The sequence below is a fragment of the Phodopus roborovskii genome, unplaced genomic scaffold, assembly GCF_943737965.1.
Source record: "Phodopus roborovskii unplaced genomic scaffold, PHOROB, whole genome shotgun sequence".
Classification (NCBI taxonomy): Eukaryota; Metazoa; Chordata; class Mammalia; order Rodentia; family Cricetidae; genus Phodopus; species Phodopus roborovskii.
Window position 1 is genome coordinate 15,861,631 of NW_026126511.1, and position 72,089 is coordinate 15,933,719.

Sequence of the window (72,089 nt, forward strand, 5' to 3'; positions counted from 1 at the left end):
TTCCTTTAAGTTCAACCAGATTTACTATTTTTTTTCTAAAGCTGAGTAAGATTCCTGTGTGTGTGTGTGTGTGTGTGTGTGTGTGTGTGTGTGTTGCATACACTAAAGCTTCCCCCCACTTAGGCCATTTCTGTATCTTGGCCATTGTAAACAATAGTGCAATGACCGTGTGGGGAGGCAGCAGACATCTTTTGGGGTACTTAGCTCCTTAGGTATGTGTTGAGATTGAAATTGCTGGTGCAAAGACACAAGTATATGATCTTATTTACATATGGAATAAAAATAATGAACTGGCATCAGTAGACAGAATAGATATGGGGGTGGAGCATGGAAGAGAAGTCTGCTGGGCCCATCAGAATCACTGCCTCCTGTAATTCCCACTGTGTTCAGCTCCCTCTTCTGCACACCTGTTACAACCTCAGCATCTAGCACCAAGCCTAGACTGTGAATCAATTATGTGTTCAGTGAATGGACTCAGGACCTCATTTAAAGAGAAATAATCAAGCTATGTGTGCATGCCTGTAACCCTAGGTACTGGGGAGGCTCAAGCAGGACAATGATGAATTCAGCACAGACTTCATATAGGACAATAGAAATGGAGCAAATATACTGAGGCAGCCTGAGAAACCTGCCGCGCCCACCAGAAGCTGTTTGTCCTCTCAGCCGCATCACAGCACTATGGACCGTTCTCTACATCTCTCTTAAATGTTGAATCATTTCAGTGGTTTTCTCTGAGTCTCTAAGATGCCCACCATCTACAAATGACTACCTTCCCCAGTTTCTAAGCGGAACTTGAACTGCACACACCAGCATTAGATGGAAGACACTAGGAAATCACATATTGCCTAAAAGGATGGAGAAGCTGAATAGAAATTAATGGTAATTTTTTCCCCTCGTACTTTGGGTAACAACTAGAACAGTAACAAGAGTTAGAATATGATTTCTAGATAATGGGGAAGAAAATTATTAAAATTAAACAACCCATGGGAATATAAACTGGAGCAAAGGGGAGCAGAAGCAAAGGAAGCTGGGGCAGATTTAAATCCAAACATTGTCAGTAATGACCTCATGAAGGAATGGCTTACAGGTTCACATTAAGGACAATGGTTTTCGTGGTTGTCATTCACAAAATAAAAACCGAGCCATGTTGTTTGCACATAAAAATGTTAATGGTTCATCTGGCATGGCAGCTCATGCCTGAAACCCAGCACTTAGGAGGAGGCTAAGACATGGTCATCCCAGGAGACCATGAGACCTTGCCTCGAAAATAAATAAATAAATAAATAAATAAATAAATAAATAAATATCCACTCTACAGAAGCTAACATTTAAAAAATATTAGACACCAGAAAGTTCCACTGATTTTATACACACACACACACACACACACACACACATATAACCTGTCAGAGATAATATATATAATGTGTGTGTGTGTGTATTCACCAAAGTCACATGACTTCAAAACACATAAAGCAAGTGTTGACACAACTATACATATAAACATAAATATCATCGTTGGAGGCCATATCACAAACTCCAACTTGAAAAGTACTGTGAGCTTGATGGTTGAAAGTCAAGACTTACCAGATACTTAAGGGGAAAAAAACCCTCAAATATCCAACAATTTCTCCCCAATAGTATGTTACTCTCAAGAGTAAGTTGGGTATGAGTATACTTTCTTCTTACAGATTTTTATAATACTGCGATTCTGTACAATTTAATAAAATTTAAAATAGTAGATGAAACCCATCTAATCTCTGAGCATTTGTGTGTCTATGTGTGGTGCATGTATGTGTTCATGCAGGTGTATGCATGTGTGTAGAGGGCAGAGGTCCCTATCTTTTCTAATCATTCTGATTTTTTTGAGTCAGGGTCTCTCATTGAACCTGGAGCTGATAAGCTAGGCTGGGTAGCAGGAAGTTTCAGAGACTCATTTGACGTGTCCCTTAGGACAGAGATCAGAGACATGCTGCTTTGTGCATGCTGGGAATCCAAACTCAAGCTTTCACAACAGCCATCACCCAAGTCCCTCCCTTCACAATAGCTCACCATAGTGATTTAAATAAGAAACGTTCCCCATAGCCTTATGTATTTGGACACCCCTCTCCCAGTTGGTGAGTTGTCTAGGGAGGTCATGAAACCTTCAGGGTTTAGAGCCTTAGCCCATTTCCAGTTCACTTCTCTGCATCCTGTTTGCAGCACAAGATGGGATCCCTGAGCTTCAGGCTCTGGCCAACTGCAGACATGCCTCCCTATCATTACTGTAAGGCAAGCAAACTCTTACGTTGCTTTTGGTCATGGTATTTTTATCATGTCAACAGAAAGCTGACTAATACATCATAACCGTGATAAGATATTTTACTCCAACTTCTAAAGATTCAACAGGAAAAAAAACTATGTAAATTAGCAAGTAGTAAGAGTAACTACATCAACCTTTGACATATGCAGGAAATGACGGTTAATAGTCACAATCTCTTCTTAAGAGGATAGCATTAGCAAACTAAAGAAGACATTTATCTCACTCACTCAAGGCTCAGGGAACACTGCAGAGGGGCAGAAGAATGTTGGGGCCAGAAGACAGGGAGAACTGCTAAATGCCATCCTCAGAACATGGCACAGCCATTACGATCAAGAGCCCACAGCAGCTGCACTTACTGGCACGGGTACTCCTAAGAGTCACCCATGGATGGGGAAGGGGCTCGTGGGGCCAACCCTCCCATTCATCACTGATGTAACTAACGGATTCCAAGAGAAATAAAGGCATGACAGCCAGGTGTATACCCACTAAGAAGAGCAGGCTTTACTGGATAGTTCCACACACAGGTCACATAGACAGCCCTAAAGAACAATGACATTTGTAAGAAAGGAGTAGGGGGTTCTGGGAAGGGTGGGAGGAAAATAGAGGGTAAAGAGTGAACATTATATACAATGAGAACTTATCAAAGAAAAAAATGTATTAAAATGCCTTTCCTTTTAAAATTAACAAAACACAAGAAAGATGCCTCCTATTGTCATTTAGGCAGAAAGAAAATAAACAGAAATCAACCCAACAGAAAGACACTTGGCTTATGTAAAGTCTATAAAGAAATACATTGATAGTATATACTTAAGATTATTGAATGAAATATCCAAAGGAGGTCCTGGAGAAACTTTGAAGATACCAGTTACAAAATAACATAAAGGTCAAATTCCTATAAATTAATCTGGCAAAGCAAGAAAAAGTCATCCATGAGGATTTTGTACAACTTTAAAAAGAGATTTAACAAGCCTTGAATAAAACTTAAACCATGTTCATGTTGTCTAAGACTTAAAATTTTTAAGGCCTGAATTTATCCCAAATTGAATGCATTCCCAGTAAAAACTCTAGCCAGATGCCAGCACGAACTTGACAAAACTGAATAATGTAGGTGAATGTATGCATTTATAATAAAAGTTACTAGCCATGACAGAGGAGACAAAACAAGGAAGCAGATTGCTCTGCTACCTAAAAGCATAGAAAGCTACAGTGGTTCTAACTATGGTTCTAGGGAGAGCACAGGCAGGCCTAGACAAGCACAAAGGGACAACTGGTGTGCAGCAAGGAGAAAAACGGGACTTGTGTGTTAGTAAGACCAGATATCCACACGGAAGATATAAAATACAACTGTATCTCTACTTCATGCAGCACATCAAAACCATGACTGATGCCAGGCGATGGTGGTGCACGCCTTTAATCCCAGCACTCAGGAGGCAGAGGCAGGCAATCTCTGAGTTCAAGGCCAGCCTGGTCTACAAAGCTAGTTCCAGGACAGCTAGGGCTGTTACACAGAGAAACTCTGTCTCAAAAAACCAACCAATTAACCAACCAACCAAACAAACAAAAAAACATGGCTGACTATAAACCTGTGCATGAAAGCAAAATAACAAGACTTGTAAAACACACACATTTTTATTGATCACATGACAAGGGCATATTACTTTAGGAGACACAAGGGATTAACTTTTGAAAACATGGCGGGCGGGGGCTGCATAGATAGCTCAATGTTTAAACCATGCTGCTCTTCCAGAGTACACGGTCCGGGCTCCCAGTACCCATGTCTGGCTGCACACCGCTTACAACTGCTCTGATGTCTGTCTGTCTGTCTCCCTCCCTCCCAAACTATCTTCTCTCTCACACATACACACACAAAAACTTGAACAAGCATTTTAAAACAACAAAAACCAATATGACAAACTATATAAAATTAAAATGAATAATTCTACTCACCCAAATTCCCTATAAGAAAATTAACAGAAAAAAAAAGGACTGAGAAAAATAAACAACATTACAAACCCAATTTTAAAAAACTTAGAAAAAAATGGGTCTCAATAGGAATCTATAAATTGTTCTATATGTGTTCAATAAATGAATGAAAATAAAAGGATATTTAATCTCACTAGCAACCCAGCAACCACAGAGGCACTAACATACCTGCAATTTAAACATTCAAGGCTAGCAAACATGCCAACGCCTTGGGACAAGTGGAATTCTTCCCTGCTACTAGAAAAACACAGGATTGCACCCCTTTTGTAGACTAGATGAACACATTATCGGGTGAAGGCCATAGGAATGTTTTACAGTTTCTTGCAGGACCTTCAAAATCCTTATCTCCTTCTACTTACATTCTTGTGTGACTTCTTCCTCTTGATTGGACGTAGCGACAAGCTTTTCATAAACTGACCTCAAAAGTGATAGCATGCCCCTTTGAAGACCAGACCCTCTGCCTTCAGCTTGCTGGTTCCGCAATTAGGCTCCTACCGTCATCCATCCTCCACAAATGCCAGTCATGCTCAGTCAAGACAGACTGCTTCTCAAGATCAGGGAAACAGCTTTCTTCTTCCTCCAAGTAAAACCAAAGTCTGCAGAGTGACCTACTGGGCCCCACCTGACCCTGCATGCCATCTTCCTGACTTCATCCCCACAACTTAATCCCTGTTCTCCAAATGCCCCAAAGACACTTCACCTGATGCAAGGACCAGTCTGTTGACCACTGCCCACTTATCTACTGTGTACAACTGTGTTTTAAGCCGTTTCCTGTGGTTCTAATGCACTTATGTGTATCCTGCCACGAAATATGTACAGTTTCCAGATTAAAAGTCATGAGGGCTGTCTCAGTTCCTGTCCAGGGCAGCTCAGTAACTAACGACCCCTGTCCTGCTGCCCCTTTGGGTTTGATCTATAGGATTTCTGTGTTCCCGCTCCCTTACCACAGCTCCTTTCCCCTCCACGTGTCTCAGGACAGAGCACACTATGGTTTCCTAACATGTTTAAGGTTTTACTCTCTCTTTAAGAACAAGAGTATAAAATCCAAGATGACAAGGCCTCCCTTTCTAATCCCCAGAGGGAGCTGGAACTTAAAACTATAAACAGCAAAATTGGGAGTTAATTAAATCCATTAACTTCTTCAGGATGAAGTATATTAATAAATACCATGTATGTGGCACATGCATATACACATATGCTAACTACACACGTTCACAGGAAAGGACACGTAGTGAAGAAAAGACTTCCGAGGCAGAAGGACCCGAACAAAAGGCAGCTCCATGGTCTGTGCCAATGCTCTCAAAGGCTGACCAGTTTTGACCTTCATCTTTCTTATCACCTCCTGGGACTCAGGAAGTAACAGTGGGTGACTTTTAGGCATAGAATTCAACCGGTGTAAACAAAACAATTAAACATGCCTGTTATCACTGAAGATGTTTTTGGTAGTTATTATTTCCTTTTTTATCGCCATGTACCCAGTCTGCATTTTCAGTGACTCTTACTTTTAAAAGAACTTTTAACTCTATGTAGAACTGCACAAAAGGACATTAAAAGTTGATGAATAACTACATGCCTTCTTTAAACCTTGCCTGAAACTTCCCATGCCCTCGGATGACGTCATACAGAATGCCTTCAGATGACGTCACAGAGAACAGTACTTTGCCGTTTTACTGATACTGAGAGAGCCTTCAAACCCAACACCCAGTGGATGCTCAGAGGCCCACTGCTCATTCATAAGCATGTCCTGACAGCAAGCTACTTGAGTTCTAGTGGCCTTGCTGAGACCCAAATCTTGTCACAAAACTAAAACCTTGTACTTCTTATCAAAAGCATTTTAGAAAAAAGAAAATGAAATCTCTATGGTGTGGGCTTTCTGAGTGTCTCTGATGCCTTCATCAGGGAACATGGCCTCAGTAACTGCTTGAACAACTGCAACGGAACATGAACCGGGAGGTCCCACTTTTGATGCTGCAAAGTCATGCGTGACCTGATATTGCTGAAATAGAGTCTTTATTTCTCAACATTCCAAAACAGCAGTGTACACGGTAACAAATAGTAAGTCACAGACCATAAGAAAGCATTCATTAGTGCAAATGGCTTTTGTAAAAGGTCTATCAAAAAGATTTATTTGCTTTAAAATGCATTCATTTCCAGAAGCACTGTTAATAAAACATTACAGTTTCATCCTTTGTAATAAAGGATTGAAAATCAATTGTGGTTGAGTAGCAAACATTGCAGGTCTTAAGTGCAATGTGCTTGTGATATCATCATAAATATGAAACTCATGTAAAGACAATAAATTAACAATGAAAAAGACAAGACTGTTTAACTCCACCGTCTGGCTGTCTCCTCGCAATGCTTTAGATTAAATTGTGCTCATTCAACGTAAAATTAAGTCTCAAATTGTATGGTGCATTTTTGCTGTTATATTCCCTAGAGCTAAAAAAATAGTACCTTACCACAAAAATATTTTTATGGCACAAAATTTAAGTTGTTCCATAGTGGTTCACATAGGCATAAAAAGAAATAGGCACAAAAAAATAAAATTCCTGTAAACTATAAAAAATTAAAATTCAAACCATGTTATAGAACCTAGTTGTAAATATGCAATGTATTAAAATGCAGAACATGTAATGGAAAGATGTTTAGAACATGTAAGTAAAATGAACAAGGTACTTTAAAAACCTCATATGGCAAAGCATTATTGATTCATCTTAATTCTCTCAAATAATATTCAGGTACAGAGCAGGTATACAAAAACTTCCTAGATCTAAGTGGAGCGATGCTGCAGCCATGGGTTTGAGAATGCTGCAGCATCTCAGGCAGAGAGGAAGTGCAATCTTTAGTCTCTGGTGATTGGTCCACTGGAAAACAATGCAGTACACGTGTTAAAATGGGAAAGGGAAAGAATATCCCAGCATCCACTGTTACCCAGCCAGCTGGGTAACACAACCCTCATTTTCACGTTCTCATTCTTCAAGGGTCCATAAAACTGTATCAGTAGCAACCATCTCTCCAGTTCCCATCCCTCAGTGTGCTGAGTGAAGACAGGGGTTTTGGAGGTTGCAGGAAACTACGGAGAGACGAAGAAAGCAGACAGGCTATTAGTCCTTACATCACTCACTTTCACCCCCTCCTCCCTCAGCGCTCCTCCATCCCATAATGACAAGCTGTTGGCACTGTGCCAGATGTGTGCCTCAGGGTATACCCATCTGCTGGAGCCTGAGGCCAGAGCACAGAACCACGTGTGTCCCGTGCACACAAGTAAATTTTCACTGTATCAAAAACTATTTTAAGATAGAAAATAAAAGGTAAAGTCCTTAATGGAAAAATAGAACATAATGCAACTTGATTACATAAACGTATGTACGAATTCTCAGCATTTTAAATAAAATTATTCTATCGTAGAAGCAAAGAACTTGAAAACTATTAAAAAATTAATTCTGAAAAACCCAATGTTTTCTCAGGTTTAAAGAAAACACTCTCATACTCTGACAGTAGCAATCTTCCTCCTTTAAGTTTTTTTTTTTTTTTTCAAGAAAAAAAATAGAGGGTTCCTGTAAGGAGTAGGTTTTTCCACCCACTGGTGGTCTTGTCCCGCCACTGCGCCAGCCCCAAATAATGCATAGAGACTGTGTATTTGATATAATTCTGTTGGCCAGTTACTTGTTTCTTGTCGGCTAGCTCTGTCTTAAGTATTAACCCATTTCTATTAATTTAAGTACTTCCATGTGGTCTCATCTTACCGGAGAGACGGCTGGTGTCCTGCTCTCTCCAGACTCCATGTTGACCCCTACTTATGACTTCCTATTTCCTCCTTGTCTCCTAGTCCCGCCTATCTTGCTTTCCTATTGGCCAACAGTGCTTTATTCATTAACCAGTATGAGAAACATATTTACAGAATGACATCTCCCATCAGGTTCCCAATAATGAACACATGTTAGTCATATTATTCTGTCCAGCCATAAACATGGCATGTCTGTGCATTTACTAGGGAAAATTAGTCATGATTTACTTTTGCTACCCTTGTCTAAGCTGTACCCTTCTAAAGGAACTTGACATTTTTAAGCTGAGAAAAAAGCTTGCCTGAGCCATCTGGAACTTGCCAACACAAAATGGTCAATTTCTTGATGAGTAAAATTAAGATGTTTCAAACCTTGGACAGAGATGCCACTGTAAGCACAGACCTGACGGAACTAGGAAGCTAGCCACACAAGAACTTGGAGCAAAGGGACCAAAAGGTCTATAGATAGGACAAGGGGTAAGGATGAGATAAGATAAAGGGGGATCTGACCACACAGAGACACCTAACTGAGAAAGGGGGACCCAAGGGTGAGCCATTCAGGTCAGTGACCTATGGTCAAACTCAGCCCAAGGAAAGTGAGACCAACCTAAACGCATTTCAATGTCCAAGTACAGGTAAAGGATTCTGGACTAAATAGACTGCTACTGAAGTTATTCTTACCTTCTGACAGGTTGTGCAATTTTGCTCCGAGGCAGGTTGCTCCCATTTATTGCCAGTGAAGGTCTCGGAAGGGCACTGCGGCCCATGATCCCAGAAGCTGCAGCTTTGTTGGGAGTAGGGATTCCTGTGCCGCCATATACCTGCAGGCCATTGGATAAAGGCATGCTGCTGCTGCTGCTGCTGCTGCTGCCGCCGCCTTGAACGGTTGGACTCACATAGGCTGTGGCTTTCACAGGCTGCCGGACAGGCACCGGGAAATGCCCCACACTGTGAACTCGGTGTTGAATCTGTCCTGGTGATGGGACTGCAGAGAAAATGATACCTGTGTGAAGAACCCTCAACTGCCTCCAGGGAGATGTGCTTTACACTCAGAGGAGCCTACACTGTCTGAAGAGGTAAATGATGGACAGGTTCTAAGTGCATATGTATTAGGGAAAACCCCCAGACGATGGTCTCCCATTCTGCCTGCCAGCAACACTATGCCTAAATACAGCAGACCCATGAAGAACACAGAGGGCAAATAACGCGTGACTTCCCTAAACTACATCAGTATTCCCCCTTCACCCAAAGCCTTTCTAACATTGTCAGATTACACTTAAAATGATTGGGCCTACATGGTGTCTTTACTTTTGTTTGTATTTCCCTGGCACATGGGGTTGTATATGTATGATCTGTAAGTGTGCACACAGATTACAACTTCAGCTGTTTATAACAAGTTTTAAAATATTAACATTATAAATGATTAAAGTAGAATATCACCCATCTTTATTTTATGCATTAATTACATATTCTTTTCAACTATCTCAATTTTTCTAAGTTGCAAGATTTACCTGAAAGTTTTGTTAAATTCTTTTTTCAAATCTCATGAAAAACAAGGTGTATGAAGACCTTCTCAGATCAAATCTGTGCTGCTCAAAGATCAACTGAATATTCAGAAGACAATTCTTTCTTTTTTTTTTTTTTCTTTTTGATTTCATTTTACATTCCAACCACAGTTCTCCCTTACCCCTCCTCCCAAGGCAATTCTAGGCACAATGATTTTCACCTTTGAAGAAATTTTAAGAAACTCTGAATTGCTCCAAGACAAATTTGTGTTTGCTTGGAAAGTATTAGAATTTCTTTTAAGACTTTTTATTTTACTTTATTTTGGTATGTGTCTACGTGCATGTGTGCATGTCAGGTCTGTGTGTGTGTGCGCATGTGGGGCATCTCTGTATGTGGGGGGTCTGTGGGTAAGGGGGCATCTGTGGGGGGTTCCTGTGAGGGGGTCTCTCAATGTCTCTGTCTCTGCCTGCGTGTGTCCGTGAGTGTGCACGCTTGCTCGCCTGTGTGTGTGCGCGTGGGTGGGTGTGTGTGTGTGATGTTGTAAGTCACCCGATGTGGACGCTAGGGGGCAAACTGGAGTCTTCCAGAAGAGCAGGAAGTGCTCTCAACAATTGAGGCATCTCTCCAGCACCCTTTAGCATTTCTTGATGGTTGTTCTAGGGCAGCCTCATGAAAACAAAGCTTGGGGACACTTTGATAGCTGTAACTATAGAGGAAGTGATGTCAGTAGACATAAACATATTCCTTAAGTAGCAATCATTATGACACTACCTCAGGGTTTAATTTGAAAATTACATTCATTAATCTACTTAAAGCCTTAGTACTGAAAGCCTTTAGTAACTACTCAATTAAAAAAAGCACTATTTTGACCTTTATAACAGTGGCAGAAATCTATAAAATGAAGAAAGCAATCTGAGTAACAAGCCTTAAAACTTTACCAACACTGATCATTTTACAGTCAACAGCATTAAACAGGCAAAAATATTTTAAGTTTGTACTCTTTCTCTTTCTCTAAGGATGAAGAGGTACAGTTTGGCCTCAAAAGTTGAATTAATTGTTTGAAGATAGGGAAAAATATCGGTTAAAACACAGTTCAATGTGTGAACCTGACTCAACTTCCTCTAAAGCCTTATATATAACAAACATGTTGATAATCTTCTACAGGGACCATGTTTATGCACTCCCCATCTCAAGATGGGCAGCCTCACTAACTCCTCATAGACTGCCACACATCACCTCCCAGGGAAAACACCTCCAAAGACAGCACATTCCCTCTGTCATACTCTGGCCAATCTGACATGGGCACCACGGTCTACACAATCCTATATACCCAATATTCTGTGTGTGAGAGCCCCACAGCTATGGTATGGGATGTCAGAACTATGCTTCCCTGATGACGGAAGCCTGGTTTGTTTCCCTTCGTGTGTTTTATGAACATTCTCCATTATGTTTTGATGTCGTGAACTGCTAGGTTGGGGTATATACAGGGTCCCTCCACTGTTAGAATGTGAATTCAGCAAAGTCCCTGGATATAAAATCAAAACACAAAGATCGACCTATTCTAAATGCCATCATCTATGACAGTTACTCTTCACTGCAGAACAGACTAGAATCACCATGGAAACACACCTCGGGTGTATTAATGAAGGTTTTTCTGGGAAGGTTTAATCAAGGAGGAAAGACCTATCCTAACTGAGGGTAGCTGAGAGTTCAGGACTGCAGGGAGAGAGGGCAGCTGGTTGAGCACCGGCAGCCACCTCTCTGTGCAGACGTGATGTGACAAGTCACTTGCTCCATGCCTTCTTGCCATCATGGGCTACATTCACAAATGGTGAGCCGAAATAAGCTCTCCCGTCCTTAATTGCTCCTGTTTTATTATAGAAACAAGGACATTAATATACCAGAAAACTAGGATACTATTTACAAAAAAACAAGTGATGAATTTTAGAGATATTCATCTTCAATGAAAAGCTATAACACACTGCTGACACATTACCAAAGACTTAAATCAATGAAAGCCTTATCTACATGAACATACAACACTAAATATGGTGCGGATCCCCCCAAAAGTGATCTGCAGAGTCAATGAAACTCCAGTTTCATTTGAAATGAAACTATGGAGCTGCTCTCAGGAGAGACCCACAGATGATACCATTCCCCTAAAGCCATCATGTGCAAGGGTCCCATATTAAAAGAAGTTAGAAGAAATCAGTGAAATGGGCATAATTCTAGTTTTATAAATTTAGATTAAGAAAAAAATAGAAAGACTATAATGCCTGAGTTTTATGATTAAAAACCCAAGGAGAAATCTCAGATGACACCATGTTTCCATTCCAATTTTCTCCAACACCCTCCACAGAATCCTAAGCCTTATGCCTGAAATGTGACTGCCTTAAATCACTGTCCCATTGCCCCCCATTTAATTGGGGGCTGGCTTACAGTTTTAGAGGTTTAGTTCATTGGCAGGAGCATGGCACACAGGCATTGAAACAGGAGCTGAGAACTACAGACTGATCCACAAGCAGAGAGAGCGAGACTGGGTCTGGAACGGGCTTTTCAATGTCACGCACACACTTAGACACAACCGTGACACGCTTGCTCCAATAAGGCCTCACCTCCTAACCCTTCTAACCCTATCAAACAGTTCTACTCCCACATGGCTAAGAATTCAGATGCATGAGCCTATGGGCCTGTTCTCACTCAAGCAGTACAGTGACTGCCTTGAGTGCAAAGGAATGCCTCCTGTTTGTAATTCTGTCCTTTTCGGTTAGTGATTTCTATTTCCTTCAATTCTTTACATACAACTAAATAGAACCCTGCTATAAAATCCTCCATCCATCCATTATTTAAGCATGGACCCGGAAATACTTATATGACGCTATCAATTATAATCTATTATTATAATTGTCACTATTATTACTTATTCTGTGGTTCAGATGGCCTCAGCTCTGGCTATAGGCCATTTCTTAGAATTAGCTCTTGCATCCTTCCAACATATTCTCATCACTATGAGTTTTTAAAAACTAGACATCTAAGCCATGTACAATTCATCCCATTTTGGGTTTTATTAATTTTTGTGACACTCAAAAGATGCTATATCCCACTCTGAGTTATAGTCAACAGAATTCCCTATCAGACCCATACTTGCTATTGTCAAAACATTTTCTCTCACCCTACACTTCCATTGTTTATCTTCATAACTCAAACACAGAATTTGTATTTTTTTCTCAGCTGAATTTCTTCATGATATAATTAGTTTGTTGCCTTAAATGACATAGTTAACAGTTCTCTGTTTCACATCATTAATAAACTGTCTCTGGCTTGACCAGACACTTACTTCACTGAGTTATCTATTTAACAGGCTAAGCCTGAGCGACAACTCTATGTATCGCATGCATTCATCCAGCAGCTCATCTTTATTTCACTGTCCTTCACTGTGAGTTTATTGTGTCCAGGTAACATTGTCAGGTATTGGGAACAGAAAGTCAAACTAAGGTCCAAGCCAGAAGAGCGCTCAACCTGGTAGAATATATATCAATAATAATGACACAGGCTGAGCACTCTATCTGAAATGCTTGGAAACAACCATTAGATTAGGGATGTTTTCAAATCTGGGAAATATCATTTATCAAACTACCTATCTATCAAACAACCTGTCATTTATTATCTATCTGTCACATGGATGTTTTGACTGAATGCATGTCTGTTTGCCCAGTGTCAGAGTCCAAAAGAGGGCATCAGAACCCCTAAAACTAGAGTCACAGCGGGTTGAGAGCTATGATGTGGCTGCTGGGAACAAACCTGGGTCCTCTGAAAGAACAGCCAGTTGTCACTTAGCCACCTCTCCAGCCCCTCAAATGCAAGAACATTTGCATAGACACAGGCATATTTTTTGTATTAGTGGTTCGTGTACAGGCAGGTTTGTGTGTGGACACCTTAGTTCCTAGCTGGTGGCCTTGTTCTGAGAGGTATTGGTAATATTAGGAGGTAGGGCCTACCTGAACGAAGGAGGTCATTGATCATACCCTAGAAAGGCACACTTTGTCTCTAGGGCTATCCTGTTTCAACTCTTTTTTTTCCAACTTCCTCCTCTCTACCTGCTCTCATCAGGATGACATCCGCTGTGCCTCATACACAGAGCAACATTCAGTCAGTCATGGACTGGCACATCCAAATCTGAACCCAAAGGAACTTGGCTTCCCTTCAGATGGCTTCGTTTGGTTATGTGCGGCAGTGATCAAAAATCTAACAAAATATTGAAAGCAGGGTCTGACCCTGAGGCTTTGTGGTTCCTACACCTTGGCTATCGGTTCACAGAAGGAGTTTGTGAATTTGGAAGGTATTTAAGAGAAGTAGGTAAAAAACAAAACACAACTTTGCACTTAATTCTCATAGTAGCTGAGAAGACCAGAAGGCCAACTGGACATGAGGATAGAAAAGACTGTTCTCACTGCAGACGGGAATGTGGACTCTTCTGGGAGAGGCAGACCACTGCAGCCATGGTTCAAACGAGCTCAGCTACTTCTTGAGCTGGCTAGGAGACTCTGGCGTCATTCGTGAGATGCTGGTTTTGTGGGTAAGCAGAAGGCAAGAGGGACAGGTTCACAGGGTCTCTGTGCAAGCACTCAAAAGACAGTGAGGGCGATAGACTGGGCAGCAGCGTGTGGGAGGGCCAGAAGCCTTGTCATTGAGACTTTAGGCGTTACAAATACATCAACCTGGGGCATTTGCCAAGGAAAAGACGCAGGGAATGGAAGGGTTAGGGTAGGGAGAAGCCATATGGTCTGTAAGTGGCCAAACCATAGGTGTGTGGCTCCCTGAGAGCCGTGGCGCTCACATTACAGCGTCACGTGTCAGGATGGGATTCGGCCTAGCTTTGGTTCATTTATTCCTTTCTGACCCTACTCTTCCCTGATGGGTTTTGAGCACTGGAGGAACTGTCAAGATCATGGGAATTCATGGAGATAGATTAAATTCCTTTTGCATTACCAGATGGACTAGAGCTGGCCAGGGGTAAAATGCCGTAGTTCGTATACGAAAGGTCACCCACAGGCACAGGTCTCGAAGGCTTGGTCACTTTTGAAGGTGACAGGAAATTTAGGACTTGCAGGTTGAAGTGGGACATGGGGTAGATCACTGAAGGAGTGTGGTCTCTCCCTGCTTATCTTCTGTGCCCTTTGTCACCAGGACTGGGCAGCCATCGCCTCCACACATTCCATAAGGTTTCCTTTGTCTCAGGCCCAAAGCAATTAGAGCCACCAGCCATGGATCAAAAAGCTCCTCTTAAAATGTGCGCCAAATAGGTCTTCCTTTTAAATCACCTCCCTCAAGAGCATCAACAGAAATGCTACACACCGCTGATGAACCAAAGTCTAAACACAAGATTCATTCATATGCACATCGCTTAGTGACAATTTCATCCAACACTGCAAATGTTGGATGCTCAAAGTCCAGAATTCTCCACAGGTATCAGGAATTGAGGTATCACACGGCCTTCAAAAGTTTCAGATCTTGGAGTTTTATATTCTTGATTTCTAGGTTGCAGAAGTTCAGCCTATACACTGAGTAAGAGAGACTGGACCAAAACTCTACCCATCCAAGTTGTGTAGTATTGAGGAGCATGCATTAGGGACACCAGTAAAGCAGTAAGGACTTAAACACTGAAGGAAACAGAAGGGATACAGAGGACAGCAGCCCATGGGGGCAGAGCATCGCAGTCGCCGGCCGCAAAAGCTCCAGCAGGCCGTGCTGGACCCTGCACTTCTGGCTTGCCCACCCTGGGCTACATCACTTCACCTATTTGAAACTACCTCTCCCCACCAAAATGGGAAGGGTAACAGAAACAACCTCACAGAGCTGTTGGCAGACTAAGCAAGATAATGTCTGAAACCCAGCTAGCACAGCTCCTTACACCGAACAAATGCAGTCATTTTGATGTCCAGGAACTAGGACATCGAGAAATAAAAGGCAACCACATGTTGGGGAATAGACTGGTACCCAGACCTGGGCTTCAGGGAGAAGGGTCTAGAAACGACTCGAGATGCAAAGTCTTAGCCAGCACGTTCAGTACGCTCCATGGATCTCTTACAGATACGTGAGTGCTGGCCTACAGGCTTCCTCCTAGAGTCAGTGTAAGACTCAACCCCTCCTATGCAGGGGTGGGACAAATGCCTGAACCACGGCATCCCCACAGGAGCTGAAAGCACACAGTAGGGTTAACGTTGCATCACTCACTGACGGGAAGATGGATAGCAAGTGAGTGGGCAAGGATTATGTGGTACACTGGAATGGAGATACAAAGAACCTTACACACGCTAAAGTGTATCCTCATCTTCAGAGGAAATGCTTGGAATGGTGAAAACCATGACCCAAGTAACAGCTGGACAAAACCAGTGTGCTTCTACATGGTAAATCAGAGAGAAAGGTGAGAACCTGTATGGGTAGGAGGTTTGTACAATGGTCACACTACCGATTATTTAGCACGCCTGCTATCGTTGCGTGTGAAGGCCCCCTGTAATTTATTAGTAGTAGCAGTTGTTAAACATGGGCACTGAAGGAAATACTACTTGGTTACAGTGAAAACTACGTTACAAGACAGAGAAGCGCCTCCCCTGGTATGCCTAAGAGCAAGAGAAAGAAAAATGAGTGACTTTCCTACTGGTGTGGTGTCATGACTAGCCAGGCGTCAGAGACTCTGTCATACTTACTGCAGGATGGCCCCCTTGAAATCCCACCTCCAGCTCCGTGCAAGCTTGAGTCGAAACTCTGGCTGCCCCTCACCGTCATGGAGGAGCTAAGGCTGCTGCTGCCGCCCACAGCACTGCTTGGCGTGCGGGCTAGGTTAGGCAGGCTTCTTCGTAGCTTGTCTAAAAGAAGAAAGGGTTTTTCTTAAGTTAGAAGCCACAAATAAACACCACACTAGTGAGAACATTTGCTTTCAGAAGTAAAGAAATAAAAATGCCATGCTGATGAGCGGCGCACAGAAAATAGCGAACAGGCTAAGGGAGAACTAACCTCTTGCACGGGCAATATAATCTCTAGAAAAATCACACACATTCTATGATAAAGAAAAAAGGCCATCCTAATCAATTTGCTGTTTGTTACTACTCAGTAAGTGGCCAACACTGCATTAAATAAGGTTAGAAGATAACCCTGGAGTCATTTACAAATGAAAACACTAAAAATAAAGGGTCGTGAGAGTTTAAAAAGCAATGAGACTCAAAACCAAAACTTACTATACCTTTTGCTAACAGGACAAATGGAATAGATCAATAAAATCACCCCCATTCCAATTTTAACTGTCTTTAGATGGCTACCAGTTGCATTAACCTCCAAAGGGTTAACCCTCCCAGTATGCAAGCTGTGTACATTCTGAAAAGAGACCAAAACACTCAATGTCCTGATCATGTATTTCTTTCCTGCTGGGTGTATCTTCTGCCACTAGGAGGCGGCAGAGAGTTACATACAAACAGCCTGGCTCAGTTTTGAAAGCTGAATCAAGATGATTGGTTCTTTACTAACCCTCTTGCCCCACCCCCACCCACTTCAGTTCAGGCCAACTCAGAAAACAATGGTTACATCTGACCACTGAGCCTAAACGGGACCAAGCACTAAACTGGCCTTTATTCCTTTCCCCTTCAGCCCGCCCTCCCCTCCCCCCACCTACTGTACTGCAGACTCCAATTCCTGTCCGTTCTAATATCCATCACGCCTTCCGCCACAACTCCCTTGTCAGCACTTTGCACAGGGCCCCCGCCGTGCTCTTCTAGAATACGGGGACACACCAGGCTCAGCTCTACTTCCAATCCCTCTCACAACCCCGAAATCTGAAGTTCTTCAGATTAGGCCTCCAGAGCACAGGTTCAACAGATACACGGGGGAATACTCTCACTGGGCACTAGGGTGCCTCCACGTGGACACATTTCTCGTTCCACATAGAAGTATTTATGGCGCATATGCTAAATGCCAAGCACTATATCATATTGGGGGCACCAAAGTGAATGTGGCCACCAGTTTCCAACTCTCCCTGAGCTTACAGTTTTAACCATTTCCTATCTTTTGTTCCATTATCAACCTTAAGAGGAAAAAAAAAATTAACATGCATTTAGATTCAGTTTCTCCAAAATGAAGTGAAATACTAAAGAATAACATTTTGAAAGAGTATGGCTGAAATTTTGGAAAATCATTAACATGGTAACACATAAATGTTATGAATTACCTCTATTAAATATACTATAATATGAGACTTATATGGATCCGCCTAGGAAGGGGAAATAGACAAGATCTCCTGAGTAACTCAGGACCTTGAAAGTGACAGGGGGGGGGGGGGGAGGGGAGTGGGGGAGTGAACATGAGGAACAGGATGGCTGAGAGGTGGGGAAGGACAGAGAGGGAAGGCAAGAAAACTATTCTTGATAGAGTGGACCAGTACAGGATTATTGAGAAACCCAGCACTAGGGAAATCCCAGGAATCCACAAGGATGACCCAGAATAGTGGAGATCGTGCCTGAACTGGCCTTCCCCTATTATCAGATTGAGGACTACTGTAATTGTCATCATGGAACCTCCATCCAGCAACTGATGGAAGCTGATGCAGAGACCTACAGCTAACCACTGGGCTGAGCTCCCAGAGTGCAGTTGAAGAGAGGGAGGAGTAATAATACAAGCAAAGCAGTTTACCCACAGAAACGGCTGACCCGAGCTCGTGGGAGCTCGTTGACTCTGGACTGACAGCTCGGGAACCTGTAGAGGACTGAACTAGGCCCCCTGAATGCAGGTGACAGTGAGTGGCTTGGGCAGTTTATGGGGCCACTGGCTATGGGACCAGGGTCTATCTGTAGGGCATGAACTGGCTTTTTGGAGGCCATTTCCTATGCAGGGATACGTTGCTCCACCTAGACACAAGGGGAGGGCCTTGGTCCTGCCTCAGCGTTGATGGGACAGACTTTGTTGACTCATTGACTCATCCTCTGAGAGGCCTTACCCTCTTTGAGGAGCAAAAGAGGGGATTAGGGTGAGGGGAAGGCAGGGTAAGCAGGAGGGGAGGAGTTGGAACCTGGGCTTAATATGTAAAAAAATAATAATAATGAAGTAAAAAAAATAATCCACTGGAGTGTACATATCAGGACATACAGTCTCATGGGTACTTTTTTTTTCAAGGTAACTCAGAGCTGTAATATACTTCACTCCTCATGATGCTTTGAAACTCAACCAGAGCACTTTTTATTTCTCCCCTTACACAACACACCATCTTCATTGATATATTCATTAATAGTGGCTCTGCCTAGGAACTTTCTGCTCTTCGGTGTCGTCTAGGGAACAGACAGAAAATCAAGCAAGCAATTGTAAAAAGCATATTACATAGTGGTTAAGGCAACCCTTTACCTCTTACTGGTACACTAAGAACGCGTTCAACCCCTGCTTCATTAGAGGAGCTCCCTGCCGTCTGAGGAACCTGCCACCACCACATTGCACAGGGCCACAGTACTCTGCCAGAGACCCTACTTCATGGCTGGGTTTTTATAGTCATTTCTTCTTTCTCTCAGGATTCCTTCCAAAATCCCAGCTCTCTAAAACCAGATAGTTCCAAAATGTACATGCTCTGCTTTTCATGTACACTCATGCCAATAATGATGGATTAATAAAAGTTATTTAAAAATCTATTGTTTGTATCTTAGGGTTACTATTGCTGTGAGGAAAGGCCATGACCAAAAGCAACTTGTGGAGGAAGGAAGAGTTCTTTATTCAGCTTACCCTTCCACACCACATATCCTCACTGAAGGAAGTCAGGACAGGAACTCAAACAGGGCAGGAACCTGGAGGCAGAAGCTGATGCAGAGGCCACAGAGAGACACTACTAACTGGCTTGCTCCCTATGGCTTACTCAGTCTGCCCAGGGGTGGGTGGCCCCACCCACAATGGGCTGGGCCTTCCACATCAATCACTAATTATTAAGAAAATGTCCTACAGGTTTGCCTATAGTCTGAGTCCCAACCCCTTCCCTTGGTTTTTTAAGACAGGGTGTTCCTCCTCTGTGTAGCCCTGGCTGTCCTGGAATTCACTCAGTAGACCAGGCCTCAAACTCAGATCTGCATGTCTCTAGCTCCCAAGTGCTGGGATTAAGGGCATGAGCCACCACCATGGGGCCCTAAAGCCCACTCTTATGAAGGCATTTTCTCAATCTAGGCTCCCTCCCCTCCAGGTACTCTACCTTAAGTCAAGTTGACATAAAACTAGCCAGCACAGTTTACTTCTGATATTTTCCACTTACTATCTTCTGAACTCAGTGAACAGGGTACCAAAGCACAGAAAAGAAAAACCTATCTCCTTGAGGCTTCCCCTGACTCCCAGAGTTGAGACTGAGCCCAAGGGTTCACAGGTGCTATATATAAGCAGTGTAATGACCTTCACCCCCAGATCTACATGAGGCCTATCTTTAATAGTATGACTTACATCTTCCCATTCCTATCAAAGGCTCTAGCCCCATACAGCAGTCACTTAATATATTCAACACAGTGCTTGGTGTGTGTGTGTGCGTGCGCGCGCACGCGCGCGCAGAGTATGTGATAAAAGCAAGACATTCAAAACACAGCTAGGTCTCTTGAACATTACAAATCTGCTGTGAAAAGAGCCTACATGAATATGAGACCATTTCCATTACATACTGTTTTAAATAGCATAGAAGCAGAGAGGATCACAACCGTATGTTACTGATTAGAAAATTGAGCTTCTATATTTTCAATTTTTAATCCAGGAGCTGACAGTGTGGCTCAATGGTAGAACAGTTTGCCTAGCACAGATTAGGCCCTGAGTTGATCCCCAGTACTATTAATCAATTAACTAATACAAATTAAAACACATTTATTTTAAATGACCTTCCATGAATGTTTTAAATGTAGCAATTAAAAAATGTACCATTAAAAAAAAAAAAAAAAAAAAAAAAAAAAAAGTGTGTTTTCTTCCTAGAGCTACCAGCTGCTTTCATTCTGCCATGGTTAGTTCATCATAACATATACATTTGTTGGTATAAAAGCTCCAGACACTTTTGATACTTTAAGTGCACATAGATCTCCCAAGATGAAATGTCTATAGAATCATAATGCTTTTATCATATTTAATCACAGCAATGTCATAACTCATAAGCAAAAATCTTACACATCAAGAATGCTATTTGTTACATTTCCCCCCAAATGATGATCTAGGTAAGGCACATACATCATGTGTGGTTAATCTCCATTAATCCAGACACACTGACCTTTAAGAGCAGCCTTTACTCATATTTGGGTACCAAGACAATTTGCTAGCTACTTAATTCTGGAGTATGCCATACTAATAAGCTATCTGAGTATAAAACCTTTGGACACTTTGGGGTGATCTGTGGTTGAATCAGACTATCAGGAACCATGGTTCACTTCCCTGGCAAACAACCTGGGGTGCACTCACACACTTTAATGTGTCCTAACACATTAAACTTTAAGGTGTCATCTTCCTAACAAAGCAGAGATGTCATCTTCAAGGGACAATAAACCAGAGAAAAGTGAAAGACAGAAGCGAGTTCAGATGCTCACACTCAGGGGGCAGCAGAACTCAGCCTTCTGAAGAACACAGACAACTCAGGGATCAAGGAGACACTAGTTTCACCTGCCAGTCAACACAGAAACCCCCAAACACACAGACGCACACATACACACACACACACAGTATTTACTCTCTGACAAATCCCAATTCAGTGACTCCCAGAAAACAAGTCAAGAAGCTTTACATGCTACCTCTTTGAAATTAAACAGTGTATGAGCGGCAAAACAATACATCTTGAAACTATTTCTACTGTTTAAAATGGGTTTTGTTTTGTCTAGGTTGTGGGTTTGTTAGAGACAGTCTCACTATGTAAGTGAGGCTGGCCTGAACTCACCATGTAGACCAAGCTGGTCTCAAACTTAGAAACCCACCTGTCTCTGCCTCCCCAGTGCTAGGGATTCAAGTGTGCCACCACGACAGTCTGTTTTAGTTGGAGTGAGATATATTCCGTCACAATAATTATACAGAATTCAGTACATTTTAAAAATGTTTATTCTTTAAAAATTTCCCACTTGTATACAATGCTTCTTTATCACATCTGTTCCTCCCTTCCCTGCTCCGGTTAACTCCAGGATTCCAACTTCACACCGTCCTCTATTTTAAACTTTATTTTTTTTAAAGATGGGATCCAAGAGCTAGTAATTATTTCCTCCCATCTATATTGTTTTAGTAATTGAGAAACACAATGGATATTCTCAAAGTTACCATTTTTTTTCCATAAGTTGGTTCAAATAACATTCTATGGTAACAAATGGAGGCTCAGTTATCTGTGCCATATGCTTAAAAATGTCCAAAAAGTGTAGGTGGAGTGGGAAAGAAATTGTATTCAGCACATCTACTCCAGGCAATGTAGTATTCGTTATTTAATTTATTCCTTAAAACATGTAAGTTGGAAGAACATACACCAGATGGTTTGATGTCAAATTACAGTGATGTTTTCTAAAAGTTAGATGTTTTATCGTTTCTTCATTTTACAGCTTAGAAAACCAAAGTTCAGTGACCTGAGAAACTTCCTCATGGTGAAGAGCTAAGTGGTTTGGCAGGATTAGAACTCAGGGCCCACCGACTTCAGAGCCTGTGCTCTCAGTCATGAAGTGGAGTAATCAGAAACATCCAGAAAAGTACCTTTGTATTCCATGTCCCTCCACATGCAGAAACTTAAAAACAAAAAACAAAACAAGAAAACTGGGGTACATGCCTGTTATCTTTGAACAGCATCATAGCGTGGGCTTCAGGGAAACCCAGTCCTTCCCAAATGATGCTGGATAAAAATGCCACTTTTCTAAGGTAAAACAAACGGTGGTGTGGGTGAGAACAAGCCCACTGACACCAGCTGTACTGGCTGGTTCTATGCCAACTTGACACAAGCTAGAGTTATCATCCAGAAAGGAGCCTCAGTTGTAGAAATGCCTCCATGAGATCCAGGCGTTAGGGATTTTCTCAATGATCAGTGGGGGAAGGTCCAGCCTACTGTGGGTGATGCCACCCATGGGCTGATGGTCCTGGGTTCTATAAGACCATGGTGAGCAAGCCCGCAGAAGCAAGCCAGTGAGCAGCTCCCCTCTGTGGTAGGCACAGACTCCAGAACTGCTTGAGGTCCTGTCCTGACTTCCTTCAGTGATGAACTACAGTGTGGAAGTGTGAGCCAAATAAATCCTTTCCTTCCCAACTTGCCTTTGGTCATGGTGTTTCATCACAGCAATAGACACTCTAACCAAGACAAAATTGGTACCAGAAGTGCGGTATTGCTGTGACAGACCCGACTACGTCTTCCTAGAATTGTGGAAGGACTTTGGGCTAAAGGAGCCTTTGAGCTCTTTGTGTTCTGTGGGACTTGGCAGATAAGAATGTTGGCAACAGTGCAGAGGATGGAGGCCTGGCCTGTGAAGTTTCGAAGGGAGGCTTGAAGACTTGATAGGGCCATTTGTTATTTTGAATTAAGATTCTGCGGTTCTGGTTAGCTGGGGCTGAAGAATCAGCTGTGATTAACAAGATACCAGAACTACTAAAGTGACCCCTTTTTTACTGGGACAACTGGTGCTGGTCAGCTGGAACTAAGAAATTACTGATGATTAAGAAGAGACCAGCGTCACTGAGGTGAAATCTTCTGGGAAGAGTTTCCTGAAAGCGCTGAGAAGCTGTGTTCCAGAGGCAGCCATGGTTGTACCTGGTGCTGGCAGCTGACTTGGTAAAGTGTAAGAGAGTCACCCAGGTGGTACTGGTTTTGAAAGCAGGAAGCAGTCATGGAGAGCAGCTGAGGCTTGCCACTGTGAGAGGCCAAAAGACGCCATTGGTGAAGTGGCAGCCTCAGGGCAGTTGGAGGCTCAGAACTGGAAGGAAACCGAGGCTTGGCGCTGTGCGGAGAGCCTGTGAGAGGCTATTGGTGAAAGAGGCTGCCGCCCAGTTGCAGCAGAGGACCCCAGTATGGTGGGGACGCCAGCACCATGAGATAAGCACCAGGAGCAGCAGCAGCCATGGATGGAGCCAGGAAGACAGCTGTGTGTGTCGTAGGGACAGTGGCGGCGTGACCCAGGCCCTGTGGAGGAGTCCAGAAGGTCGGGAGTAGATCCCAGACTTGACTGTTGGTGTAACGGGAGTTCTAATAGGTCTTAATAAAAGCCCGGAGTCATATCTGTTTGTACTCAAAGCTTGCTGAAGATCAGGAGGAGGAGCTGTCCACTACCTACCCATAGAGGTCTGGAGGTCTGTACAGACAGACAGGAAGTCTGTACAGACAGACAGGAAGTCTGTACAGACAGACAGGAAGTCTGTACAGACAGACAGGAAGTGAGATGGAGGGGCACAGAGGAATACAGGTGGGAGACAGGAGCTCACTTTTCAGTCTGAGGATTTTGTAAAGGTAAGTAAGAGCTGAGTGGCTGCTCTGCTTCTCTGGTCTTTCAGGCAAGCTTTATTTGTTAGAGTGTAAATAAGATACCACCACAGGCTGAAATTTGGTTTTACTTTGTGTGACTGTATTTTACTGGAGCCAATAGTTGACCGATTTTTTTTTTTAAGACTTTAGATCTTAAATTGGCTATGTGAAAGTGACTGGAATTTTAATGTGTTTAAATTTGCAAAGACTGTGGGACTTTCAAAGTTATGTTTTTAATGCAACATCATGAGGATGAATAAGAAAGGATGGGCTTAATAGTGATGTTTTGTGTGTTGACTTGACACAAGCTCGAGTCATTAGAGAGGAAATACCCTCGGTTGAGGAGATGCCTCCATGAGGCCCAGCTGTAAGGCATTTTCTCAAGTAGTGATCGCTGGGGAGGGTCCAGCCCACTGTGGGTGGTGCCATCCACAGGCTGGGTTCTGTAAGAAAGCAGCTGAGCAAGCCCTGTAAAGCAAGCCAGTAAGCAGCATCCCTCCATGGCCTCTGCATCAGCTCCTGCCTCCAAGTTCCTGCCCTGTTTGATTTCTTGTCCTGACTTCCTTTCGGAGCAGCAATGTGAAAGTGTAAGCTGAATAAACCCTTTCCTCCCATCTTGATGTCAAGTCATGGTGTTTCGCTGCAGATACAGTGACTAAACTAAGACAGCAGCTGAGGTGTACAGCCAGCATCTGCAGGACAAACTCAACTGTGCGTGTCTGAAAACACTTCAGTAACAAGGTCAGGTGCCCTTGCTTGACTGGGAAGCCCTTCCAAGTGTGACTGGGAAGCATGTAAGCATGGAGAGTGTAGCACCATCTGGCTGCCATTAGGAGCTTTAGGATATTAGTTGCTATGACTGACTTTAGCCAAGTCTCACATTTAAAACCTGAGGGCATCAAGAGACAAATTTGGAATACAATGCTTTAAACACTTTCAAATGAACTTTCAGATTGTGGAATAATACAAGTATGGCAGAAGACGTGATGGAAACTAAAATGAGTAACAGTAGATCACAAATCCAATTTGTATTCACCCTAGTGACATTTATTATTTCCTTCTAGACTTTGAGAAATGGTATGATTTAATAAGTAATTTCTTCCTGTTTTCCAGGCTCTGCATGGAGGTTCAGGCTGATCACCCCAGCCTTGCGGTATTACATGACTGTTCTTTTTGTAGTTCTTGCTAGTCACCAAGTCTAATTCCCCGGAATATGAGAAAGAGAGCAGTAAAAAATATGAAAGAATTACGCCTCATCACACTGACATCACAGATGAACGTTTCATTGACATGCTACACAGCCGTCTGCCCAATCCTGCTTCTGAAGCATGCTTTAAGACTCCCCCTACATTGGAGTGTGCAAGAGCAGCATCCTCCTAAAGCTTCCTTGTCAACACTTACTATCACTCTAAGCTCAAAACCCACAGTGAGGGACTATTGCTGTTGTGAATGCAACATGAGGTCTTCAACTACATGGAGTGCAGCCATGAAGGCCTTGGGATGCACAATACTGCCACCCTACAGTAGATCTCCACTCAGGGGCTGGAGAGATGGCTTGCGCAGTAAAAGGCATGCTACCCAAGCATCAGGATCCTAGTTCAGAACCCCTAGCATCCAAGTAAAAAGAATTCCTATTAATCTCAGCTCTGGGAAAACAGGCAGACGAACCCATGGCTTGTCAGCTGGTCAGTATAGCCATATCGGCAAGATTTAGTGAGACACCTGGTCTGAAACAGTAAGGTGAAGAATTAAAGAAGGCAACAGCCACTGACTTCTAACCTCAGTACACACACACACACACACACACACACACACACACAGAGCATGCACAGTCTACATTCAATACACAAAAATATGTTCACACCTCAATGCGATTCTGAGGTGGGATCATCGTGGTTTTCCTGGAATCAGAAATGTATAAAGCTGAGTCACAGCTAGAAGACAGTCAAATTTAGATGGAATTGTAGACCACACCCACACGGGGGAACTTAGATCTGAGAAATGCCTGCCAATGATTGGTTGGCTGTAAGACGTAACCTACCTCCATTGGTCCTGTTTGGTTGCTGATCTGGCGTTTGGGCTTGAGGTGAATACTGTGGCTGCTGGAAACTATTTGAAGGGAAATACTGGGAACTGGGGCTCCTCCTACAATCTCGAATGCTGGAGAAAGTCTGTGAATGGGGAATTCCTCTTTGGAAAGGTGAACACCTCGGAAGACGAGGCTGAGGTGGTGGCAAATGATCAAATTCTTCCTCATCCTCCAGGCTGTAGCGGTCATATTCTTGATCACTACATGTCCCTTTCTTTCCAGAACTCAGCGACACACTGGAACTGTGTCTGGACACGGAGGCTGAAGTGGAGGCATAGTCTTGCCTGAGACCTATCGAGACAACAGTATTTATCAGAAAGTGCAGGTGGCTAACATCACACTGTAACTCATATTGTTATTAGAAAATGATAAGAAATTACTCAAACAAGGACACACCATTTTGATTCAGGCTGTTAAATCCTGTCCCAACACAAACAAAAACATACATTTATCTACCAAACACAAATCTATTGTTAAGGCAGTCAGCAATGAAAACATGCATCCCCACTCCAGTGAAGGTCAGACACACCGCATGACTCCAGACATCATTGCCTACAAGATTCTCCAAATTAACCCTTCCCAAGTTTGGAAATAGTTACAAGAACAGTTTAGGAAGAAATAGTCATTAGAATTATAGTTTCCAAACCCAATCCCTGACAGAGTAAGGAACCTGCTCCCTCTACCAATGTCTAGGCCAAGAAGAAAGTTCAAAACCTGAGGTGCAAATATTTTCTTGCAAAGTCTCGCTCGTCTATTTCATGTTACTAGCTAGTATTTACTTCATAGTGTGGTGATGTTTTAATGTTTCAGTAGTTTCCCATAATTCTAAATAGCAACCACCCCAAAGATGGTCAAACTGCAACCTTTCCATTACTTAACATTGTGTGTCTCTTCAGGGTTGCTTAATATCTGAAACTGACATCCAATCTTTTTCCACATTTTTAGATTAAGCACTTAAATTTACCATTAATGGCACAAAGCAATGCCTTGTTTTTCATAGTACTCTTGACTAATTGTAAAAGGAAATTGGTGTGTTTAACTATTTCCACTATACCAGCCAGAAAAGATAATTGGAAAACAAGCTTTGCCGGGTCTGTGACATCTTATTGTGCCCTTGATATACAGTACCAATGCCTCTGAGATGCCTGATAAAGTGTTCCATTCCTAGTAGTCCCCCACAGTTACTTATCTTGGAGCATATTAATGCATTTTATCTAAATTTTTTAAAAGATTACTGTAGACTCACACAAAGCCCTAGGAAATAATACTAGCACTTCAAGGAGCTTCCAACAGTTTTTGCATATTTATGGACTAGCATAATAAGGTATCAACAGTGATATAATTCACCCATTCTATTCAGATTTTTTTCATTTACTTATTATGTACAGGTTAATATTAAGTTTCTTGTACTTTACTAGCTCCCTGCTTTTATGCCATTCAAAATACTGAACAGTTCTCTACTGTGAAAATCCTTTGTGTTAACCCTTTCAGAAGCACATCTACCACTCACCCCATCCACCAATGTCCTACATTTCTAAAGTTCTACCTTTTCAAAACGTTACACAAATGGAATCACACTGCCTGGAGTCTCTCATGATCACCCTGTTTTCACTTTTATGATTTACAGAAACAAAGAATCCAGTTGTCTGCCACTCTCTGGAAAGTGCCTGGCCCCACCCATCATCATGTGTAGTCTAAGTAGAAACCTCTTGCCCCTCGATTAAAAAGAACATACTCTCTTCTTGCAGACGAGCCATGATCTGAACATCAGTGAGGTCCTGTAACTTATATCCCATGGATATAGAATCGTCTTCCAACTCTGAAGTACTCAGCTCACTGTCAATGGACGATTGGGGACTAAGAGGGGAACCCCTGGAGGTGTAACCTAAAACAGAGGAAACATGTTATTTATAGAAACGGTAAGTATATTTGTGTTATAACTCATATGCAAGTGGCATTTTCTTGCTTACATGATGTCACAAAAAGACTGACATGTTGCCATTTAACAAATACATCTTTACATGTTCATAATTGATCAGTATGAAGTATTTATTGTCTTTTTTTTTTTAAATCCAACTTGTAGAAAGAAAAAGTATAATCACTCTGTACTGTCTACTAAAAAGTTAATGCCCAAATCTAAGGGTGTGGTGTTTGAGTATATGTGTGTGTACATATAAATATACACATTTATACTTTCAACTAATAATTAGATGAATATAACTGATTCTATATTTCACAATCAAATTTAACCTAGTGGGTAGACACAGTAGTGTCATAAATGGAAAATGTCACGCATAAAAGACACATTCATGTAAAAAACATACACTTCATAATTCAGGGCAGTGAGTAATCATGGGACTCTTGTTGAAATTCAGTGAAAAATAACAAGATAAATGAACCAAGAAGAAAAGAGCCAGATGAAAGAGTGTTGTGGTATGGACTTGCGCCAGTGCTGAGACAGACAGGCAATGGTTTGAGACTAATCTTGTGAAAATCCAATACAAACATTCGTTCTCCTGAAGCCTGGATTTAAAAAGCCAGCAGAAGACACAAACTGCTTAGAAAAATGGCATAAAGTCCTGTGACTTTGCAATCAGTAAAGAACTATCTAAACTGGCTCACACACATCCTGTCCATGTCAGGCATTTGCTAAAGAGGGTGGTCTCCCAAGCACAGCTGAGACCAAGCAGTAGATGAGGGCATGAATGTACATGCTTTCTCCCTGGAGTATACGTGTGGCATAAACTCCATGATACTAGGTCACCCTCAGGGTCCCCGTGGCAGATGATGTGAGTAGTGTTTCATGACTACGTAGCAAAGCAAGCAGCCAGTCAGGAAGTTGAAAAATTACCTGTTCTTTCGGGTGTTAGTATTGCTTTGTTGGAGGTTTTAGAGGAGCTGGGAGTGCTAATGCCATTGCTATAAGGCCTGAGTCTTGCAACAGGACTATAGGGAAAAGCCAGGGAGGCAGGTGAAGAGAAGAGGCTCCGCCATCGGCTCGCTGTCACAGAAGCAAACACAGCAGCAGTTAGCTCTACACGGGCAGGCGCTGGTGCGTCAGAGCGACGAAAGGAGACTTTTAAGGAAGGAGAACAAAGCAACTTTTCATACGTTAACTAACTTCCGTTTGTCTAAGGAAAAATGTGCAAAAAAAACGGGTCACTTATGAGTGAGTCCCCACTCACACAGCAACCGAGAAACAGCAAATCTGCCTCACTCTGACTAAAGCCAACATGCCTGTATAAGAGGGAAATTTTGATTTCTACATCAGAAACATTTCCCATTTCTGGATAAAAATTGAGTGCTCTGTGATCAGGTAAAACAAACAATACCACAAGATTACAAACAAGAATAAAAAACTTAAAAAAGTTCCTAGAAGTCTGGGAACATGACTGTTCCCAGAGCCCTAAAAATTGTTTTGTTCACTTCCAGTGCTGTTAACTTAAGAACACATTGATCGAAATGTTTCCTATAGCTGTGTCTGGAGAGATGGCTCGGCAGTTAAGAGCACCTGTTACTCTTGCAGAAAGCCTGTGTCTCCAGCAATCCCATGGTGGCTCATAGCCATTCAGAACCCCAGTTCTTGGGAAAGAGTTTCTGAACTCCATGAGCACCAGGAAAATAGATGGAACACATACTCACATGCAAGGAAAACAAAAAACAAAACAAACAAACAAAAAAAAACACTCATTAAAAAGAAAATCAATGAATCTGTTCTTTTAATTTTATATAGAAGTTTGGATTTGGATTGCAAGACAAACTCGTAGGGCCTATTGTGTTTCCACACTGGGAGAAGTGACACACACCTGTGGAAAGCTGTCCCCACTGAAACATCATGACAGCTAATTTAGATGGCAGAGTTAAGGACTACCCGTGACTGCCTTTCTCTTAACAAGAGTCTGCAGATTTTCTGCAGAGAACAAATATTGTGCGTATAATTTCTAAAGGCAGACTATCAGATTAATATTGTAATACTATTTTGATATGAAATGAAAGTCATAAAGAAACACATAACATATCCTAATTGGTTTCTTTCCCTCAAAATTACCTCCTCCCTGTTAATTTTAAGTGCATGAAGGCTTTAGTGAGTCTCAGGCATGCCCGAGTCCTCAGAGCAGGCAAACCACTAAGGCGGTCAAACTGGACTTTCCCCGGAGGCAATCGCTTAGACACTGCAAGCAGGAGGGAGAGACAGTCAGTCAAATATCGGAGAAAGTGGAAAGAAACTCTGAAAAGCATTCCCAGGGTCTCCCTCAGGCGACAACCAATGAGCACCCACTCAGCCACTGCTAAAGAGCGCTCAAAATGGCCCCATGGGATGGGAGAAAACGGCGGATGTGGACAGTCAAGCAAACCGTGAGCGGTAAAACCAGGACTCTGCAGATCCTTGAAAATCCCACCAAGGCCGTTAATAAGAGCAGACTCGTCTCCCTTCAGTCCGGAGTCTTTACATATGTGTACTGCTTCGATTATGTATTTATTTCCTATATTGGTTAAAAAAAGAAAAAAGAAAAAAAAGCCAACAAAGCAGCTATGTCCACAATAACATTCAGAATCCTCCGGTTGCCAGAGAGATGGCGTCGTGAGGTCCTGATCCTAACTGACACGGGTCCTGCGTGTCCCTTATTCAACCTGAGTGTCTGCGTCTTAGCAGTTCTCACTCTTGAGCCAGAGCACACACGGACCCTAAGTACCTTGGCTGTGACTTGATGCCCAATATACGGCAAAACTGCAGTGAATATGTGCCGCACACACTAGGTAGCTGTCCTTACATCTTCAGTCTCTATTACGGGGTTCCTGCCATTACAAATTCTATATTGAAAACACAAAGTCAATAGTCCTTTGTGACTGCTAACTTGCTTAACAGACAATGGTATTTTATGTGAGTATGACTGCTCGCCAGGAAAATTACAATGACTTTGTGTTCTCACCCACAGATGCGGGGGGACAACACATCACAAGTAAACAGCACTTGCTATTCTGCACAATAAAACTACAGTGACCCAGCTTCCCTGCACAATGGCACAGTTAGTGTGGCTATGACAGCAAGCTCCCAGCTAAGAACACACATAGTATCTATTACAAGAAAGAACATTCTATATTGTCCTTCGGCAAGCAGTTGGCGTCTGGAGAGAGGGAGTAGAATTATTGTAGAGGCAACCTCAGGAAACAGCTCTCTTAGTGCCCAAGGCTGTGGGGAGGATAGGGAAAGGGACCAAGAGGCAGACAGAAGGGCCATTTCCTCCCCATTGCTCTCTGCAGAGCTAAAGAACCGCAACAGACAACTCTAATAAATAACTAAACAAAACGGGGCATTTAAAGGGGCGGTTCGTGTCTCTATCCCATTAATTTTTCTGACTTGTTTACTCTGGGATTTGTTTTTGTTTGTTCTTTTGAGACAGCACATACTGGCCACACACTGTGTAGCTGAGGCTGGCCTTGAACTAACTCCTGGGCCTGCCTGTATGGCAAGGGGCTGGGATTACAGATGTCTGCCACCATACCCAGGAGCACAGCTCACTGCCTTACTATGGACATGTTAATGTGCTGCATACTAAGATGCCCAAAATGACCCCTAGAGGAGAAAGACAATCTTACCTCTACAATTTTCCTTTACTCCTTCCTACTCTAAGCAAAGACTTAGCTGTGAGGAAAAATGGGGAGGACACGGGTTGTGCTGTTCATTTAACTTAAACCCTTTGGGGGGGAAAGGGCAACGTGCTCAGTCCTCTGTTCATTTTCTGCACATCTTCAAAGTTTTCGAACGTAAGTGGATATTTGTGAAATTATTTTTATACCTTATTGTACATAACTGTAAGGGAAAAGCCTAGGTAGGCCCTCCAGCAATGGTGCCAGGGTAATCACAGGACGACAGTGGACAGCTGTCGCTTTCAGAAAGAACTTACAGGGTTTTAATCCCACGACCACCACCACCTCCCAACAATTACTGCGTGGACGAGAGAGAAGTTCCCAGCACTCAGCTTTGCTCAAACACACAAGTAGTACAGAGAATATTCAGATTTTACTGAATGTATGTCTGTGCACGTTATCGAAATCAAACTGAAGAATGAATGTGGCCTAATTCACATGAAAGAAAAAGCTGATCTAATTAAAATGTCATCGATAACCCTCAAGAGGTCAGTTCTACAGTGAACTGGGGTTCAAAAACCAAGAAATCCAAGGCTGGAGAGAAAGTGCAGGAGCTGCTCTTCCTGAGGGCCTGAGCCTGACTGACAGCACCCACGCCAGGGACCCAGCCACCCCAACTCCAGCTCTGCATGGCATATAACTACCCCCACTCTACACGTGAACAACAAAGTAAGGAAAACAAATAATGCTGTCAAATATTCTCTAGACAACTATTTTCATCCCTCTACTAATGTGGAGATAAAGCTCTCTAGAAGCTTCTACAACATTTGGGAACTGAGTAGAAGATAGCACACTCTAATAATGCTAAACATGGTAAACCGACTAATATCTATTGACTTTAAAACTACCTTACCACTCCTAGTTTGACAGCTACACCATTTTATCCAATTCCTTAAACTTCAAATAACAGTACTCAACGTATGTCTTTGAAGACAAAGGTGAGTAGAACAAGACATTAAGTCAGCTGTGGTTCAGTGAAAAAGAAAATGCCTGTAGAATATTTCCCCTGTACTCATAAACAACTACTGAACTTAATTGGTATTAATCTTGTGACTCACAGCTAATGATTGTTATATTACTAATGGTGAGAACATGTGGCTGTAGAAATTAGCTACACAGGGATCTCTGTCTAACTATGAAGACTTCTGGGTTGCAAAGCTAAAATGAAAACATAAGCCAGTAAAGCACACAAAAGGGCAAGGCAGCTTCCTCAATCCAGAAAAGTCAACATCTTCTAAACTCTGGACAAGTTCAGAGCTTCAACCCAGTTAGAAGGATACACACACACACACACACACACACACACACACACACACACACACCAGAGCAGTTTAATCAGGTGAGAAGCCCTGAGGACAGAGCTTTGTTCTTCCCAAGGGCGCCGCACAGTACTTCCCTCCTCTGTGAGGCTAGCCTGATAGACATGCCCTTTCCACCTTCTCACTACACTAACACTGCAGCATGCAGACAACGCCTAATGCAGCTCCTATTCACCCCTCAGAGACAGCAAGTGCCCTAGAGTCAGGCTCACTCCAGAAGGTAGGATCATGCTTTGTAAATAGAGACATTCCAGAGCAGCCCAGGGGCGGCTCTTCAGACTTTGAACTTCTCACACAGTTTCATTTTTCTAAGAAAGTCGTGGTCTTCTGTCTTTTGCTCATAGCCCTTCTTCTCAAATAGCTGTATGTATGATCACTGTCATTTCCTGTGGTTTTGCCTTGCGGAGCTGGCCAACAGTCATGTCAGTCTTTATAAGCAGAGTCCTGTGTGAGGGAGGGGGAGAGGGAGGGAGCCTGCAAAATACAGACCATTAATACTTATAAGACACATTCAGAGTCATTCAGCATTTTCCAAAAGATACAGAAACCAACAGAAGCCAACACAGGTCAGTTTCTAGCGGCTGCTGGATCTTTCTCATAAAAATCACTTCAGACTCTTCCTGCTCCACACTCCCTGCTCAAGCTGGGAAAGATGCTTGGCCCTACGTTCCCGCCTGCTTTTGAAAAGTCATTTCTCCCTCCACTTGTGTGGGCACCCACTATCTCATGGACACTGAAATGAGTAAAATATGGGGGATGTTCACCCCTCCTCCCATTCTTACTCCTAAATAGCGGCTATTACAGGAGAGAGGCGTGGCTATTACAGGAGAGGGGCGTGGCTATTACAGGAGAGGGGCGTGGCTATTACAGGAGAGGGGCGTGGCTATTACAGGAGAGGGGCGTGGCTATTACAGGAGAGGGGCGTGGCTATTACAGGAGAGGGGCGTGGCTATTACAGGAGAGGGGCGTGGCTATTACAGGAGAGGGGCGTGGCTATTACAGGAGAGGGGCGTGGCTATTACAGGAGAGGGGCGTGGCTATTACAGGAGAGGGGCGTGGCTATTACAGGAGAGAGGCGTGGCTATTACAGGAGAGGGGCGTGGCTATTACAGGAGAGGGGCGTGGCTATTACAGGAGAGGGGCGTGGCTATTACAGGAGAGGGGCGTGGCTATTACAGGAGAGAGGCGTGGCTATTACAGGAGAGAGGCGTGCAAGCAGGGACAAAGCAACACAGGAAGCTGGGTGATGCTCAGTGAGTAGTATGCCCAGAACAAAGTCCCGACACTGAGGAGCGTTCCGACAGAGGATGTGACTTTAAGAGGCCATGGCAGGGGCGGAATCTTTGTGTGTCAAAGTGCCATTCAAGAACGAGAAAGCACCAGCAAACGTGCAGAGGGGAGAAAGAAGTATCCAGCCTGGAGTGACAAATGTTTATGCCAGGGCCAAGGGTACGTGAGATGAGCTGGGCCTAAATAAAGGCACTGACTGCTAGGATTGGGGATGGTGTCTCATACACTCTATGTGCCTTACAGTAAGACGACTCTGGAAAGGAAACAGCTTCAACGGATTGTAGACGATAGCGGTACAGATGGACGAAATGAGGACGCATAGACTACTGACTGGAGGAACAACTAAAGAGGCTTCCCCAGCAGATTTAGACAGACTTAGTCCTCACTAATGCATGCTCAGAGCACCTGGTCAGAATGGGTGCAATGAGGTGTGTCTGAGATGAGGTGGAGACATTTACTACCCAGTGGATTTGGGAGTGGAGCAAGGAAGGAAACCGTCACATCAACCACTGAAACAAAGAACACGAGAGAGGCATGCCCAAGTCGAAGACCACGCTGAGTTGAACTGAGATGGCCACTGGACAGGCCCACGTGTTGGTGCCCAGTACCGAGCTAGAATTCAGGAAAGGACAGAAGACAGGTACAGGACAGTCCAGCAAGCAGGTGCGGGGTAAAGGAGAAACCATAGCCAAGAATGAACTCACGGGAGAAGAGTGGCATGGGGAAAGACCAGGGATGTAAGGGAAGAACAATGAATATATATGAAGACAAGATGGTGGCCTATAATCCAAGAACTTGAGAGGCTACGGCAGAAGGATTATCCCCAGTTCCAGTCCATCCTGGGCTACAGAGCGAAGGGGGAGGGTTAGAGAGTAGATATATGGAGAACAAGTCCAGGAAACCAAGAAATGTCATCTTGAAGGATGCAAGGGGCTTGAAGCAAAGATAGGTATAAGATAAAAAGACACAAAAGGCTAGTCAAGAATGGTGATGTGGGAGCTATTGGTTTTTTCTTTAATGTCACAGAGGAGTCCTGTAGAAGAGGACCATGAAAAAGGCTACCAGCCTGGGCAACTCCGACCCTAGTGAATACAAATTACAGAGAAAGACGGAGAAATTAGTGCTAACAGATCCAACAGATGGGAGATGAAGAATAGAATCTTTAAAGAGAGCATGGCTACAAAAGGAAGGAGAAATGTGGTTTGGGCTATGAGAAGCTAAGGAAACAGGGAAAAGAGGACAGTGTTTCAGAGTAAAAACATCAGTGTGTTCACAGAATGGAATGGACCAGCGGGCCTTGCATAGCTAAGCAAGTACAACACCGCTGATTATACCCTTAACCTTTAGTAACAGTCTGGAATAGCCACCACAGAAAATAAGAGAAACGGCTAACCACACAGAGAAGCTCTAGAAAAAGGAAAAAATCACACACAAAAGGAGTAGATGGCAAAAAGTCAAATTCAGGGCTGAAAACAAGTACAATAGAAACAAAAGAAAAACTACAGAGAATCAATAAAACAAAGGGTTGGTTCTTTGAGAAAACAAAACAAACTAACCAACCAACAAACAAAACAAGATAGACAAACCTTTCTGCACAATAACTAAAAGGCAGAAAAAGAATATCTAAATTAACAAAGCCAGAAATCAAAGGGGGGTATGGCAACAAATACCAAGGGAATCCAGAGAATCATGAGGACATATTTTAAAATCCTGTATTCTACCAAATTCAAAAACCTAAAGACATGAGTAATTTTCTCCATACATATCACTTACCAAACTGAAATCAAGATCAGATAACATAAAGGATACATCATCCCATCACAGAGACACTTGTTTACTGATGCTAGAAACTGAAAAGGACCTAGATGTCCCTCAACCGAAGAATGGATAAAGAAAATGTGGTACATTTACACAATGATGTATAACTCAGCCATCAAAAAAAAAAAAAATGTCGTAAAATTTGCAGGCAAATAGAAGTAAAAAAATAAATCATTCTGAATGAGGTATCCCAGACCAAGAGAGAAAAATATGGTATGTATTCACTTATATGTGCATATTAGCTGTGAAGCCAATGATTACCAAGGTACAATTCATACAACTACAGAGGTTAGGTTTAAAGGACTGGAGAGAGCAGATGGATCTTGCTAGGAGAGGGAAATGGGATAGGAAGATACGAATGGTGAGGCTGAAAAGGGGAGGAATGTGGGGAAAGAAAGACGGCTAACATTAGCAGGAGTCTGAGGGGTAGTCTGGAAACCTAGTGTAAGCTCCCTGTGCTGGTTACCATTACGTCAACTTGACACACGCTTCTGAGGGAAAGGAGCCTCAGTTGAGAAAATACCTCTGGAGTGAGATATCCACCCCGCCCGCATGAGCCCATTGGGGTGGGGACAGGTGTGGGCATGACCTGGGGGAACTAGGTCTGGGGTTAGAGACCCCAGCACTCTGTTTCCTGGTTGGAGATAAATAGCCTTCAGAGGCATCCCTGGGACGGGAACCTGCTGGTGCTCATTGTTTCTGTTGTAAGTGATTTTGCCCTGAATGAACACCTATCAGCCAGCCTATTTGCTTTCCCAGATTCTTATTTATCCACGATATACCGCCACAAGATCAGACTGCAGGCAAGCCTGTAGGGCATATTCCCAATTAGTGATTGATGTGGGAGGGCTCAGTCCAATGTGGGTAGAGCTGCCCCTAGGCTGGTCGTCCTGGGTTCTATAGGAAAGCAGGCCATGAAAGACAGTAAAGAGCACCTTTCCATGGCCTCTGCATCAGCTCCTGCCTCCAGGTTCCTGTCTTATTTGAGTTCCCATCCTGGCTTCCTTCAATGGCAGACCACAATGTGTTAGAGTAAGACAAATCCTTTCCTCCCAAACTTTTTGGTCACAGAGATGCATCCCAGCAACAGAAATCCAAACTAAGACACTCCCTTAAATATCTACACCAATGAAGGCAATCTAAATGAAACCACCTAATAATGGGGGAGACAGAGTCCCAACTGGCCATCTCTTGTCATGAAATGAAGCTTCAAATGCTGTGATTGGGTTACAACTAATTGAGTCACTGACCACAGGGAACCCCCAATGGGAAATCTCCAAACAAGCAGACTATTGGATACGCTGCTCTCTACCAACTGATAGCAAGGCCACATTGCAGAAGACAACCCCTAGGCAACATTGAACACAGACATTAAGTCTATGCTATGTTCCAGTGTCTTTGGTATAAGACAGTATTCTACCAGCTATCAAAACAGAAACATAACCACCAAGGCCAACCACCAACCCTTTATCCACATGGTTGTGTCCTACCTGCAAAATTCACTACGGTAATAGTGGCACAAAGCTTGTGTAAGTAGCCAGCCAGTAACTGATTAGACTTAAGGCCCACTCCACCAGATAGAACCCATACCCAATACTGTGTGAGTAACCAAGAACCAGAGAATAGACAGCTCAGAGACCTAGGGAAAGAACCAAATAATACTGGTATAAAAACGAAAAAAAAATGTAGTGACGAAATGACTCTTAATGACATTCTTGTATACCCATAGATCCAGGCCATGTTCAGCCATCATCAGAGAAGCTTCTTCTGAAGCAAATGGTAACAAACACCCGCAGTTAGACAATATGCAGAGCTTAAAAGACCTTAAAAACACTCAGCCCTAAATGAGATGTCTCCGATCAAATCCCTCTCTCAGAGCTCAGGGAACCGTGCAGAAGAGGTAGAAAGTGTAAAAGCCAGAGGGGATGAAGGACACCAAGAAAACAAGGCCGTCTAAATCAACCGAGCAAAGCGATCGGAACTCAGCTGAACAGCGTACACAGGGCCGGCATGGATCTGCACCAGGTCCTTTTTGCTCGCCTTCCAGTTTAGAGGTCTTAGGGGATTCCTGAATGTGTGAACGAGTGGACCTCATTCTTGTGCCTTCTCCTAGGTTCTTGTCCTTCTGTTGTTTTGTCCAACTTAAGTGATAGTTTTTACTTATATCTTAAAAAATGAATGAATGAATGAATGAATGAATGAATGAATGAATACCTAGCCACTGGGGTAAAAGGTTAACAACTGAACTGTCACCTTCTGGAAGAGGGAAAAAATCAGTTTTCTCCAATAGAGAGACACTCATTTTATCAACCATTCCACGGCAAGCCTCATGTTCAGGAGTAGCTGACCAACAACAACATAACTCCAAAGTTATTTTGTGTGCTTTCTTTGGATTACAATTTGATTGTTTATTTCTTTTTTGGGTGGTGGGAATTTTGTTATTATATCAGGTTTTTGTCCCTTTTTTTTTTTTTTTTTTTTTTTTTTTGAGAATTTAAGTTGAGTGAGAGGGAGGTGAAGATCTAGAAGGACTGGAAGTGAGGAGAGGATGATCAAACATTTCAATTTAAATTTAGTTTTGTTTCATTTGTTTTTTGAGACAGAGTTTCTGTGTATTGTTTTGGAACCTGCCCTGAACTAGTTCTGTAGACCAAGCTGGCCTCAAACTCAGAGATCCGCCTGCCTTTGCATCCCAAGTGCTGGGATTAAAGGCGTGTGCTACCAGTGCCCAGCTTAAAATATTGTTTTAAACAATAAAAATAATAGAAAAACAATTAGGGCTGGTGAAAAGAGAAAACAAAAACAAAAAGGTGTTCTGATTCAGGGGCTCTCCACACAGCCCAAACTCCTCTCAGATTCATGATGTAGCTCAAGCTGGCCTTGAATTCAAATCCTCCCACTCCAGCCTCCATGTGCTGAAATTAGACACATACAGCACCACACCCAGCTAGAATTCTTTACTACATTTTCCCATAACATATTGTGATAAAGATCAACAAAGGACTAAATGGACACAGAAATAGAATCTGGACACCTGAGTTCCAGCTCCATCTTGCCATGGGCTAGACTTGAGCAAACTACATCAGTATCCGCAAGCTAATGTGATCTTGTTTGGGGTGGGGGAGGGAGAACAAGTTTGTAGGATGGTGATAAGACCATGGTGTACAGTACGGAAGTGGACCATGCATATTATCACACTATAACGCAGTTCATAAACAGAAAGATAGAGTTGTAACAGTATCTTCTGGGGAAAACGTTCTAAAAAGTAGGTGAAGAAAGAACCTCTAGGAATTTTCCCTTTTCCCTTCTTTGTGAGTTAAATGTAGAGCCTTCTTAAACTGGTAAGTTATCCAGGCAATGTCATAGATGTTTTGGTTTCTTCAGATGTTTACACATCAGAAACAAAGTACTGAACTGTGTGTGAGCCACCAGAAGTTTGCAGTCAAACACGTATTGGCTCAAAATCTACCTTAGGGAAATGGTGACAGTTTGAATAAAAATGTCCACCACAGGCTCATATATTCGAAGGCTTAGTCATCAGGGAAGGGCACTACTTGAGAAGGACTGGGGGTATGCATCAGTGGGAGAGGGCTTTGAGGTTTCCAAAGGCCGAGCCAGTCCCCCGGGCTCTCTCTGTGCTGACTTGGGATCCAGATGTAGAGCTCTCGGCTCCTCCAGTACCATATCTGCCTATATGCCACGAGGCTGCCCGCCATGACGACAATGAACTAAACCTCTGAAACTGTAAGCATGCCTAATTAGGTGCTTTCCTTCATGAGAGTTGCCATAGTCACAGTATCTCTTCACAGCAATAGAACTAAGACAGAAACCAGTGCTCTAGACACCATATTTTAATGAAAGATAATTTCCTCAAAAACCACAGGGTCCCCAAGTGAGTCCAACAATGTTGTTCATTGTCACAATCCTGAGAGGGAAAGGAAAGCAAGGCCAGGGTTATACATGTCCTGCCTAACAAGAAGCTGGGCCTCCACTCAAGCCACACAGAGGAGACCAGCCACATGGCCTTTACTGCCAGTGGGAACCTCATCTGAGAACAGTAAGGCACAAGTATTATTATTATTACCTCTTTCAATACTTACAGATACTATCATCTCTTTTAACACTTTTTATTATGCCACAATTGCCAAAACATCTATTCAGATCATAGTATTTTGATCTACACCCCAAAACCACTGGACAGAAGTCTTTCCATATGATCCCCTCCAGGACAAAGGCCCTTAGTGACCATGCTGTTTCTTTACAAGCCTTCAGAAATGCTCACAGACATACTGAAAATATCTGACAATAAAATAACTTTAACACCAGGGAGAAGGTTGTATTCTCTCAATTTCACTCTTGTAAACTGAAGGAGAAAACAAAAACAAAACAGGGTCTTCAGTATGTGTCTTCATTCAGCTGGCTCCTCTCTACGCAAGCCCCCTGGAGGGGCAGCATCCCCTCTGCAGCCTATCTGATCCACTCTTCCCTGGCAACCCTGAGTAGCCTGGTTTCCTCACCGCACCCCATGACCTGATAAACATGGGAACAGGAAGGTGTAGAAAGCGCCCCTGCTGCTTTGAGACAGAAGTCCATGGGGCTTTTCCTAACATTCACAAGGTGGAAGAGGACACAGGTGTAAGGTGTCTGTCAATCCTGTGTTGGAAGAACATCCACAGCCTGGCAGCCGCTCGATGTCTTGTTTGATTTTATTTCACCTTCACCTTAAAAAGAACAAGAAAGTGTGTCGCCTCCTAACACAAGTCTGAAAACACCCTGTGGCTTTCCTGGTCAGCTCTACCCCTCCTTTCCTTCCAACTCCTAAGGGCTTCCCAACCATCTTAGGGATCCTTACCTGCTCTAAAGCCCAGCATAATCCCAGATTTGTTTACAACCACTTATTTCAGGAGCTTTCTCTGTCTCCTACGGCCAGGCTAACCGTCCGCCCTGGCCTGGGTTTCTAGGGTCAGCTGCTGAAGACCTCACGGGTTCTCACATCTCTTCTGGCAGGCCACACCCTCGGGAAAGCCATCCCTGATCCTGAGGTCAAGGTTTTCTGTTAGCCTCACTGTTAAATTCCATTCATTTTATTGACCAGGGTACAGGGGGAGGTCACGGGCCACGGTGCACCATGTGGAGGTCAGGGGAAAACTCCTGAGGACAGGTTCTCTCTTCACCACCCGAGTCCAGACACGGAACTTAAGTTCCCACCTTTCCCACCTACACCATCTCATTGGCTCTTCTATTCATAATGTTCTGAGGAGGGAAGAAATACAACAAGAGCCGGTACCTGCATCATCTGTCCCCAGAATGAGTTTGGCAAGTCCAAACACCAGGCCCTGAGCTTCTCTTCCTATCAGCATGTAGCACCACACCTGCAGCTGATAGTATTCTAACCAGCTCCCAAGTCTGCATTTCCTAAAGGAGATCCTAGAGTTCCTACATGTAACTGTACATGTCAGAAGCCCCAGAATTAGGCAAGACTAAACACCACAACTGATCTCATCTTTATAGAGTCAACTTTACCCATCACCAGTGGTATAAATAGTAAAACCATGTGGGGACTTGGACACAGGAATCACTCATGCAGCACAAGCTTAGTACACACCAGACCTAGGTTCAACCTCTAATACGCACACGCATGCATGCACGCACGCACACTCGCTGCTTTGGGGGAACTACTGCATTTTTTCCTTTACAAGTAATAAAATAAAAGATCAATAATACACTGCAACAACTACTTCTCACTTTCATGAGTTTCTGGTTATTTTAATAACTATCTTTCTAGTCTTTGTGGAAATGAACAAAATACATACCACATAAGCACACATATAATTGGCAAAAGAGAAAGAAAGAAGGGTTGCCTAAGGCTATTTGGCAAACACATCCAGGTTGCTGGATATAATGGACTGAAGTGGAGGATTGAATAGGAGCCCAGTCTTTTAGGTATTTGTAACTAACTGTCCTAAATCACCCAAACCGACACATAAGCATGGAGGATATTTCAAACTTAACAGCAAAGCAAGCACATGATGGAACCCCACAGCTGTGGCAATGTGTCTTTAATTTTCAGAACACAGAAATATGCAAATAGCAGGAGACCCTTCTCTGCACAAAATACTTAGCATGACTCCAAATTTATTTTTTTCCAACAAGAAAGAATCTTTTAGGGAAGCTTACCTAAAATGAACTCGTATTTGCTAAGTTTCAATTTGGTGTTCCAAAAGCGACACAGCACCTCAAGAGTTGAAACATGAGCTGGCAAGGATAGCATCTTGGACCATGCAAGGAGACACTGGAGAGGTTCCAGGCGACAGATACCTGATAAGCTCCTAATGGCTCTGTTCAATCTGTGTGGGTTTTACGAATGAAAAGGCCACCTTCAGATCACTGGGTCACATCAAGTGCTCTTTGTGGTCTGACTAAACTCAGCATCTAACAACTGAGAAAAGAGTTGGGGGCAAGCATCACACAAAGATACAAGAAAAAAAGCCCAACAGAGGCCAAGGGTCTATACACTTCTCAGCACACGACCCTAAAGGAAAGGAGATGTGGCCACAACAAAACACACCCACGGCCAGTCACTATGAGGATTGCTATCTGTGAAAATGACACTCACACACGCAAATGTGACCTGTCCTGGTTCAGCTGGACATCCGAGCACCTTAAGTCGGGTAAGCTTCTATTAACTGGACCCAAATTAAGTGAGCCACATATTGGGCACTTCAAGTTACTTAGATAAGCTTTTTCATCATTATATGGTTAATATCCCAGTCTCATGACATGGATTTACCGAAACCTCTACATTATTATTCCAATTCTGGCTATCAAGTGAGTTGACCCTACCTAGCAAAGTTCCCTGTGGTTCTGTTATTTGCATTTCAAAAGGGTAGAAGACTAAAAGACAAGACTTGCAGAAACTGGTTGAGTATCCTTATCTGGAATGCATAGAACCTGAATTTTTTTTTTTTTTTAATTCATGGTCTTAGTGATAGGAAGGACCCAAGTCTAAACACAAAATTCATTTCATAAATACTTTGTACATAGACTAAAGGTGGTTATATACAGTATTTTTGAAAAATTTTGTGGGATGAAATAAAATTCATAGCATGAAATTTTCTACTTGTAACTATTTTCTTTTCCTTTCAAAAAACTCCCCCCAATTTTAGAGCACTTTATAACCACTTTCAAGTTAGGGATGCCTAGCTTGTACTTATAGTTCCTAGAAGAATCAAGACGGGAAAGAACAGGCTAAGGAAGGTTTGTGAATTTCCTATGTTTAAATAAACTATCCTTTAAAAACACTTCAGGTCAAGATCCCTACCTCAAATAGCCATCTTTATTTGTAAAATACACAGATCCCACCCCCCCCCCCAGGAAGGAAATGACATATCTATGAAGTACAAATAACCAAACAGAAAGGAACCCATTGTGTTGGGCTGAAGTCCTGAAAAATGAAGATTTGCACAGTAGAAACGTCTGTGTGTTCATATGACTTCATAGTTTTCAAAGTTAATGTACATTCAATGAACTCTTTCTACTAGTCCAGTGACACCTTTCGATGTTCCTTCCTACCATGTGAGACACTGGAAACTCAGTTGAGTAAGACCGAGGCACTGAGGACTCTTGAGTCTAGTCACTAGTTAAAATTCCTCCTGCCATACTCATCCATTCAGTAATTAGCATTCAACGCCTACTAAGCAATAGCAGCTACTCTATTAAGTGAGTAGACTACAGCAGTGAGCAAAACAGATTTAAACCTAAACCATGGAGCTAACATTTAATGAGCACCACCATATGACTAGTGGGCTTTTGTCTTGATTAGTAGGGTGTCACTGACAACACCAAATGTTCAATGAGAACTGTTTCTTCTGTGCATCTAGTCAACTAGAAAAGCAAGAGTCAACACAAACATGCCAAAGGTTGTATTAAGCATTGGTAATCCAAGAGAAAACCAAGTTACAGATCCTTTGTCTACTCAGAAAAGACATGTATTTTAAAATGAACAAAACAGGGAACAAACATTTCTCAGCCCATCTTCAAACCAGGGAATCAAGAACAGAATTTCCCTGAGACCATAGTGTGATCAGTGCCTAGAGAAAAAACAAATATACATCAGTCTAGGCTTTATCATAATAGGCTAGAGATTTAGAGATGCTAAGATAGCAATTATTTTACTTTCAACATTATTTCAACAAAATTAAAGTCAAGGGTGCACTGTCAGAAGCATGCTTGGCAGCTTCAAGAAGTTAGGATCTGAAGGAACCCAGGAGCAGTAACCCTGAAGAGAACCTGGAAGGAAGGCAGCCAAATGAGCCGAGAGAAACCATGCAGGAGACAGGTGTGCAGCGGGGCCTGCAGGCTCAGCATGGACGGTTGCAGCACAGGGCCAGTTCAAGGACAACTTGGTTAGGTAGTGAATTCCAGGTCAACACAAACAGAACATGTCTCAAAAAGGGAAAACACCAAGAGAGTGCGGACAGATCACCACAAACCCTTCTGGAGATACATCCCTGGGGTGGTTAGCATCCCTGGGGTGGTTTACGCATTAGCAAGACAGCTACCCCAGGGGTATGGGGCAAAGGAGCACACACAGAGGAAAGACAAGAGAGGCCTGCACATTAGATACCCTCAGGCACCTCGTGGCCATGCTCTCCCCACACGTCCTGATGAAGTTTTAAGGACTTTTCTTCCCAAAAGCATCAAGGTCAAGAACAAGAAGATACCTTATCTAGAATGTTTGCTCTCTGAGAAGCAGTGCCTTATTGGTAATGACAGGATAGCAGGAAAAAGAGATACAAAAGCCTTTGTCTGTGATAGACATGATACAATTGCCTTTGCAAACCACACTAGTCTCAAAGTACTCCCTGACACCTGTCATTTAAAATAAAACCCACACAAACACAAAAAGAAAATGGCTGCTTTAGAGCTACTGAAAGTCTAAGATATGGAGAGCTCACATAATTCCAGTGTTTGCACCGTGAGGGACACAGAGCCATGCCATAATTTCTCATTTCTGATGCTATCACTGACCGGAAAGGAAAAAAAAGAAAGTGCCTTACTTAGAAGCCAATAATTTTTCAAGAGGAAAGATTAAGTAGAAATCCCTAATTTTCTTACAAAACCATGTCAGGGCTTTCAACTCACAGGGAAGACTAGGGGCGAAGGAATCCAACTAGAGGTCACAGCATCTTAAAAACTGACACAGACTAAGTGGCAGCTTTGATTCCAGAATGTCTTCATGAGCCCACAGCGAGGGGAATTGTGAAGGAGCTGGAAGGGTCTGGAGTACAAGGTACACAGTGGCTAGGAAGTTCTGTGCCGAAACACAGGAAAACACTCAGATCCTCCAACTCCCTCCCAGCCCAGGCTACTCATGTTCCTTTAATTTTAACAGAAACATTTAAAATCTGAAAAGAAACTCATTAGGTTCCAAACACAAACAAGGACACCTTATAAAAGAGAGGGAGAGACTATGGGACCCGACACATGGGAAGTACTTAAACACATACAACAACTTGCAAGAGGAGTCATTAAAATGCCCAAGAAAAATATAAAAAGAAAACCAAGCCTATTATAAATCACACAGAAATCTCTGACATAAATCTAGGGATCGAATATCCAGCCATCAGGAGGACCCACAACAAATAGAGAAAATGGGAGGGGACAGGGAGCTTATAAAGAAATAAGGCAAGAAATGTTTGTGCAGCTACAGTTTCCAGACTTAAAGTGACACTGAATGAGCAAAACCAAGATATTAATGAATAAATTCAACATGCACCAAATACAGGCTAATATCATGAAACACCCATGGTCCTTTAAGCGGCAGGAATATAAGTAATAAGTAGGAAAGAAGGCCAGCATTCATGTGACTCCAGCAGCGGCCCTGAAGATGACACAAATGGACGGAGCCTTTAAGTCCTCTAGGAAACACCTAACTACAGACTCCACGAGCAGCCCAGCAGCTGGGTAGTGACCAGACCATGGCATTTCCAGTTGCCTGAGGTCTCGAACTTCCCTCCCGCCAACTCTCTTGCCTTTTCTCCAGAGGGGAGACTGGAAGAAGGGCCTTACATCTGAGGAGAAGCTGGGAGAGTTCTAGAATAAAGCTGAGCAGACACTCCACCACGATGGCTGTTGAAGGCAACAGAGAGAGAGAGACCTGGTGCTAAAGAATGGAACGGGCTCAGGGTCTACCCGGAGAGCCTGAAATAAACTAATGGCACAGACTAAGGAAACCAGCTAAGCATCTTTAGCGACCAATTAAAAAACAAGGAGGGATAGAAAATATGAAATATTGCAATGCCTAGAAGCCAGCATTCCTATCATAAAAACATTCATGTATCCTGTAATCGATAAAAAGCCAGATTGGGAAGCTATGGTTGAAAAACAACCTTACAATCCAAAGTCTGCGAGAGACAGGATGTGTGTGTAACAACGTAGTAGTCATGAATTTGAGGAGGAATAGGGGAAGACAGAAGGAGTTGGGGAGAAAGAGGAAGCAGGTGGGGATAATGTAAATCAGTATCCACATATGAATTCTCAAAAAAAAAAAAAAAGTTCTTTTAATGATCATGTAACTCAGCAGCCATCTAATAAATGAATTTTAAAAAGCCTGAACATAAAAACAGCTTCTGTTAAACAGTGCATCTGGGAAATAAACAGGTAAAATATGAAGCTTTTTAAAAATACTCTATGATTAATGTTTTTCAAGCTGAAGAGATTTTGTGAAGTACATGGTCGCTTTACAATGACCATCCGGTAAACAAACTATGGTTTGCACAGTGCAGATGTGCACGCCGATGACACGCCACCTCACCCTATGTCTGCAGCCCAAGTCGGCGAGTTATCTTATATTGGGACTACAGATCTTTGAAACAAAGGCATTTGGACTCACGGCAAAAGTTTCGATTTAGTCGGGTACTGATTTTGGTTCTGAAGATTTAGTTCTCTACCTAAAATGCTTCCTATAAAATTCAAGTATACTAAAGCACAAATAAAAATACACCATTTCACTGCATGCCCTTGTGACTTCACATCGGCCAACAAAAGCAAAATAGATACAAAAAAGTAATAATAATGAGATTTACATTAAATTTACTAAAAGTTTCTTCTCTTAAAACTCAACCCTGTAATCCAACTTGTGTGGCAGCCAGCTGAAGCTGGAGCTGACACTGTGGCCATGGTTCCCCTCCCCGCCAGCTGCCTTCTGTCCCATGATTCTCTCAGCCAAGAACCATTCTTACATTTAAGAGGAGGATGCCTCATGAGAGAAAAACGCTTCAAATGCAGATCTGTGTCCAAAAATGAAGTGTCATTGGGACAGCTCTGTTCACTTAACTGTAAATCTACAGCTGCTTTTGTGTGATGATTAAGGGGCACAGTCACAGAGTGTGTAGTCTGAAAAACTTAAGTCATCTATTACCTGATCCTTTGCAGAAAAATGCTTATTGACCTCTGAGCTAAAGTATTATAATTCTTGAATCTCATTTGACTTTTGTTTCAAATTATTAAGCCATACTCATACATAAAACTGTCCACACAGCAAGACCTTAAATCAAGGGCTACTTGACTGAGTTAGAGGGTTAGACTCTGGGGGACATGCTGACTTCATGAGTCACCGTGTTGAGTAGGAGCGAACAGATGCTAGATTCTCTGGACATCAGGGTACCACACCACTAACGGGCACTGTTTACCCCAGTACATCCTTGCTTCGATGACCCTCTCCAACACGCTATCAATAAGTCAATAGTTAAAATGTTAATGAGACATGTGCCTAATTCTACCTTCTCCAGACATTTAAGCTGGATTTCTGTTGATATCAACCTTTAGCCATGCTGAGACAGCATCTATGGGCTGGATCTCAGAGAGCCCAGCTCTGACCCTGGTCCCTCGATATCCAGAAACAATCCTCTAAACCACTCAACTTCACCCTTAATCACCTCGACAGGTGAGTGACCTAAATCAGGTCAACATGAAGTACTGGCTGTCATAAAAGTAAGAGGTGAAAGTCTACCTATGCTTTCTTCCACTCAAGTATCCCATAACCAGCCATTACCCTTGAGCTTGATAAGTAGTGTCCACAACTTCATTGTGCCTAAGCACTGGTCCTGATCCCACCAGTGCAGATCCCTCCTGTCCATCCCTCACATGCCCCATTCTCTATCCTGGAGAGGGTGAGACCTGTGATTTCAAGTTCAAATAGGATCTGAGATGCATGGGCAGAGAGGGTATTTCTGGAGAGCGAACAGACACCGAGAGGTTAAAGAACATGACAAAAAGTTCAAGCAATCACAGCCTTGCGTTAGTGAGGACATAAGAAAGGTAAGGAACAACCGACTACTCATTTCCTTAGTGGTTCTCCTACAACTCCTTGTCTCTCTCTGCTGTCTGTCTCTACCATCTACCTCTTGCCTGTGTGTCCGTCTCTCTCTGGGGCGTGTTGTGTGCACGCGCACGCATCTGTGCCTGGGCTAATATTTCCACATCTGCTGGTGTCCACCAGTTAACTAATGTTACGTACACCAATAGGATTGGTCCCTAGTTTATGGCGCTCAGCACTTCCAGTTATTCATGCAGCTACACATGACACCAGCACACGAGATGGAGCTCAATGAGCTTAGCCCTCGGGTTTCAACAGAGTCCAACTTCTGACTTAGAATTGAGCCACCATACCCCAGTTACCAATGCAGAAAGTAAAGACAGATCCATTTCCTTTGCTGACATGTTTTTGAAACAGAAAAAAAAAAAAAATGTGTTCCATAGTATAAGCTAAAACTCTGGCTAAAAGTACTTCCCAAACTCAATAGAGTCTACACTGCGGAATTCTGTGTAGAATACAGGACAGGAGGATTGCATGCCACAACAGCCTGCACTTCAGGTAAGAATTCTTCAGCTGAAGCCTACTCCCAAACCAGGAACAAACCAGGAGGGGAGGAGGAAGAGCGTGTTCACAGTACCTTGCTCCAGCCTGAAGCGCAGGGAGCGTCTGGCTGCTTCCATCTCAGGAGTTGGGTTATCTAGGACGTGTCTACACCACTGCAAAGGACTCAGGGACTTCTCTGGTGAGGGGAAGGTCTTTGAAGAGACAATATATAACCTTTAAAAAAAAAAAAAAGAAAGAAAAAGAAATCTACATTACAGGCATTATACAGATTAGAGGAAAAACCTCTCTTCTGGAGGAAACAGCATGTACTGAACAGTTCCCATAGAGACAGAACCTCGTTTGATTTTGCTTCAAAGTCCCAAGAGTCATTTTTAACAGGCAAACATCCCCAAATAGAACAGGTCATTTTCCAAAGCCTATGGAGAACAGCTTAAAAACACAGCTAAATGCCCCCCCCCACACTTTAGCTCTGTTTGAGAGATGCTTCTGCTACAAAATTGGCATCTAATGACAGCACTTGGCATGTCTGGAAATTAATGCCATCTCTCTGGTCTCTAACACGGTCCTTCCTGAAACACCAATCTTCATTATTTACCCTTTTGCGATCATAAGACAGGACGGCCACCTGTTAGAGTGTTATCAGTGTGGCCCACAAAGGTGGAAGGCGTGTTCAACTCTGCCAACTCTACTAGCTCAGAGGCTGGCAAACAATTTCTGTGAAGGACTAGCTAGTAACGACCCTTGGCTTTACGGTACGGTACGATCTGTTACAACTACTCAACCCTGCTGTTGTGGCCCTCAAGCACCGCAGTCGGAATTTAACTAAAAAAGAACGACTTCTTTCCTGTGCTCCTTAACCCCAGCATCAGGGAGGCAGAGACAAGTCTGTGCATCCGAGGCCCTACGGTGAAGTTCCAGAATGTTACAGCCCTAGCCTACAGGCTCCTGGCATGTCCAGAACCAGGCACTCCTGTCTAGTCCAAGTAGAGTTCAGACTGGCCACTTGTTCTTACTCATTGGTACTTCAAACGAAATTGCCTGAGCATGCAGCAGCTCCAGTTTTCTGAGTCAGTAGGTTCAGAGTGAGTTCAAAGAATATAAATGTCTAACAAGTTCCCAGGCAATGATGATCACATCTCTGGTGTCAAGAGCACACTTGAGACATAAGAGCACACTGCCCCACTTTGCCACACCAATCTAAACTAATCCAGGAATACAAATGGCATATATTGGCTGTTTATGGAAAATTAAATGGAGATACAGAGAAAAGCTAAAGTAGAAGTTTAAATTAAAAAAAAAACTACAAAGAAAAACCAAAGCTAGAGAGGTTGATTGTTGAATTCTGTCAAATATCTAAACAAAATACCAATTCTTCACAAACGCTTTCCACATAGGACAGATGACATCCGATATATTTTGTGTGGACAGTGGCTTCCTGATGCTATAGCCGGACAGACATTATGGGGGTCGCTAATGACCACTATCACTCACGGACAGACGCAGAGTCTAAATATTTTAGCAAGCTGAGTCTCAGAGACACTTCATCTTCACCATGGAGAGTTTATTCCAGAAATGGCATCAGAGTAACTTAATTTTAACTAAAATGGAAAAAGTCATGTGATAATCTCAATAGACAAAGGAAAAAGCATTTGACAGCCATTATAAAAAGAAAAGAATATTCCAGTAAAACCGAAAGCCCTCAACCCAACTGAAGAGCTCTTAAAAGATGCTATAGCATTCTAAAGGTAAAAGATGAACACTACACTTCTCCTTGAGTAAAGTAAGGGCACAGGCTCACCATCTCTAGTCAAGGCTCCACAAAGGCTCTACCACTACCAGTGGGGAACTGACTAGGAATATTTGGAACGATCAGAAATAAACCTGTCTTTCTTCATGGATAATACCACCTATTTAAAAATATTAATCTATTAGCAACATTGTAGGATGCTGGGTCAATGTATGTCACTACCCATCTGTGTATATCAGCAACAAAATACTGATGCTTTCATATTCGCCCTTTTCCCATCTACAATAGCATTTTAAAAACTGTCAAACACATGTATAAATCAAACATGTGTATGAGCTTTATACCACAGAAACCACAAAACCAGTCAGAGACAAATTAAAGCCATAAATTAATGGAGAGATATGCCAGGTTTGCAGATCAAAGACTGGATACTGTTAAGGTGTAGGCTGTTCTTAGAGATCTTTATAATTAACAAAATTCCAATAAAAACCCTAGCTCTGTGTGTGTGTGTGTGTGTGTGTGTGTGTGTGTGTGTGTATAGAAAATGATTCTAAAATTCACACAGATTTAGGAAGGTCCTTCAAAAGCCAAACAATGTTTAAAGACAGCAAAGCTGGAGAGCTATCACTGACAAATCAGGACAGCGCAATAGTAGTGAAGAAAGTTTAGTGTGGCATACAGGTAAAGGATAGTCCCCAAATGGAACCAACACAGACATCAATGAAGGGTGGTCTTCTGAACAAATGATGCAGGAATGAGGATATTCATACACAAACCCAAGAGCTCTTGACTTCATACAATATCCTCAGCTAACTAAAAAGATATGAAGCTAGAAACCCGAAAAGAAAAATCTTATTAAAAGTCACAGGTGAAAGTCTGTGTCCCAAGGTTGGCAAACATCCCTTCACGACTGAAATCATGCGTGATCCAGAAGAAGGAGAGGCACCCGTGGGCCTTACCCAAGAGAAAATCTTTTCCCTTGGAAAATACTGCCAAAAAATAAGAAGCAAACTGCGTGTTTGGAGAAGATGCTTGCAAACCATGTGCCTGACAGAGAGCTTCTCGACGTAGACTATACATACCCACTCCAGCTGTGCCTTAGTATACACATGAAATGAAGACGAGGCATGCAGACCTACTATGGAATCCAGAGGAAAGGCACATTACTGTGGCACTCTAGGGTGGGGACATGAGTTCACAGGGATACAGGGACTTGGAGTGTTCCGTAAACATTAGCAGGTGGTTTAAATCTCTAAAGTACATCTTGTCGGCTACTTAAAAAAAAAATGTTCAAATGTTTCAACACAAAAATAATGTATAAAATATTTTAAAACTGTTAATTGGGTGACCTCAAAATCTTTAAGTGCACCCAACTAATATTAATGATCCCTCTTTTTTCCACCTGGATCTCCTCCCATGTTTAAGGAAGGGACTCCATGAATAGCGTGCCATATGTCCACACAAGCACTTTTAAAGCAATGAAGGGCTAACTCTTATTATTTCCCAACATATTTGATGGATAAAGTTAAATTTCCTTTCATTTACATTTGCTCCAAGCCACCGGAAGAAGCGATATGCTGGTCTCACTAAATAGCTCTTTTTAAATCTTATTGCAATGCTCTCTGGATTTTTTTTTTTAAAGTGACAAACAGTAAAAAGCTTGTCAACCATATACTAATAGTTGGATAACTGTGGTAAAGGCCCATTCAAAAGAAGCAAATATAAAAAACTTATGTTTGGCATATGTAACCAGGTAAACAGCAATAATATAATGAATTTGAGAGCCCGTTTCGGTGTAACACGCCTGTAATCCCAGTGCTCAAAGCTAAAGGACTAAGGCATAAACTCTAGGGCCAGCCTTGGCTACAGTATGAGAACTTCTCAGGAAAGATACATGATATTAACGGTAATACTAGATTTTAAATTATGACTTATTTTAAAAGGATCGCTCCTTTGTGTTTCTATCAAAATTGTAAATATTTCTTCCCATTGTTTATGTACATGATTTGAAAAAAAAAAAAAAAACTCAAACTGATCTGAAATTGGCCTAAGGGTTTACAGGTATAAAGGAAGCCATGGGAAGGGGCATTTCTCAAGGCTGAACCACAGTTGAGCTTTACCAAAAAAACAAAACAATTAAAAAAAAAAAAAAAGATGTAGTTTAGAAAAGATGGCAAAAGTTACAGGGAATGTTGAGCTGCCCAATCAGAACACAGAGCACCCACACCATTCCCGAAACAGGTGAGAGATGTGCCCACCAAAGATTTCTACAAAATCTGTGGTGTTTTTAATTCTCAAATCAAAGTAATTGATGATTAGGGTCTGCATGCTTAAGACTGAGTTTAGTTGCCATGTGCAGTACAAAAGGAGAAAGAAACACTGCAGTCCCTAACACAAAATACAAAGTGAGCTGAGAGCTCTCCCTATAACAAAAGCCCAAAATGAGAAAACCCCACTTTCTTAAAGAGAAACATCAAAGACACAAAAGGGCTGCAATTCCCAGTCCTGCCGCTGCAGTCCAGATGTGAACACTGCTCGGCTTCCCTGCAGAGTCCAAGTTTCCGACCCATCCAAACTTCACTCCTAGAGTACCTCTAGAGACCAAGCAAACCCTAGCAGAAGCCCCCTCTGAGGACAAGTGCTGGACCAACAAGCGGGAAAACAGGACACCGGAATAGATGCTGGTCCCCTCCAAAAAGTACTCGTAGAACAGACACAGAGCTAACCAGATTCCCATTGCATGAAACCTTCAGGCCTGGACCATCCCTACATTAACTTTTTTAAAGTTTAGGAACTTTTAGTTCCTAAAATAACACAACAAAGTTTCTCTAACAGCACTGTCTTAGTTGGGGTTACTATGACTGTGATGAAACGCCATGACCAAAGCACACGGGGAAGAAATGATTTATTTAGCTTACATTTCCACATCACAGTTCTTCATCAAAGGAAGTCAGGACAGGAACTCAAACAAGGCAGGACGCTGGAGGCAGGAGCTGATGCAGAGGCCATGGAGGAGAGCTGCTTACCGCTTGCTCCTCATGGCTTGCTCAACCCGCTTTCTAATAGAACCCAAGACCACCAGCCCAGGGATGGTACCACCCACAATGGGCCGCTCACTTCCCCCAATCAATTACTAAGAAAATGCTCTACAGGCTTGCCTGATCTTACAGAGGCATTTTCCTAATTGAGGTTTCCTCCTCTCTAATGATTCTAGCCTGTGTCGAGTTGACATAAAACTAGCCAGCACAAGTGCCTTTTCTTCAATCTGGTTTCATTCTTAAGACTTAATAAAAATTCCCAAGTTCAATTTGCTAAATAAATAGTACCTCCAACTGCTCATTTCCCAACATGCCTTCGCTTCCTACACCATTCCCGACAGAGGGAGATAGCACACCTTTAATAATCAAATCAGTATCTGAGAGGTTATCAGGGAAACAGAGAGAGAGAGAGGGCACACCTAACGGCACAACTCAACTGTAAGAGCTGATGTCTGAGAAGAGACCCATCACTAGGTGGCTTCGGATGCTACCACAGAGGGCTGCACACTAACCCTGTCCAACAAGCTTTTCAAAGGAAAGAACCATAATCACTGGAAGGCAGATGATGCCAAATCTTCCATTAGTGCGCACACACACAGAGACACACAGACACACACAGAGACACACAGACACACAGACACACACACACACACACACACACACACACACACACACACACGGTTAAAAGAGCAGAGCAGGACTGAACGACAAGATGGCATGAGTTGTGCAGTTAAGGCTAACGAGGCACTTGGGACCCGATAATCAGTACACAAGGCAGATGGCAGTTTCCTCCCCAGTCCCTAGTCGGACCAATAGGCGCTATCAGAAAACTGGATTCTGCCTTCACGCTTCTGCTCAGGGCTTGGCACCTGCTAGGCCTCAGGGTCCCCTTCCTCCCACGCCCCGCCCCGCTTCCTGGGCCTCAGAACTCCGGGTCTGGGGGACCACGGCTGAGCTCGTCAATACCAGGTGCAGTCGTCCTCCTCGCTCCAGGCGGCCAGGCTCTCCAGGTCCAGCGGCTCCACCTCGTCCAGCAGCGTTGGAGGCAGCAAGGGCGGCGCGGGGGCTTCCCCGGGCGGCGGCGGCGGGGTCCCCGGGGTCCCCGGTTCCGGGCTGCCACCCCCACCGAAGAAGCCCGCCGCCGGCTTGGAGTAGACGAAGGGCGCGTCTGCGGGCGGCAGGCTGCAGAGCAGGGAGGGCGCGGGGCTGGGCAAGCAGTAGGTGCCCGGGAACGCGGGGCCCAGCGCGCCCGGGCTCGAGGAGGTCGTGCCGGCCGGGGCCCTGTGCGGGGTGAGCGGGCTGCAGGCCCCGGCCGGCGGCGGCGCGGAGGGCGGCGGCGGCGGCAGCAGCAGCAGGTGCGGGGCGGCTGCCGCACTGGCCGCCCGGCTGCGCAGCTGCTCGTTCTGCTTCTCCAGCTTGCGCACTAGCTCCTGCAGCTTCTTCACCTCCAGCTCGGCGTTCACCACCGGCCCGGAGCCCGCGCCGGAGCCCGCCACGGGCGAGGCGCATTTCACCTGCTCCGCCATCATCGCGGGAGCCCCGAGCGCCGCGGCGAGCAGGCAACGCGGGCCCAGCTCGCGCCGCCTACCAACATCAGCACCAGGGCCCAGCCTCGGGACCAGGCGGCGGCAGCCGAGCGGCTCTGTGCTCTGCACCGGGCTCTGCTCTAGCGGCTCCGGGTTTTAGCCGCGGCCCCGAGGCGGGGCGGGGCGGGGGCGGAGCCTTGCTGATGGCACTGTCGAGGGGGCGGGGCCTGGGCAGGGACCCGCCCTGGGCATCCGCAGGCGCCCACGCCACCTAACCCCAGGTGCCTGATTGGACCTGACCTGAACTTCCCGCTGCTCGCACTTCCTCCCGCTTCAGGCTTCGGAGCCCCCAGCTCGGGTGGCGGCTGAAGGCGGGATCTGAAGAAGTCGTAGCAGGTGCCTACAGTAAAGAGAAATGTACCCTGGGCTTGCCCTCCCTGTAGGAAATAGAAGGTCTGGGGCGCACTGATGCTGAGACTCCCAAAACAGACTCGGAGTGGAAAGGCTTTGAAAAGATGCTCCTAAGGGCAGTAGTGTTAGGTAGCACAGAAACAAAATGGTGGGACAGGGGAGGCTGAGGAGGGAAAGGAAGAAATTCCTGTCACTGGACAGCCTATCTAAAATACCCATATTTGAACTATCTCCATTAAACGAGAGTGGCGTTTTCATACCCTTTTCAATTAGACGAAAGATTTGAGCATCCCCTGTGTGCGACACTCTGCTCCAAAAGATGGCTTTTTGAGCAAAGTGAACAACAGACAAAAGTCAGTGCGGGGAGAAATATAGTTAACTTGTAGAGTGCCCCATCTGTTAAATAGCCAACACTATTGCAGTCAGGCATGCCTGAGCAAAAAGAGGAAGGTTCTAATATCACTTGCTTTTTTTTTTTTTACTTCTTGGAAACCATGCTTTTTGTTTCTTTTTAAACAAAAGATGCTTTTAAGCGGACGAAATGAATCGTTTTGTTCAGTTAATGTTGACTTGGCATTTTGTGTGTTTACCACAAAGGAAAGCCTGACGTTATGTTTCGAGAAAAATCCACATCGCTGGTTCTCATCCTCAGACAGTATCCTATCTGATGAAGGGCCTCGCTTGGGCACTATACACAGTGTAGATGAAACATCACTGAAAACATATCACACATCTCTGAGGCATGGCAGGGATGTTGCATCTAGGGATTTTTAATTTGACCCTGCGCCTTACTGCTCAGAAATACTTGTGTCTTCTCGGTTGTGTAGCTACATCTCTAAATGTGTGTGTATGTGCAAGATGGGTGTTCTGAATTTAAGTTGGCTGGCAAGAGCTGCTTAAGCCAGATAGATGAATGATAACTACCCTGAAGTTTCCCTCCCTGGATTCCCAGCTGGCCAGCCATCAGACCCCAACCACCTGTATCTCCTATCACCTTTCCAAGTTTCATTCTATCTTTTTTAGTGTGGTGGTTATTTCTAAAACCTGGAGAGGTGGAATAATACTATCGAAACTCCTAAGTGAAGAATCTATTGAAGGATTTTTCCCCGCATGCTCAGTGGCAGATGCGGGCAGCAGTATCCCTGAAACACAAAGAAAGGGAGAGGACAGACACAATGAGAACAAAGAGCTGCTGGGTTCCTCGTCAGTGAGAGAAATTGGGGATCGGCACACGACCGTGGAGACAACAAGAACTATCAAGTAAAGAAAAGCAGTCATTTTTACTGCAAAATTCATATACTCCAAAGAAGCAGAGAAATTGAGCGCCCTCCCTCCCATCTTTACTCTTTACGGTCTCTAGAACCAGAAACCAGAAGCCAGGCTGTAGTACTGTTTTTTAAGTGACAAATTACTGTAAAAATTTCTCCTTGTTTACAGGGAGACTTGACATTTTGAGCACAGACAGGAGGGAAACATTGTGTCAGGGGCTCTGCAGGCTTGGTTCCTCCTTGCTTTTCAAAGGTGAAATAATTCACACCCAGCAGAAATAGTCCATCTTCCTTTCTTTCTTTCTTCTTTTTTTCTACTAAAGCTCTTTTCTTCCCTTCAGAGAACTGTGCATGCATACATGCTAATGGCACTCAAAATGCACACTGATTTTAAGTTGGTATCCCCAGGGTGCCTACCTCCTTAGCACATAATTGAAGAGGTTGGTGGTGTCAAGGTTTTAATTAAGCAGTCTTGATTTTTTTATTTTGATGCAAATTTCAAGCTGTGTGTTTGAAAGAAATTTGCGTACGTAGCTGCTCAACTTATTTTTAGTATTTTAAATGAAATGAAAAGGTGGTTTCAGAGCTTACAGGGAAGACATCGACATGAAAATGCATGTCTCCTTAAAAACCTTATGGGAAGCATCCATACATCACAACACTCAAAGCCAGATAAAGAAATGCATATTTGCCAGTAGTCCTTATTCATCACACTTTGAAATCATGCATAGTCACTGAAGTTACTTTTTAAAAACTAAAATTAACTCAGTCACCTGTAACTCTAATGGTATCTACAGCTACCAATCATTAGTACAATCACTTAACCAGCAACAATTCTTTGTAGTTCCTGCTGGCCCAATGACTCTCCTTTTTATCCTGAAGAAAAAAAAAAAAAAAAAAAAAATCATGACCATGGATCCAATGACCTCAAGAAATGAAAATTCACCTAAAATGTAAAATGGAGATCAAGGATCTTCGCCTGTATTTTCAAGTTGCTTCAGTGGTCCTGCCTCCTGTTGGAAATGCCTGCTATCCACGCAGGAAAGAGTAGAATGCTGTCCACCCCACTGCCCGTGTGGTCTCACAGTGCCCCATGGGGTGGCCAGCACTGGCAGAGAAACGTTGTAATACTTTTTTTAAAAAGATGAATAAGTAAATTCCCAAGTCGTATCTGGAATTGAGATCAGAACCTAATTAGTTACTTGCATATGCATCATTTATCATGTAGTAGCAACACAGGAAGATAAGAAGGTTTCTTGCGGACCCATGATAATCGACTATGTCACATAAACCCAAATAGAACTAGAAAAACACTTGCTACATTGCTGTATTTTAAAGTAAGGGGATAATACAGAAAGAAATGAGTACATCCATAATACTCAGTGTTTGGGTTGCATCTTAACCTCACTCAACACTCCTACTTAGATTCATGTCAAAAAGCCGTGTAATTACACCCTATAAAGTCACACTGTAGTGGTTATAGTAAGAGTAATAGTGATAATTGTCTGTTTGGCACACTATACTTTTAAAAGCCCCTTTCAATAAATACTTATTATATGTCTATTATGTTTAAGTCATAGTACTATATAATTTTTTAAAAGTGGGTAAGACAGCGTCTACACTGAGACCTTATCTAGTGAAGAAAGAAGGACACAGGTGACTAACTATAGGCCAAGACTCAGTACGACAAGCATAGAGATGAAAATGAAAGGCAGCAGTGTAGGAGGTGGCCAAACACAGAGTGATTTTAGCTCTTCCGGTAAGGCTTCCAGTAGTGAGACTTCACCTGGTCCTTTCATCCAACTAAAGAGCATCAAGACAAGTGTGATATTCGTTAGTCAGGTTCCAGGTGCATCCATTCAACAAAGTAATGAGGGTGTAGCTCCTCCCAAATCCCAGTGCTAATTCCTCAGTATTTCCTCTGGGGTCACTGCTTTTTTTCCTTAAAAACTCAACTTTCTATCATTGTCATGAGAAAGAATTTTATACAGCTTTTCCTAAGAGGAGGTATTGGTGCTGCTTACATATGTGTGAACTCATCTGATCATCAAAAAACCCTTGGGGTAGTTAATATTCTATACATAAGTGAGGAAATTGAAGTACAGGGAGATGGATCAGCCCAATGCTTACTTGGCCAATAAGTGGGAGTCATAATCCAGCAGTCTTACGAAGCTTGTCCCTGAGAGTCCAAGTCTCTAGGCCATGATACCTCTCCTTAGGTCTTAGGAATCACTGCCAGAGTTTTCTGATTTGGTCTCTAAGTTATTTGGGGTTAATATGCTATGATGAAACAGTACAACAAAAAGCAAGTGGGCAGAGTGGCTTATGCTCCTGCATCCACAGTCTAGCAGAGTGGGAACCCTGAAAGAAGGAGCTGATGCAGAGGCCACAGAGCCGTGTTGCTCCCCGCCTGCCTTCTTATGTACCAGCCCAGTGATGGCCCTACCCACAATGCACTGGGCCTTCCTCTACAATTACTAATGAAGAAAAATGGCCTACAAGTGTGCCCAAAGCCCAGTGTCCTGGGGGCATTTTCTTAATTGAGGCTCCCTCCTCTCGGATGACTCCAGCCTGTTTCAAGTTGACAAAAATAAAATTAGCCAGCGGAGTCTCTGCCCTCTGAAAAACTATCAACCCGTGCAAATAAATTTCAGTGTCCAGGGATGCCTTTAACAAAGGGGCAGGGAAGTATTGCTGGAACTTTGAAGGTCACCACCTTAGAAAACGGCTGGCTTCCAAGGTCCACAAAGTTAGAACAACGCTGAGGGAAGGCGATGGCTCCCCACTCTTCACCAAGGCTCATCTGAGCATGTGGCGCAAACAGCACAAGCATCTCTGCACAGTTTGTCATGTCTGGACGTCAGGACTCGTTACATGCTAACACTCCCTTCAACATGCCCCAAAGAAGCAACGGGACCCTAAGATCAACCCAAGTAGGTGTCACACTGTTTGGGGAAAGATCTTATTAAAACCATACTTTAAAAGTATTTTTATTCTTTATTTACTTTATAATGTATATGGCTACGTAAAATGTATATAATAAAATTGTTCCAAGTTCAAAACTATTAAAGTGCATCAATTTTTAAAAAGAATCAGAAATGTTTTTACCTAAAACAAATAGACTTTTTGTTTCTTTGGGGGGGGGTTGGAACTGGGGTTTCCTCTTCTTGAAAATAAGTACTTAGACTGCTAAAACCCTGAAGAATAGCAACATGCTTGAAGCATCTTTAAAGTATGTGGATACCCAAGTACCATGTGTTCTCTTATGCAGAATAGGTATGTGTGTGTGTGTGTAATGTGTGTGTGTTTGTGTGTGTGTTGTGGGTGTGTGTGTTGTGGGTGTGTTTGGTGTGAGTGTTGGTGTGTTTGTGTGTATATGATGTGTTTAGTGTGTGTATCTGTTTGGTGTGTGTGTGGTGTGGTATGTTAGGTGTGTGTTTGGTGTGTTTGTGTGTATATGATGTGTGTAATACGTGTATCTGTTTGGTGTGTGTGTGATGTGGTGTGTTAGGTGTGTGTTTGTGTGTATATGATGTGTGTAATACGTGTATCTGTTTGGTGTGTGTGTGGTGTGGTGTGTTAGGTGTGTGTTTGTGTGTATATGATGTGTGTAGTGTGTGTATCTGTTTGGTGTGTGTGTGTGGTATGGTATGTTAGGTGTGTGTTTGGTGTGTTTGTGTGTATATGATATGTGTAATACGTGTATCTGTTTGGTGTGTGTGTGGTGTGGTATGTTAGGTGTGTGTTTGGTGTGTTTGTGTGTATATGATGTGTGTAATACGTGTATCTGTTTGGTGTGTGTGTGGTGTGGTGTGTTAGGTGTGTGTTTGTGTGTATATGATGTGTGTAGTGTGTGTATCTGTTTGGTGTGTGTGTGTGGTATGGTATGTTAGGTGTGTGTTTGGTGTGTTTGTGTGTATATGATATGTGTAATACGTGTATCTGTTTGGTGTGTGTGTGGTGTGGTGTGTTAGGTGTGTGTTTGTGTGTATATGATGTGTGTAGTGTGTGTATCTGTTTGGTGTGTGGGTGGTGTGGTGTGTTAGGTGTGTGGTGTGTTTGTGTGTATATAATGTGTGTAGTGCGTGTGTATCTGTTTGGTGTGTGTGTGTGTGTGTGTGTGTGTGTGTGTGTGTGTAGGGAAAAGGGAGGGAGGGAGAAGATAGAGATGGAAATAGAAAGGGACCATGAGATGGGGGAAGGATATCTTAAGATAAAGGGGAAAGGGAAGGGAATGGAAACCCGTTGACATGAAAGCTAAAGTGAGGACTATTTGGTGGGGAGAAGGAAATCTGCAAGAGGCGAAAATGAAGGTAGGCAAGGGCAGTGTGGAGGGGTATGAATAAAAATACAGTAAATGGAGACGGTGTATATCAAAATGCCATAATAAAATGCACAGCTTTTATGCTAAGTTAAAAACTGACGTAAGGTAAACAAAGCAGCACTGTTCACAACAGCAAGTGACACAGTCAAACACAGCGGCCGTCAGCTGAGGACGCCGGAGTTTTCACCCATAGGAAAATGAAATGCCACATTTTGAAGGAAAAAGGATAGGAGTGGCCTGTACTGTGTTCGGCAAAGTAATACAGATGTAGAAGGACAAACCACATAGTTTTCTTTCATCTGCAAAAACAAAATGGCATGAAAATAAAAGAGAGATTACTAGGGACCAGGAAGAGAGCCCATAGGAGAGAGAAGAGAGTCGTGAGGGGAAGGAGAGGGCAGGGACAAGAGAGGGTACACACAATAGACGTAAGGTTAGGGGTGGTCAGAGGGGCAGAGGGGCAGAGGGGCAGAGGGGCAGAGGGGCAGAGGGGCAGAGGGGCAGAGGGGCAGAGGGGCAGAGGGGCAGAGGGTTAGGGTTAGGGTTAGGTGAGTCCAAGATGTCACCGAGAAATTTTTAACTTGGTGAGGTTTTAGGGGGTTGTTTTGGTTTGAGTTTTGAGGGTTTTTTGTTTTGTTTTGTTGTTTGGGGTGTGTGTGTGTGTGTGTGTGTGTGTGTGTGTGTGTGTGTGTGCAGGTACCCTTGGAGGCTAGAAGAACGTCTTGGCTTCCCTGAAGCCAGAGTGACTAGTGGTCATCTGCCTGGTAATGGGTGCTGAGAACTTATGACTCCTGCACGGACAGCAGGTGCTCTCAACCCTGAGCCACGCCCCCACGTTTGTATGAGCTAGTAAACAAATAAATCAGTGTGATAAATAAAAATTACCTTAATTTCTTTCAAAGTTTAACAATACAGGGTAAAACGACTTTGACATAATTTGACTCTTGCTGGAGAAAAACTCCCGCCACGGTGGGTGGCTCTACAGGTTTTGAGACGATTACTTTAAAAATACTCTATTTTCATGTCTTCCTTAAATGGTTCTCTGATCCCAAAAACCTATGTATAGTAAAATTTTCCTTCACTCAGAGAATCAGTTTTCTATCCTACGCAAAAATGGCGGATAGCATATTTAATAAGCAAAATGCTCATTGGGAGCTGAGAGTCGGCAGTGGTTTTGCAGTATTTCACATCATCAAGAAAAAAATAATTCTGTTTGATAATTTAAAGAGTTACTACAAGAGTCCTCTACCCGACTTATCACAATTACGCACAAGTGTTACAAACTCTAGCCAAAGCTGTTTCAAGTCTGTGTGACGTGGACAAGAAGCACTTCCATGGCTATGGTTCCTATCACTCTCCCTCGTGTGCTAGCATGGCTGCCAGGGTATCACTCTTGGAATCTAATGAACATCAGCGGAGAACAGCAAAGAGACAAGAGAGCAGTAGGCTACCAAGTCATTGTGTTCCAGGAGTCAGTGTCAAAGACATTGCACCATGTTTGTTCAAAGGAGTGTGCACACTCTGTACATATAATTATTCTCAGAGAATAAGAATAATTAATAATAGTAAAAAGAATGGTCTGTATTGAAGTTATAATCTAGGAGCAGTCTTAGCCTCCAAATAGATGCCAACTATAGTCTTGTTACAGAAAGTCTGTGTCATCATGCCTAAGGATATGGTGTGGTTTGAGTGAAATTTCCCTCACAGGCTCAGATGTTTGTAAACTTAGTCCCTAGTTACTGGTATTGTGTGAATAGGTTTGAAAGGCGTGGCCTTGCTAGAGAAATCATGTCACTAAGGTTGGGATTTAGATTCCAATGCCTTGCACTCTTCTCCATGCACAGTCTTCCAATGCTGCTTAAGAGTCGAGATGTGAGCCATCACCTTCGGCTCCAACCACCACATCTGCTGCTTGTGTTCATGCTTCCCCACCGGGATAGACTCTTTTCCCTCTGAAATTATAGCCAAATAAACCCTTCTTTCTATAAGTTCCTTTGGTCGTGATGTTTTATCACAACAACAGAAAAAAAAAAACAAAAAAAAACAAAAACAAAAAGGAATGTGGATAGCCAATCCCTATGCAATGATATTTTGTTCAACTATAGTGGTCCCATAACATCAAAACATCAGGTAACATTGCCATCTTAATTTCTGTGAGTGCATCTATAATGCTCTCCCTATGATGGAATACATTTCTCAAGACAAATCCCTATTATGAAATACTGTATGAGAGACAGTATGTCCTTGCTTTTTATCTTCAGAAAGAGCTTATTATCAGAGAATAATATGTATCAATTGCTACAGGTTGCCTTTATGCAACCAGAATTGAAGCTTGAAGATCATTGGCTCCAGGAAATAGAGAATAGCCAATCAGATGTGACAGAAGAAAATTCCTAACAGGAGAATTTTATAGCTTTACAACCAGCGTGTCAGGTTGACATAAAATTGGATAGCAAAACTGATCTCTTATCAACTTGATGCACAAACACATCATTTTTCAATCAAAATCTTTCCTTTCTCATTCATCCCCAAGATAACACTATCTCCCTGTATGGCTATTAGCCATTCAGCTCTTTATTACACCAATCACAGCAAAACATCTTCACACAGGTACTAATACCCTACAATACATCAGAGATTGAGGGAAGCCAGCCTGAGCCTAGGGGACATACTGTATGGATCTGGAGAGTGACCCAAGCTTCTTTGGAGGAACCCAGGAGATTATGATCCCAGATAATTTCACATTGAGTTATTTACACTGTTGTAGTTTGGTTGTGTTTTGTTCATATTGTGACTGTGCCTTGTTTTTTTCCTCTTGAAGAACCTATTTAACTTTATTTTGATTTTTACAGGAGTCCACAACTGAAAGACTTTGAACTTTTAAAAAACATTTTTGATTTTTTAAAAAGATTGAATATTCTAAAGAGTATGAGCTTTTAATGTGTTTAAGTTTGTAAAGACTGAAGAACTTTCAAAATTATGTTTTATATTGTGATATTAATATTAATGTATCATCTTGGGGATGAACCAGAATGAGCACACAACATGCCCAAACGTATGGAACACTATGAAAGCAGTGCTAAGTGCCTACATAAACAATGTGGAGATTCTAGAAAGTCCTTAATTTCTTTCTTATTTCTTCCTTGACCCAGTTGAGCATTATTCAGTTTTCATGAGTTTGACGGCTTTCTATAATTTGCATTGTTGTTGAAGTCTAACTTTAAGCCATGGTAATCCGATAAGATACAGGGATTACTCCAATATTTCTGTATCTGTTGAGATTTGCTTTGTGACCAAGTATGTGGTCAATTTTAGAGAAGGTTCCATGAGATGCCGAGAAAAGGGTATATTCTTTTATACTTAGGTGAAATGTTCTGTAGATGTCTATTAAGTCCATTTGAGTCATAACATCTGCTAGTTGCCTTGTTTCTCTGTTAAGTTTCTGTCTGGCAGACCTGTCCGTTAGTAAGAGTGGGGTGTTGAAGTCTCCCACTATTAATGTATGGGGTTTGGTATGTGTTCTCATATTTGGGGCATAGTTTCCAGAATTGAGACCTTATCCTCATGGATTTTTCCTTCAGTGAATATGAACTGTCCTTCTTCATCTCTTTTTATTAATTTTACTTTGAAGTCTATTTTGTTAGATATTATGATAGCTTCTCCAGCTTGCTTCTTAGGTCTTTCCCAATTTTTTTTACTCTGAAGTAATGTCTGTTGTTGGAGGTTGAGGTGTTTGTCTCTTGTATGCTGAAGAAGGTTGGACCCCGGTTTTCTATCCATCCTATTAGCCTGTGTCTTTTTATGGGTGAATTGAGTCCATTGGCATTAAGAGTCGCTAATGACCAATGATTGTTAATTCCTGTTATTGTTTGGTTTTGCTGGTAGAGGTGGTAATGTGTGTGTTTCCCTTCTTTGATTTTGCTGGTGTAAGATTTCTATTGCCTGTATTTTTGTGGATGTAGCTAGCTTCTTTGGGTTGGAGTTTTCTTTCTAGTAGTTTTTGTAGGGCTGCATTTGTGGATAGTTATTGTTTAAATGTGGTTTTGTCATGAAATATCTTGTTTTCGTGGTCTATGGCAATTGAACGTTTTGCTGGGTATAGTAGTCTGGCTTGGCATCCATGGTCCCTTAGTGCCCGTAAAACATCTACACATGTGTTCATATATATCTTTGATATCTCTAAATTGCCTTATTCTTAAGTCTTCTAAAATAACATTTTAATTTTATGTAATGTCATTTATTTTCCAGTACAATAACATTATTTATAGCAAATACTGTTCCAATGGATCTACTCTGTGTGGGTTGAACCCCATTCCTGGTCACAATCTGTATTAGCCAGGGTTCTCTAGAGGAACAGAACTGATGGAATGATAGATTTCACTCCGCTATGACTTCAGGAATTTGATGGCTTATTGAGAAGGCTTGATCATGGTGACAACGTCCTGATGTCTTTCTTCTCTGGCACTCGTCTCCTTGGCTGTCATCTGGGGTTCAAAGGTCAGCACCCTTCCTTCTTTTGGCTTTTCCTTCCTAGAGCAGAGCACAAGGAAGGAGAGATGACTTGGAGAAGTGAGACCGTCTCAGAGAAGTAACTGACCACTCGGCTCTGGCCCCAAAGCTGGTTTTCTTCCTGCTTCTGCTGTTTCACTGAGCGCGTCATCCTGGGACCTCCAATGCCAGAGTCCCTGCACACGCTCACATCCATAACAAAGACCATTCTAGTTATTTTTTTATTGCATTTCCCTGTTTTCCTATAGTTTTGTGCTTCAGGCTTATGCGTGATTCACAGTATGAACAAAAGAAACAAATTACATGTCATATTTTTCTCCTAAAAACAAATTCTATGGGTGCTGATGTGTGACTTATATGTGGTGGACCGAAGAGGGCAGGGGATATAGTGTATACCTTTGTCCCTGCCTCTTAGAAGTCCCATTTGTGATGCTCGTTTGTCTCTATATCCTGCTCATCAACTAGGAACATTACACACACACACACACACACACACACACACACGCGCACACACATGCATGCACACACACACACACACACACACACACACACACACATATATGGTTGATGTTTTTTAAAAAAAAACTGTTTAATATGAGTTGTAATGCATTTTCAAACTTAGGATAAATGATATTTTTAAAATAAGCAACTCAGAATCATACGTGTGATGTTTTCTCCTTTTGGCACAGAAAGGAATGGAGAAGATGAGGGAGGTTTACATTTGGCCTTGTTTTAAATTTTTAAAAGCTGTTCTTTTAAATTTCCCATCTGTTACTTCAGTACTTCAAAGTGGCTATGGTAACTGTCGGGAGATACCAGACAGCACCATGGCATAATCGGGTATGGCTTGACCCCTCCTGTGCCTTTCTCATGGAGGGAGACCAATTCATTGTGAGTCTTGTCACATTTAGAGAGTGTCTCCCTGTTACTTTGGATTCACATTCCAGCTAAGGCATAGCAGAGATAAAAAAAAAAAAATGGCTATGGACATTTGTGTAAGCTATTTGAATTAAAAGGTATTAATTCTGAGGAGAAAACCCTCCTATCCTCCTCCAGAGCTGGACTTCTAACATAAAACATCATTCCAACAAATTTATCCAGAACGTAAGTAACATAAAGAAAACATCTTTAAACCAGGCACTGAGTCTTTGTTTAAGAAAGAATGATCAACTGTGAGGTATGTTAGCACAGACTTCAATCCCACCACTTGGGAGGTGGAGGCGGAGGATCAGAGGTTCAAGGCTGACCCCTAGTTACATAGTGTGTTTGTAGCTTAGCCTGGGCTACATGAGACTCTGTCTCAAAAATAAATGAAAGAAAACAAATCAGAATTAGGAAACACACACACACAGAGAGAGAGAGAGAGAGAGAGAGAGAGAGAGAGAGAGAGAGAGAGAGAGAGAGAGAGAGAGAGAGAGAGAGAGAGAGAGAGGAGTAGATTTCAGACTCCATCACTTACCTAGAGGAACTTGTGAGCTGAAGAAAGCACCGTGTGGCGGTGGGAGTTACTTTGAAGTTGTAAACTGTACACACAGCAAAGGGAAGTAGAAACATAGTGCATTTCCATAATTGAGAGCCTCCATGACCAGCACAGGAGAAAGACAGCCACTGAGATGCGTAATTTTATCTTTGGGAACCTCAACAAAATAAACTACTCTATCAGTATGAACTTGCTCCACCTTTTTATAAAAGAAAACTTACCTGAAGCACTACAGACTGAAATAGGCTAGGGATGGAGATCAATGGGTAACAGTGGGTAACTGTAGGCTTGTTGAGATCTTTAAATACCGTGTACACCAAAAGAAAAAAAAAGATTTGTGGAAAAAGAAAGGGTAGATTATATGTCTAAGTAATGCACTAGATAACCGTGGAAATTCTTACCAAAAACTAGTTGTATTGTGTAAAAAAGAAAAGAAAAGAAAAAAAGACTTGAGAGGCAATTTGCATTAGCTTAAACCATCCAAAGATGGAACCATTTCAGTATGAACCAAAATGTTATAAACCTTCACTGAAATACATCAAAATCGTGTACATCTATTAGGCAAAAATGACTCTGGCCTATGGTTCAGAAAACTAATGAATAAAGTATAAAACACTCGCTCTACAGAATTTCCACCCAATTTTATAAAAGCCAAATTGATGATGATGATACAAAGGGTCTTTTCATTGGTATCCACTGGTTAGCAAATGAAAAAAAAAGGGGGGGACCACATTTTGGAATTCTTAATAAGTTTCTAACCTCATAAAATGAGAGGTGTGGTATTACGTGTCTCACAATGTCACTTACTAAGAAGACTGGTGAGGGAAGCTGGCAATAAATGCTTGCTTTGCAAGCATGATGACCTGGGTTCTACCCCGAAACACAGGTGTGGGGAGGGGAGGGAGAGAGAGAAGGGGAGGGAGAGTCAGGCATGCTGAAATGCACTTGTAATTCCAGGGATAGGGAAGCATGGACAGGCCATCCCTGGTGACGACTGTAGCTGAGCTCTAACACCAAACATTGTTCTCTGTTTTATTTTCTGAGGTGGGTTCCACAGGAGAATCTACAGGAATCCTTTCTGTCCTTCTAGTGTATGGGACCCTGGGATCACAGTCAGGTTTGGTGTCGGGATTGGTGACAAGCACCTTCACACACTGAGACACCTTGCTGGCTTCTGTACTTTTGATTTATACATGTTTATCCACTCCTATATTTCTGTGATGATGGTGGTGGTGGTAAAGGTGGTGATGAAGTGTATGAAAGCTCTCTCTCTCTCTCTCTCTCTCTCTCTCTCTCTCTCTCTCTCTCTCTCTCTCTCTCCCTCTCTCTCTCTCTCTCTCCCCCAAGCCCCCTCTCTGCACATGCATATCTATACAAGGAACTTCTAAGCCCTTGGGTTATCCACTGTTGTAAGTGTGTATGGGTTTCCCTAGGATCACAAGTCCTGCTAGATAGAAGTTGTATGCTAACCAAGGTTTATGGGAGGAAATTTTTGGAAACTTTAAATCACTCTAGCCCTAGATGTGCTAGAAACTAAAGTCAGGCATGCTGGAAGTCAGCATGCTGCCATGACAAAATTCCAATAAAAGCCCTAGACACCAAGACTGATGGGGGCGACTCGATTGTCCTTCGGTATGCATGTTCACGAATCGCTGTTGGGGAAAACAGGCACAGTTTTCACACAGCACTGAGAATGACTGACATCCAGCACTGAACGTCTCTCGACACTGTCCTGTACTTGATTTCTGCCCACTGCATCCACTCTTTGTAACTGAATATAAAAGGTTCCCCAAGTTTTGTGGATTTCTTTAGTAAGTTATAATTAACAGTGGTTTGGTGCCATCGTTACCGGGGAGTCCCCCTACAAGACAGCAATGCCTGTGGCTCAGTAAAGCGTGTGGAGGTGAACCACTCCGGCACAGCTGCTTGCTGGGAACAGCGTCTGCTTTATTGCACTGAGCAACCGCTTGTAGAGCAAAAGCCTATGGATTGGTGATTGCTTAGCACATTAGCTGGACAGTGAATGCTTGTGATTGGTTAGAACATTAACTCTGACTCAACAGTGAGCGCCTGTGATTGGTTAGAACATTAACTCTGACTCTACAGTGAGCGCCTGTGATTGGTTAGCACATTTCCTGGGACTGGACAGTGAGCGCTCACACCACCAGGGTCTCTAAGTTGAAGGAGCACATTGAAGGAGACATCAAGAGTGCAGGCCCGCCCACAGGCCAGCCACCTGATCTCAGACTCCATCAGAATTCAGTGTTCTGACTTCTGGGGCACAGTGAGCCGTGTTTCTTATTTAGAAGCGCACTGTGCCAGGTAGGGTGCAGCCAGGTCATGTGTGCATTTTCTCCTACAGTTTGGGGACCTCTCTGACCTGTAGCTACGTTAAAAGTAAATGGTGGGTTTAAGCAGTCCAAACCAGCGTGGATCTATTAAAAGTGAAGGTGGCTCTAAAGACCATCAGACTTGCTGAAATGCATTGTGAGTTGTATTTTTACACACAACTTAAGGGTGAAAATCACAGGGGAAAGGGGAAGCTGTACTTAGGGCAGAATTATAATTCACTTGGGTATGACCGCTAAGGTCTGAAATATAGCAATTTGTATGCCTGAGGCAGGAAGATCACAAGTTCAAGGACAGCCTGGGCTCCATGAAATTACAGACTAATAAATAAGCTGTACTTCCAGAGAAAATATTAGTATAGGTAATACAAGTAACAAACTAAATCATTTTTACTAGAGTAAATCTAACAATGTGGGTCTAACAGCAATCAATTATAAACATACTGTTTTGGAAGCTTAGACTGTATACTATCCATATTAACTTCAGTTACAGGGTTTGATGTTATGACGAATTTCATGGTAAATGGGCTCAAAATGACAGTATTTGCAAATATGCAATAACAACAATAACAAAAAACCTCATCTAGACAAATGAAAACCACAAGTGAAGTAGGAGTCAGCAGTGTGTTACTACAATTCTAAAAGTTAATAAAATACTGCAATAGCCAAATAAAAGAATGGCATGGAAGGCTTAATCTGTCACACTATTCTATTCTAGGGAGGTAATTTTTAGATTGTTAGAATTATTTAAGAAAAAAACTCAATAAAGGAGGTGTTAACATGTTGAGTTCTGGTCAGTTTTGCCTGTGGAAACCGGGCTGTATCATGGTGTGGTCATGATCAGAGACCCAAAAATTTCTGCGTCTGTAAATCTGGCAAAAACTGGAGGTATCGGGTCAACATCACCAACAACCAAACTCAGTTTTAAATGATCTGGGGGAAATGTAACCACAGTGTCTGTCTGTAAGGACCATGCCCACTAGACTACGAGTTGACAGCCTCTGGGGAGCCACTGTGGCACTGTCTTGGAGGGATCTGTGGCTCCTAGAACCTATGTCCCTACTTATTAATAGTGAAAGACTACACATTTGTGGCGTTTTGAATGAAAATGACCCCCCCCTACATACACACCATAGACAAATCTGCTTGAATGCTTGGTTTCCAGTTGGTTTAGGAAGTGTGGCCTTGTTGGAGGAAGTGTGCCAGGACCAGCCTCTCTCCCTTTCCTTATCCCAAGTTGGCTCTCACTCCCCCTCCCTCCCTCCTCCCCTCCCTCCCTCCTCCCCTCCCTCCCTTCTGCTTGCAACTCACAAACAAGATGTGAGCTCTTGGATACTGCTTCGGTGTCCTGTCTCCTGTCTTCTGCTGTGTTCTCTGCCATAATATTCATAGACTAGCCCTCTGAAATAATTAGCAAGGCCCCGATTAAATGCTTTATTTTATATGTGTCCTTGGTCATGGTGTCTCCTCACAACAGTAGAACTGTAACAAAAGCCATGTCCTAGCAGGAGACTGTCAGAAACACATTTCACAGCCTCCTTTGTAGTTAGGTGTGGTCATCGTGAGTGACAACTATCAAGGAAAGGAAGGCGATAACTCTTCATATCCTTTCCCTTTCTGAGTCATGGGCCAGTGTGAAGCTGCTAAGCCAACAGTAAGCACAAGGCATTAGAGCAGAACAGAATAACGACATGTTCTGGACATTTGATGTACAAAAATCATCTTTGTTGTACTGTGAGAAGCAATGATAAAAAACCTTCCTGTTTGAGGTACTGTATTTAGGTACTATATTGCTTCAGACACTTAGTCATGCCAGAAAAATAAAGATTTTTATACTTATGTAAACTTACATAAAATGGTGCTTTCAAAAAACAAAAATCGTAACTGATAGTGATGAATAACTGGTCATACAGTAGAGAATGAGGAAATAAAAACTAAAGGCTAGAAACCTAATACACCAGGAAGTCAGCACTTAAAGACGTAAGCTTTACTTTCATCTCCCCGAGTGTGATAAACTGTATGTTACATGAGCCGGAAGCATCTTACAGAGCCGTAAAGTAGAAAACTACTCCAGCACTGGATGGGGTGTATGCACAGACAGTGGTGAACACAGAGGTCACGGCGTGCGAAGAAAACGAAGACCTCGGGTTGTCTTGTGAATTCCACGTGTGCACGCATGCACATATGGCACTCTTATACGCAAACAAAAATGTAATAAAATCTGAAGACAAAAATCAATTTTATGTGGGGAGAGAGAGAGAAAGGTTGTTACCCGACAAAAGGGGAAAGAAAAAAAACCAGACAAAACCTACCTTATCCAGATAACTAAGGTTACTCTCAATATGATACTCTCATAACGGGAC

General features: G+C 42.9%; 1 protein-coding gene across 1 annotated transcript; it reads right to left on the reverse strand.

Moving 5' to 3' along the window:
- Window positions 1-6,276: 6,276 nt before the first annotated feature.
- Slain1 (SLAIN motif family member 1) lies at window positions 6,277-55,499 on the reverse strand. The gene is made up of 8 exons (XM_051195256.1): window positions 54,827-55,499; window positions 49,149-49,288; window positions 28,968-29,117; window positions 27,852-28,001; window positions 26,069-26,407; window positions 16,283-16,441; window positions 8,751-9,054; window positions 6,277-7,358 (listed from the first exon to the last, which is right to left on the reverse strand). Exons 1-8 carry the CDS (start codon window positions 55,387-55,389, stop codon window positions 7,283-7,285), a joined length of 1,881 nt encoding a protein of 626 aa, XP_051051213.1. The 5' UTR covers window positions 55,390-55,499; the 3' UTR covers window positions 6,277-7,282.
- Between the last annotated feature and the right edge of the window lie 16,590 nt (window positions 55,500-72,089).

Bases quoted from the DNA above. Each gene is read 5' to 3' on its own strand.
- Slain1 (XM_051195256.1), bottom strand. From the start codon at position 55,389: ATGATGGCGGAGCAGGTGAAATGCGCCTCGCCCGTGGCGGGCTCCGGC. The intron at 28,002-28,967 runs GTAATTTTTCAA...CCTCTGTTTTAG, and splicing joins ACTAACACCCGAAAGAACAG to GTTACACCTCCAGGGGTTCC. The intron at 7,359-8,750 runs GTAAGAATAACT...GTCTCTCCGTAG, and splicing joins ATTGCACAACCTGTCAGAAG to TTTCCTGCAACCTCCAAAAC.